We start from the raw sequence: 71,028 nt of genomic DNA, 5'->3' as shown, positions 1-71,028 counted from the left end.
CAGCCAACTGAGCCACCCAGGCGCCCCTGTGTTTAACCTTTTGAGGAACTACCAGTCTGTTTGCCAAAACAATTGTACCATTTTACATGTCACCACAGGGCCCGAGGGCCACAATTTCTCTACATCGTCTCCAACCTTGTTATTATCTGTCTTTTTGATGAAAGCCATCCTAGTGGGTATGAAGTAATAGCTCATGTGATTTTGATTTGCATTTCCCTGATGACTAATAATGTTTAACATCTTTCATGTGCCGTTGGCTCTTTGCGTATCTTCTTCAGAGAAATGTCTACTCAGATCCTTTGCCCATTTAAAAAATTGGGTCATTTGTGACTTTATTATTAAATTATTGAAGTAGGATTTGAATCCAAGTCCCGCTCTACTGTCAAGCAATAGATCCTGCCCACACAGTCATGCACCCCGGCCTCCCTGTCAAGGCGATCTGGAAGCACCCCCCTCCCTGGAGTCCTGCCTACCCTCTGGGCAAACAAGGGCCAGCACAGCCGCTGCAGAAGCCAGCCCAGCTGGGGCCAGGCCCGCAGCAGGTGTCCAGTGAGTGTCTGTGGATGGACACAGAGGGTCGGACACATGAGTCCATCTTCAGGAATCGGTGAACCAAAGGGGAAGAAAACACACCCAGAACAAAAAGTCCACACTGCAGAGGGAGGAAATGGCTGAGCCCTGCTCCAGGAGTTGGAGATAAAGCCCCGTGGCCAAGAAGCCTCCCTGGCAACTCCTTCTTGGTGGCTGTGACCTATCAGCCTGTTCTTATGTGACTGACTGTTGGCCTGTGCGAGGCTGGGAAGGGGAGGCCCAGCGAGATTAGCAGGGAACTGGAGAGCATATCTGTCCGGAGGGGGGCCGGCAGCGGATCCGCAGGGGCCACAGCTAGTCAGAGCAGAACAGGGCCCCGGGGAATGGGGCCCTGCCGCGTCCTGCTGCCCCCGCCCCAGAAACCCACTGCTTCATCACGAAGAGCACCTGAATCCCCAACACCCAGCTCTGGAATCCAGCGGCCTGGGTTTGAATCCCAGCCTTACCATCTCCTTGCCGGGTGACGCGGGCAATTCCTATCCCTCTCTGAGTCTCGGTTCCCCTCTGAGCATCTCCTGTAAGAATGAAGATAACGAGACCATAACACAGCCTCTCGGTGGGCGAGGCTGCTGCAGGGGAGGCAGGGGATGGCGGGGCTCTTCAGCTGGGCGCCCTCAGGCCCTGGCCTCAGAGCTGGGAGACTGTCACCCCGTGACATGGGAGCCAGAGACTCTGCCACGAACACGGCCGCACAGCCATCTGCAGGAAGCTTCACCGTCAGACAGACCTGCAGCCTCACCGACCCAGCCGCACGGTGAAGGCAGGCAGGGCGGGGTTGTGTGTGTCGCCCCTCACTCCCGCAGCCCGAGTTCAAATCCCACTCACAAGCTGCGAACTGTGGGGAAGGCCTCTCTGTGCCTCTGTTTACCCGCTGGAGAATGAAGATGACAACCGCGTTTACTCTACAGAACGGCTGGGAAGATTAAATGGGTATAGGGCGCCTGGGTGGCTCAGATGGTTAAGCATCTGCCTTCGGCTCGGGTCATGATCCCAGGGTCCTGGGATCGAGCCCCATGTCTGGCTCCTGGCTCAGCGGGGAGCCTGCTTCTCCCTCTGCCTCTCCCCCTGCTCATGCTCTCTCTCTATATATATATATCTCTGTGTCTCGAATGAATAAATAAAATCTTTAAAAAAAAAAAGATTAAATGGGTTGATGCAGTAAAATATGCATTAAAGTCTCAGCTTTATTCTTTCTTTTTTTTTTTTTAAAGATTTTATTTATTCATTTGAGACACAGAGATACAGAGAGAGAGAGAGAGCATGAAGAGGGGGAGAGGCAGAGGGAGAGGGAGAAGCAGGCTCCCCGCTGAGCCAGGAGTCCGACGTGGGGCTCGATCCCAGGACCCTGGGATCATGACCTGAGCCGAAGGCAGACACTTAACTATCTGGGCCACCCAGGTGCCCCGCTTTATTCTTTCTTAATTGATTTTTTAAGTAATCTCTACACCCCATGTGGGGCTCGAACTCATGACCCCGAGATCAAGAGTCAGATGCTCCTACTGACTGAGCCAGCCAGGTGCCCCAAAGTCTCAGCTTTAAAATAAAGGTTCGAGGGGCGCCTGGGTGGCTCAGTTGGTTGAGCGACTGCCTTCGGCTCAGGTCATGATCCTGGAGTCCTGGGATCGAGTCCCGCATCGGGCTCCCTGCTCGGCAGGGAGTCTGCTTCTCCCTCTGACCCTCCTCCCTCTCATGCTCTCTGTATCTCATTCTCTCTGTCTCAAATAAATAAATAAAATCTTAAAAAAAATAAAATAAAAAAAATAAAGGTTCGGGGCACCTGGGTGGTTCAGTTGGTTAAGCATCTGCCTTCGGCTCAGATCATGATCCCAAGGTCCTGGGATCGAACCCCACGTCGGGCTCCCTGCTCAGCAGGGGAGTCTGTTTCTCCCTCTCCCTCTGTGCTCCCTCTCTCTCTCTCAAATAAATAAATAAAAACTTTAAAAAAATAAAATATAAAAAAAAAATAAAATAAAGGTTAGAGGGGTGCCTGTCAGTTAAGTGTCCGACTCTAGACCTCAGCTCAGGTCTTGGTCTCAGGGTCGTGAGTTCAAGCCCCACGTTGGGCTCCATGCTGGTGTGGAGTCTACTAGATAGATAGGTAGATAGATAGATAGATAGATAGATAGATAGATAGATAGATAGATACATAGATAGATACATAGATACATAAATAGATACATAGATAGATAAGATAAAGGTTAGAGCATCCTCCACGTCCTTCCAACTTATTTGGCCCCCATATCCCCTTTGTGTCCTCCAGGGTCCCCAAGGTTCCTCTAGCTTTCTTATGTGGAGGAGGGTGAGGCTTTCAACCATTTTGGCATTTCCCAAAGTGAGTTCCACAGCCCTCTAAACTCATGAGATGTTGGGGTGCCTGGGCGGCTCAGCCAGTTAAGCAGCTGCCTTCAGCTCAGGTCATGGTCCCAGGGTCCTGGATCGAGTCCCCCATCGGGCTCCCTGCTCCGTGGGCAGCCTGCTTCTCCCTCTCCCTCTGCCTGCCTCTCTGCCTACTTGTTCTCTATGTCAAATAAATAAGTAAAATCTTTTAAAAATAAATAAATAAAATAAACTCACAAGATGCTTTTTGAAAAGATAATTGAAAGGCACCTCCCCGTCAAACAGGCCTGGCTGCCATTGCCCTTCAGCCTCGCACACGGATGGACCCGAGATGCCCTGCGGTGAGGAAACCCAGCAGATGTTCATGTTGGTGTTTTCCCACATTTATTTGACCACGAATGTCCTTTTCTGCCCAATATCAATTTAGCATCTTCCTGGAAAAACACTGATGTCAAGGTCATTTCTAGCTCACAGTTTCCACCTCACAGAAAAGACAGAAGGTTTTCTAAAGATCACCATCCCTGCGCTTGAGAAGCCCCTTCCGGGTTTCAAGCACGGTGGCGCTGGCCCGCAGGAGAGCGCTGCCCAGCCATATGCTCTCAGTCCTGCCCCCCGGTCCAGGAGGATCGGAATGTGAAGGCCCCTTGGGGACACCCAGCAAGGACGGACCCAGCTCCCTTCCACTTGCTACAGCAGCCTCGGCTCTTACAGACCACACGCAACGCCCAGACATTATCAGGACAGACGGCGGCATCTTCCAGGAGCCTTCTAGAAAAAGGAGTTGCCAAAAAGAGCCTCTGGGGGTTGGGCAAGCCCTGCCTCAGGACGGGAGAGGTGTCTCAGGCTCCAGAGTCTCCTGGCACCTATGCGGGACGCCCTGGTGACCACCAGGCCCCACTAGCAGGGACAGCACCACTTGCAAATCATCTCTTCCATCTCTGTGTAAATGTTCCAGCAAGTCTAACATTTGGCAACCAAAGTACATATCCCAGACGGCTGTGTGAACACAGGACAAGCGCCAAAGTTTGTCTCCCTATAGGTTTTGGAAAATGAGATTGCTCAGCCAGTATGTGGAGGAGAGTGACGTTTACTGAGCACCTACTACAGATTGTGCATTGTGTCAGAAGCTCTATCTTTACCATGAGATCTCAGTTCTGATAACAGCCCCATTTTATAGATGGGGAAACTGAGGCTCGCAGTGGTGAGGTAACATACCCAGGGACACAGGAGAGCTGGGAGTCACCCCCAGCCTGGTTTTGCCTCCATGGTCCCAGCACTCCCCACTCCACGGTGCCGTTCTGCTGGGATGTATCCCTGGCTGGCATTGCTCCAAGACCCTGGTCCATGCCTCCATCCCAGAGCCCCCTTCTCATTACTAACCCAGGTTCTCAGGGCCTGGGGTGTGAGGAAGGGAACTGGAGGGGAAACTGATATAGTCTGGCCCCTAAGGGTCTGGCCCACGTAGTGGAATCTGGTTATTTTAGCCCCCACCAATCTGATCATCCCTGGGGGGCAGGCAGGTTGATAAATCACTTTTCTGAGCCTGCCAAGCTGAAGGCCAGCCACCAGCCTGAGGTGACCCTGTCAGCGTGAAGATCCCCAGGAACCCAGCCTAAGCTGGCACCTGAGCTAAGCACCCCCCCTTTTTTAAAGATTTTATTTATTTGACAGAGAGCGAGAGAGGGAACACAAGCAAGGGGAGTGGGAGAGGGAGAAGCAGGCTTCCCGCTGAGCAGGGAGCCTGATGCGGGGCTCAATCCCAGGACCCTGGGATCATGACCTGAGCCGAAGACAGACGCTTAACACCTGAGCCACCCAGGTGCCCCTGAGCTAAGCCCCTTATCTTTGTGTCACTGTTGCCCACTCCTGGCTGTAGCCTCCTCCCTGCATCCTGCTCCAGCCCCCCACTCACCTTGAAGGGTGCTGGCACTCAGCCTGTTGGCGGGGGCAGGGGGAGACATCACACGAACCTTTTGGAAACCCCTTTCCCCTCCCCTCTCCTGACTCCCCAGAATTCCTGGGCAGCAGCGTGGCTGTGTGCTGGGAGGTAGGGGAGAGTCTCTCTCTCATGGGCAGGCCCCCAGCTCTGTCTGCACAGCTGCAGGGAAGGAAGGCCCCACCTGAGTTCCCGGCACCCTGAACAGCCACCCAGCTGCGCCCTTCCTCCTGCCCATCATGGGAAGGGCCACTGGAGAGGGGGAGGAGCAGTGTCCAGAGCTCTCCCACTGCTCGCACTGCTCCCCAAGCCATCTGAGAGGCAGGCCTCCCGCTCTCTGTCCTCCGTGGGGCCAGACTGCAGGGAAGAGTGACTTGCCCAAGGCCACGAGGCTAGGCAGCAAAGGGCATCACTCCTGGGTCTGGCAGACTCCAGAGTTGGGGTCGTTTCTCCCGGTACAGTGCAGTGGTCAGGGGGTGTGGGTTCTGGAGTGAGACCGCTGGACTCAGGTCCTGGCTCCTCAACCTGCTCACCGGGTCACCTGGGGGCTGGTTACATAACCTCTCTGTGCCTCAGTATCCTCATCTGTACAGTGCTGTCAGGGAATCCTTACGTTTGAGCAGCCTTGGGTGAGTGACAACTTGCCAGTGCTTCAGTTTACTCTGACTTAAAACGGAGAGCTTGATACACATCCAGCAAGGGCTGGTATGAAGATTAAAAAAAGACAACCATGTATCTAGAGCTTTCTGCCAGGTGGTGTCATGGGGCCTGCTGATTGTTTGCTGGTGTTATGGTCAAAGTGCTATCATCCAGACCAGCTCTGGAAGGATACACAAGAAACGGTCTCAGAGGACACCTCTGGGGAGGAAAAGTGGGTGGTAGGGGACCCTAACTTGGTCCTATATGTTGTTTTATACTTTCAGAATTTTGTATTACATACATGTGATATTACTATTACCAAAGTGGGTTATATAACTGTCATACAAAGGTGCTCCCTGGGGCCCCTGGGTGGCTCAGTTGGTTAAGCGACTGCCTTTGGCTCAGGTCATGATCCTGGAGTCCCGGGATCGAGTCCCACATCGGGCTCCCTGCTCAGCGGGGAGTCTGCTTCTCCCTCTGATCCTCCCCCTCTCATGCTCTCTGTCTCCCATTCTCTCTCTCAGATAAATAAATAAAATCTTTTAAAAACAAAAAAACCCAAAAAAACAAAGGTGCTCCCTTGTCATGACACAGGGTCTCATGCTGGCCAGAGACCCCATCCGCTAGTCCTGGCTTCCCCACCCCTCCGTAGCCACACCCAGGCCTTGTCCAGGCCCTGTCTTCCAGCCCACTCCATGTCCCCCAGCAAGACCCCAGCGTGACCTTAAGAGCCAGGAGGCATCTCCTTCTGAGCATAGGCATGTGACAGGGGGCCAGCCGAGTCTCCATCCCTCCACCTGCCCACTGGCTCACTTGTAAGTGAGGTAATCACACTGCCCCACAGGGTAGCTGTAAGGACTAACGTGACGTACTAGAGGAAGGCCTGGCTGGCTCAGTCAGTGGAGTATGTGACTTGATCTCAAAGTCATGAGTTCAAGCCCCATGTTGGGCATAGAGCTTACCTAAAAAAAAGGAGGTATAGATGCCTGGGTGGCTCAGTCAGTTAAGCATCTGCCTTCGGCTCAGGTCATGGTCCCAGGGTTCTGAGACCAAGTCACACATTGGGCTCCCTGCTTAGTGGGGAGTCTGCTTCTGCCTCTGCCCTTACCCTCTGCTCGTGCTCTCTCTGGCTCTCTCTCTCAAATAAATAAAAAATCTTTTTTTAGGGCTCCTGGGTGGCTCAGTTGGTTAAGCGACTGCCTTCGGCTCAGGTCATGATCCTGGCGTCCCGGGATCGAGTCCCACATCGGGCTCCCTGCTCGGCGGGGAGTCTGCTTCTCCCTCTGACCCTCTTCCCTCTCGTGCTCTCTATCTCTCATTCTCTCTCTCTCAAATAAATAAAAATCTTTAAAAAAAAAAATCTTTTTAAAAAAAATGAGGTATTAGAGTGCGGGTACAAATCCCTGCTTCCTGTCCTCTGAAAGGGCAAAATGATGTTGAAGGGAAGCTGCCTCTTCCTCTGAGCTCATCTCCCCCACGAGCCTCTCCCACCCTGCAGGTGGACTGCAAACCTCCCAGGGCAACAGGCCTCCCGGCCTTTGCACTTGCCGGTCCCTTCCCTCATCTCCCTGACGTTGGCTTCTTCCCATCACTCAGTTTCTCCCAAGTGTCAGCTCCTCACAGAGGCCCTCCTAGACCACCCCGTCTAAAGTGGCCCCCCCCCGTTTGTTTTCTGCATTGTACTTACCATTACCTGAAATTGAGAATTTTTTTAAGGTTTTATTTTATTTGACAGGGAGAGAGAGAAAACACAAGAGAGCATGAGCAGGGGGAGCGAGAGAGGGAGAGGGAGAAGCAGGCTCCCCAGATGAGCAAAGAGCCTGACGCAGGGCTCGATCCTAGGACCCCAGGATTATGACCTCAGCTAAGGCAGATGCTTCACTGACTGAGCCCCTCAGGCGCCCCTGAAACTGTGTTTTTTAAATAAACTTTTTTGGGGGGAATTTTAGATTCACAGAAAAATTGCAAAGACAGTACAGAGGGTTCCCATATACACTTCATCCAGTCTTCTTCATGTCACATCGTCACCTAACCTGACCATGGTACATGTATCAAAACTAAGAAATTAACCCTGGCACATCACCATTAACTAAACTGCAGACTTTGTTCAGATAAAATTGTACTTTCCTTTATTTATTTACTTGTTTTCAACTGCCTCCCCCACTGGAAGGAAAACTCTGAGAAGCAGAGAGGTTGCCATACTTACTCACCAAGTCCCTCCTACCTGGCAATAAATATTGATCGGTAAAAGGAGGGGAAATATTGGCAAAAGCAGCCAATGATTACTAAGGACTCCCTCCGTCATGCACTGTTCTGAGTGCGCTAAACATTGTAAATCATTTAATCCTCAGGACAGCCCAAGAGGTAGCTACTAATTATGGGGAAACTGAGGCACAGCACAGTTTGGTGGCAGGCCGAGGCCACACAGATGGTTAGTACCAGAGTGGACGGACTCCAGGGCTTCCCTCCATACCAGAATAAAGGCCAGTCCTTCCGTGTCCTTAGTCCACACCAGAGCCGGGGGGCCAGCACCCTTCTGTGGGCAGGACACTGAGGCCCCAGGGCAGCTGATTTGCCTGAAGCCACAGGACCGACTGGGGTGCAGGGCTGGGATGGAACCCGAGCCTCCTGCCTCCAGCTGGCTGCCCTGAGGCGGTGACTTCCCGGCTCCGCCCGGAAGGGTGTGAGGCACCGCTCCCAGGGCCACCACCGGCCCCACCCTGCTGCTGGGAAGCAGAGGGCAGCCGGTTCGGCTCCAGTCTGTGGGCTCTCTGCTGTGCACCCCCACTTCCCAGAGGGGCGCTGAGATGCCCCACCACCTCCCTTTGCCCATAGCCTTAGCCTGGGCCTCCATGATCTGACCCCTGGGGAGGCGGGGGTGGAGGAGGGTCCTCTCCATCCTCGAGGAGGTCGCCTTCTGGGGTGGGGGCTAGCTGCGCTCTGGGACAGGGAGGGAAAGGAAGAAATGGTCGTCCCTGTGTGGATGGGGGCGGGGAGAACGGAGCAACAGGGAGGATTATTAGGCTTTTCCCAACACCCTGGGACCAGCTGGAGAGGTGTTGGGCACCTCCCAAAGGGAAAAGCCCTTTCGGAGCCGGTGGGCAGGACCGAGGCCGCCGCCCCCATGCAGCCTGGGTTCCGCCCAGCGCCAGCCAGGCGCAGACTCCAAGCCCTAATAATGTTTGCTGGATGCTTTGAATACAAGCGGCAGTGCCCAGAATCTCCTTGAGGTTTCAGCCAGGCGTGCCCGCCCCATCCCCCCTTCTGGGGAGCAGAATAAGTGGGGGGGGCGTGTGACAGGGGACACCATGAAGTAGTGGCAGCCTCCGTGAGAAAGGCAGGCTGCTCCACCCAGAGCTGGGGGTAGGGGCGCCTTGTGCGCGGCTAATTAAACAGCGACTGTGCTGAATCGGGGCAAGGTTGCTGCTTGCTAATTAAAGGTGCGGGCGGCTTGCCCAGCAAGGAGGGAAGGCAGGAACAGCTCTGGAACCATGTCAAGAGGCCAGGCCAGCAAGGACAGCACTGGCTCTGGGCATTTCTTCCATCCGCGGGCCCTCCCAGCCGGGCCCCACGGCCCCCTCCCCACTTCCCTATCTCTCCTACCCACCTTGCCGGAGCCTGGGGCCTCGGACTTCCCCCTCCTCACCAACCCAAATTGCTTTCCTGATAAGGGCCTGCGCGTTGGGGAGGAGGAGCCTGCTGGTGCCCAAGGTCTGGGCTGGTGGGTGGGCATCATTTCGAACCTCTGAGGTATACTTCCTTTCACCCTACTCCCAAGAACCCCGAGTTGAGGAAATGAGCTCCATCAAGATGGGAGGTTGGCTGGTGTGAACGAGGCCCCACGTGCCCCAGTGTGTGTGAGAGAGAAAGACAGAGATGGAGAGACAGTGTTCCTTTCTGGTCTCAGCACACAAATCTAGAAAAGAGAAGACAGGAAGCAAGGATGTCTGGTCCTCAGAGGTTCCTATATAGTGACAACGAGGTCGCCGACTGCCTGTCCCTGCCCCGCATCTGCTCAGGGCAGGGCGTGGCTCCGTGGCTAAGAGCTCCCAGTCCCAGCCCCACCACTTGCCAACTGTATGGCCTTGGGCTCTGTGCTTTGGGTTCCTCATCTGCAAAGCTGAGGATGGTCGCTGAGGGGACCAAGAGAGATAATCCAGGTGAGGCACTTAGTGCAATGTCTGGTCCACAGAACAGGCCCCGAAAATATCAGCCGTTATTATGTGAAAACTCGGGGGACTCGGGTAGGTGTGGCCCAGTGCCCACCTCTCTTCCAGGTGACCTCCTTACCAACACCACAGGTGCAGCCCCCTTGGGATAATTCTGTCGGACGCAGGGAGAGCATGTCCCCCTTCCCAGCAGGGCTGTCGTATTCTCTCTGACCCCCACAGCCTTTTTGAGGGAAGTAGAAGAGTCAAGAAGCAAACAAAATGGATGCTCAGAAAGCTAAGTGACCTGCCCGAAGTCATAAAGCTCAGAAAGGGGCAGAGATGGCCCTGGTCCCTTGAGTGGGAGAAGATGGGCTCACGGTTCCCATGGTAACATCTGTTGAGCTTCTACTGGATGCCAAGTCCTGAACCAGCCAGAGGGACCGAGGGGAACTGGACACTCACTCTGCCTTCAAGAGGACCCGGTCTGGAAGGAAGGAAAACACACCAATAATAGGAATGCAAGGCAAAGGTGGCAGGCATCCAAGCTGGTGCTCCAGTGCCCTCCATGCGAGGGGCTGAGAGCTGCTGCTTTGACCTGGAGCTCGATTTGAAAGCTAAGGTTGTGCTTCTATCGGGAGGGTAAAATCAGCATTGGGGGAGCCTGGAAAGGCTGACAGGGCCCCTCTGGTGCTCCCAGGAGAAGCCTTCACAGAGGGGGTCAGATACTCTGCTCTGGGAAGTGCCTATGGTGCCTGCTTCTGAGGTTTGGGGTCTGTCACTTGAGGTATCTGGCAGCCCCAGATGGTGTGGTTTCAGACACTACACTGTCCAGGACCCACAGCAAGAATCCATCCACGTCCTAAAGGGGCTGTAATGGGTCCCGTCCAGGTGGCCAGTCGCTCACCAGTCACTGCCATGCAATGCAGCAGGGGAAGGATGCAGTGCCCATAAGGGGCCCAGAGACAGTAGAAACCTTTCCAGGCTGAGAAAGTCAAGGCCTTTGGCCCTGATGCTGGACACCTGGACCTTAGACAGCCAACCCAAAGCAGGCAAGAATGAGTGAAAGGTCACTGGTCTTGGGGTTGATGTCTCCATCTCCCCTCCTCAGAGATCAGGACTCAGCCAGAGGAATGGGGCAAAGGCCCCGGGCAGGTCTAGCCACAAGGAAGCCTGTGCAAGCAAAGCTAGCAGCTTCTTAAAAACACACCTGGCCTCAGCCTCCCCAGGGCCCCCTGCGCGCTAGCTGGGCCAAATGCTGGTCTGGGGCGCCCTCTGGTGGCCACATGGGGCAGTGGCAGACGCTGCCCCGGGTTTAAGGGTGGGTGGTCAGACTTGGAAACATCAGAGTGGACCGCCTCTCCCACTGCACAGATAGGAAAACCAAGGCCTGGGACTATGGGGGATGGAGAAGGGAGTTACATGCCCAAGGTCATGCAAGTAACCTGCCCAAGTCAGTAGCCAAGCCCAGAACAGAACCCAGACCTCCTTCTGCACCAGTGGCTGTTCTTGGTGGGTCTCAAAGCACCCCCACCAGGGGAGGGTAGACTGAGTGTCCAGGAGGCTCACTCCCCAGTGACCATAGACAACTGGATGGTAGGCAGCTGAGCAGCTATGTGATGGGGTACATAGCACTTCTCCTCTCTGGCCTTGGGTTCCTCACTTCTAAAGCCTGGAGCTACTGCCAAGGGCCATGGGGACTGGGGTCCCTCTCATACACTGCTAATAGTGAGGCTAGAACCAGCCAGCCTTTCAGGAAATCCTAAAATGAACCTTCCTACAGCGAGTATTGGGTATCATACTAATGGTGAAAGACTGGGTGCTTTCCCCCTGAGATCAGGAACAAGATAATTATGTCCACTCTTGCCACTTCTATTCAACATTGTACTGGAAGTTCCAGCCAGGGCACTCAGACAAGGAAAAAAAAAAAAGCATCCAGATTGCAAAGAAAGAAGTACAACTATCTCTATTTTCAGATGGCACGATCTTGTAAATAGAAAATCCTAAAGAATCCACACACAAAAAGTTAGAACTAATAAATGAGTTCAGCGAGGATGCAGGATACAAGATGAATATACAAAAGTCAATTGTTTCTCTGTGTACTTTGCAATGAACACTTCAAAAATGTAATTAAGCAACTAATTTTGTTTACCCTGCATAAAACACTTACAAATAATTTAACAAAAGAAGCATAAAATTTATACCCTAAAAATCACAACATATTGTTGGAAGAAATTAAAGAAGACCTAAATACATGGAAAAACATCTCTGAAGACCCAATATTATTAAGATAGCAAGACTCCCTAAATTGGTCTTCAGATTCAACACCATCCCCATCAAAATTCCAACTTGCTTCTTTGCAGAAACTGACAAGCTGATCTTAAAATTCTTATGGAAACTCAAGTGACCCCAAACAGCCAAAACAATATTCAAAAAAGAAGAACATTGTTGGAGGGCCCAGAGAAAGCTTTCTACAAAGTTACAGTAGTAAAACAGTGTGGGACTGGCATAGGGATAGGCATATAGATTAATGGAATGGAATCCGAGTCCAAAAATAAGCCCTCACACTTACAGTCAATTGATCTTCAACAAGAGTGCCCAGACAGTTCAGTGGGGAAAGGACAGGCTTTTCAACACATGGTGTTGAGGCTATTAGATACCGACGTGCAAAAAAAAGGAGGCTGGGCACCTTCCTCACACCCCACACAAAAAATTAACTCAAAACGGATCGTAGACCCAAATATAAGCATTAAAACTATAAGACCCTTAGAAGAAAGCATAGGCCTAAATTTTCATGACTTGGATCAGTCAATAATAAGACACAAAAGCATAGAAAAGACAAAAAAAAAAAAAAAAAACGACCAGGCAAATTGGACATCATCAAAATAACAAAATTCTGTGTTACAAAGGACATTGTTAAGAAAGTGAAAAGACAGGGTGCCTGGCAGGCTCAGTAGGTGGACCGTGTGACTCTTGATCTCGGGGTTGTGAGTTTGAGCCCCATTTTGGGTGTACAGGGTACTTAAAATAAGACCTAAAAAAAAAAAAGAAAGAAAGAAAGAAAGTAATGGGAGAAAATATTTGCAAACCATATATCTGATAAGGAACTGTAACCAGAATATATAAAGAACTCTTGCAACTCAATGATAAAAGACAAATAACCAAATTTAAAAACGGGCAAATGATCTGAATAAACATTGACCCAAAGGAGATATACAGATGGTCCATAAGCTCATGAAAAGATGCCCCAAATCACTAGCCATCAGGGAAATGTAAATCAAAACCATGAGATGCTACTTTGCACACGCTAGGTTTGCTATCATCAAAAAAGACAGTGTTGGCAAGGATGTGGAGAAGTCAGAACCCTCCCACACTACTGGTAGGAATGTAAATAGAGCAGCCACCTTGAAAAACAGTCTGGGAGTTCCTCAAAAGATTAAATAGAATTACCGTGTGACCCAGCAGTTCCATACCTGGGAGGCATAGATCCAAGAGAAATTACAACATATGTTTACCCCAAAATTTACATGAATGTTCACAGATGCATTATTCATAATAGCCAAGAAAGTAGAAACAACCCAAATGCCCATCAACTGATGAATGGATAAATAAAATGCGGTCTATCTACACACAGAAATATTATTCAGCAACAAAAAGGAATTAAATACTGGGGCGCCTGGGTGGCTCAGTCAGTTAAGTGTCTGCCTTCGGCTCAGGTCATGATCCCGGGGTCCTGGGATGGAGTCCCAAATCCTCTGGCTCCTTGCTCAGCAGGAAGTCTACTTCTCCCTCTCCCTCCACCCCCTGCTCATGCTTTCTCTCTTTCTCTCAAATAAAAACGAAATTAAATACTGATACAATCTGTGACATGGATAAACCCTGAAAACATATGCTAAGTGAGAGAAGTCAGTCAGAAGAGACCACACATTGTATGATTTCATTTATATGAAAAGTCCATAATGGGCAAACCTATACAGACAGAAAACAGACTCTTTTATAGCAGTGGTTGCCTAGAGCTGGGAGGAGGCCACTGGGGAGAGATGGGTGTGGGGTTCTTTATGGGATGCTGAAAATGTCCTAAAATTGATTGTGGTGATGATCGCACAACTCTGACTATACTAAAAACTAATGAATTGTATGCTTTAAATGGGTGAATTGTATGGCAAGTGAGTCATATCTCAATAAAGCTGTTTAAAAAAAAATGGGGCGCCTGGGTGGCTCAGTCATTGAGCGTCTGCCTTTGGCTCAGGTCATGATCCCAGGGTCCTGGGATTGAGCTCTGCATCGAGCCCCGCATCGGGCTCCCATGCTCAGCGGGAAGCCTGCTTCTCCCCCTCCCACTCCCCCTTGCTTGTGTTCCCTCTCTCGCTGTCTCTCTCTGTCAAATAAATAAATAAAATCTTAAAATAAATAAATAAATAAAAGGGTCTGCCTTTGGCTCAGGCCCTAATCTCAGGGTCCTGGGATTAAGCCCCCTGCCCCTGTTGTTGGGCTTCCTGCTGAGCAGGAAGTCTGCTTCTCCTCTCCCTCTGCCCCTCCCCCCTACACCCCCCCATGCTGTTTCTCTCTCAAATAAATAAAATTTTTAAGAATAAAGGGTCCTGGGGGCGCCTGGGTGGCTCAGTCGTTAAGCGTCTGCCTTCGGCTCAGGTCATGATCACAGGGTCCTGGGATCGAGCCCCGCATCGGGCTCCCTGCTCCGCGGGAAGCCTGCTTCTCCCTCTCCCACTCCCCCTGCTTGTGTTCCTGCTCTCGTTATCTGTCTCTGTCAAATAAATAAATAAAACCTTAAAAAAAAAAGAAATTAATTAATTAATTTAAAAAATACTGTTCTTTGGATCCATGACTCTACTTCTAGAAATTTCTTCTAGGAATTACTCAAGTGCATAAAAACATATGTATAAAGATTTCCATCACAGTATTGTTTGTAATAGCAAAAGTGTGAGAATAACCTAAGTGCCCATCAGTAGGGGAACCAGTCAGTTATGTTCAAGCCTGGGATGGAACCACGGAATCATTAAAAAAAGATTAAAAATGAGAGTCACGCTTACTAACATGGACAAGGCCTATGATACACTGCCAAGTTAAAAAAAAAAAAAAGTTAAAAAAAATAAATCTATAGATTAAAAGGGACTTAAAAGACAGATTTTTTAAGACAAAAATTATAGTATCTAGGGATTCACACTGGGTGATAACTAGCAAGAAAGTGAAGACCTTAAAAGTCACCGCAACAGTGGGGCACCTGGCTGGCTCAGTTGGTGGACTATGATTCTTGATCTCTGGGTCCTGAGTTCAAGCCCCATGTTGGGCATAGAGCTTACTTTAAAAAAAGAAAAAAAGGGGGGGCACCTGGCTGGCTCAGTCGGTAGAGCATGTGACTCTTGATCTCAGGGTCATGAGCTCAAGCCCCATGTTGGGAGTAGAGATTATTTTAAAAAGAAAAAAGTCAGGAACACGGTAACTTTTTGTGGGGAGCTTGGGGGAGGGGGCCCACCGCAGGCAAGGATGGCTGGCAGAGTTCTTCACTGGGCAGTGGATCCAAATGAACAATTATTTTATATGGTCTTTCTGTGTCATATTTTGTTAACAAAAAAGTTAAAAATCAAGCTTACTCATTTCAATTTTTAAAGCAAGTATAAGATTCCATTCTTGTGAAAACAATTGATATCTATATGTGTATATGCACAAAAACCCCTGGAAGTTTGGGATTTGGGGTGTTCTTAATTTATATATTTCTGAATTTTTGCTTTTTTTTCTGCAGTGAACAAGAAATGCTTTTACAGCCAGAAAAAAAAACAAGCTATGTGTCTGTTTTGGGGCATCCCCTTGGAGCTCTGACATTGTTTGGGCAGGATGGTGGACCCTGAGGCACGGGGAGATGGCACAGGGCCACGTTCAGGACAAGTCCAAGATTCATCGTCTGCTCAGCCCCCCAGGCTTTAGCCAAATCCCCAAGGCCCAGCCTCCACGGCAGCTTCTGAGACTCAGTGGTCGCACCCCGTGCTCCAGACACTGGGAATGTGGTTCTGGCCTGGCAAACCTGATGCAGGTCAGTGCTCCCGTCCACACAAGCCTCCCAGGGCAGGCCAGAGGGAGAAGCCCTGGGCAAGGCGCAGGGTCTCATCCCGGCTAGCTTTGCTACTACAGCACAAAACCCCATGATAATGAGCTAATGAGCACCACCTGCTAGGTGGGTTACGTGGTTGGTTTATGGAACCATCCCGATGACCTGAAGCCATGGGTGTGATCATCTTCAGAGTGCAGATGGGCACACTGAGGTCCAGGGAGCCTAGGTGACTGCGTCCGGGTGCTGGGAAGCCCAGGTGCCTGGGGCACGCACTGCAGCTGAAGCTGGACTTCGCATGCACAGCCTCAGGGGCTTCTCCCAGGAATCCAGGAGGGTGGCTGCCCTCATTTTGCGGATAAGGACGCTGAGGCTGAGACAGGGAAGTCACCTGTCCATGTCCCACAGCGACTATGTGGCAGGGCCAGGAGTGGAGCCAGAGACACTCAGCAGTTCCACCAGGTGGCCCCTCCCAGCTGCGAGAGGCCATGGGCATGATTCCCCCCTCCATGGACTGGCTCCTGGTAAAGTTACTAGTTACTGCACTACAACCTTGGGAGTGTGCAGTTCTCCAGAGAGCAGCTCTCCAGAGCAGCGGGCCTGCCTCCCAGCAGAGCCCCCCCAGCTAGAGTGTGTGCCTTCCTAGCAGGGAAAAGGACACTGAATGACAGAGCCAAGGGCAAAATGCCAGGGACAGCTGCCGGGGCCTCAGGGGATCTGTAACCTTCCGTGGCCTCCTCAGGTAGCCCCAGCCCAAGATTATCCCAGGCCCCTCCAATAGTCAGGTGGTCAGCCAGCTCGTGGCGGAAAGCTCATCACAGACAGAGGGCCGGGCCACTGGCAATGTGAGCGGCTGCTTCTTCGGGTCCCCACCACCTGCCAGGCACCAGCTAGGCTATGCAATCTGGCACCAAGCCTCACAAAGCCCTTTCAATACATCATATCTGCCTCACTTTACAGAAGAGGCAACGGGGTTCAGAGAGGTAGAGTGACTTGTCCAAAGTCACACAGCCAGGATGTCTCAGAGGTTCCTGGTGGCCAACTTCAACCAAGGAAGGACAGAAGAAGGGATCATCCAGTACCCTTCAGAGGGAGGGAAAGGACCCACTATGGAGGGGAGGTGGGCAGAAGGGAGGGCCCACCTCCTGAGCCCTGACTCTCTGGACATAACTTATTCATCAATCCACTTGTTCTCTGCTTATGCATTCATGGACCCTCTCCACATGCCAGTGTCTTTGCTGGGCACTGAGGACTCAGGTAAACCAGGCCCATCTGTGCTCTCACAGAGCTCATGGCCTAGCAGAACAGAAAGGGAAACTGAGGCAGGAAGAGGCCACCACTTGCCTGGGTGTACTAATATTTACTGAGGGCCTACTGTGGGCCACGGCCAGTGCTGGGAACTGAGGGCAGCACATAAATGAGAAACACAAGGCTCCTCCCCTCCCGAAGCATAAATTCTGGTCGTATCCAGCCCCAAACCTCCAGAAACCCTGCCTGCATGATCCTTGAGCCCTGAACACAACGGGAAATTTCTCTAGGGGTTCTCCAGAGTCCTCCTTGGGCCTGGTTCTGGGCTGCTGAGCAGGGATCCAGAAAGGGCAGGGAAACCCAACTAGTGCCTTCCCTAGGAACAAAATCAAGGCCCTGGGCAGGCCAGAGCTGTTCAGAGGGGCCTGCAGTCATCCACTCTGGACAACTGGAAGGCCGACAAGGGCCACCCATTCAGGGTGTAGCCACAAACTCCCGGGGCTGGGGACACAATGACTCTCACCGAGTGGAGGCCACTTGGCCAAGGCCACCCAGGCCTACCACACCTTTGTTCCTCTGCTCCCCCTGACAGCAATCCTGGCTCAGAGGCAGGGTTATGGCATTCGGTCCCAGTCGCTCCAGCATCAAGTCCATTTCATAGCCTAGGAAAGCGGAGAAACGGGGCAGTGGAAGGATCACCCAAGATCACACCAGCTCATGGCACAGGCAAAATGTGAACCAGGGACTGTCAGTCTTCTTCACCAGCTCACACGCCAGGCTGCCACCCACAAAGATGGGCACATTTACAGCCATGCTGGTAATGCTGGATGGCTCTCCAATGGGGGCACTGCATGAGCTGCGGGCACAGAGGGAAACTCCTTTCCTAAGCCCCCCTGCTTGGTTTTGTTTTTGTGTTTGTGTTTCCAAATGCCAGACTTTTGCTGTCACCTGAGCTGTTCAAATGAGGGGCCCCTCTCAGTGTGAATGACAGAGAGGATCCCCCGGAACTGCTCCATCTCAGCAGCCAAAAACCTGGATTTATATTTTTAAGTGGAATTTTAAATATTCGGGGGTTTTTCTGCAAGAGAGAGAGAGAGAAAGAGAGAGAGAGAAAGCACGAGAGAGCTGAGAGAGCGTGCAAGCGCAGGCAGGGAGGGGCAGAAGGAGAGAGAGAATCTTAAGCAGGTTCCACGCCCAGCGCAGAGCCCGATGCAGGGCTTGATCTCACGACCCTGAGATCATGACCTGAGCAGAAACCAAGAGTCAGACACTCAACCGACTGTGCCACCCAGGTGCCGCTAAGTGGAATTTTAAAAACCCAAATCCCCTTGGTAAAAAAAGAGAGTCAAACTAGGAGAATGAAAAAAAAAAATAGGAGAATGGGTAAATAAATTATTAAGACAATATTATAAAGCCATTAAATAACTTTAAAGAAAATTTTAACATGGTGAGAAAATAGTCACCATATAATGTAAGGTGGGGGGAGGGGAAGCCAGCTCTAGAGTATTATGACAATTAAAATATATACTTATATGCATATGTATGATCCATACAGAAGAACAGGACTGGAGAGAAATACGACAAAATAGCAATGACAGTAATCTCTGGGCAGCGAGATGACAGATGACTTTCATTTTCTCCTTTGCACCTTTTTGTAGTTTCCAAATTTCACAATGAGTATGAATCGCTTTTCTAATTAGGCATAAAACAGAAAGGCAGAGGACGGGTTGCCCTTGTCCAGGCTCATCCCCTCTACCTCCACCCACCCTCCGCACAGAGCTGGGTGGCCTCTGGGCTCTGTCCTCACTGACCAGTCCAGCACCGGCCACAGCTGAGGGACCCTGGCCAGGCCACTGGCGCTGAGGACGGCCAGCACAGAGGTCATGGGATTCACCGGCCATCTCTGCGCGTGGAGGAACCAGCAAGGGGACACTGCCCTGCCTGGGCCCTTCAGAAGGGTCAATGGCAAGCTGTAAATTTCCTGGCCAGGGACACTGGGATTTGGTGCTCTCCGGGGCTGAGAATCAAAACATTCATTATCTGCTGTATGAGGGAAGTCACCGTCTTTGTTCCTTGCATTTCTTGCAGAGCTGCTGAGTGCAGCAGGAAGGCTGGAGGAGAGCTGACCTTTGTCATCCTCCCACCGTGGGCTCAGGCAGGCTCTCGGCTTCCCCGCATGGGACTGGAGCGCCTGGCCCTTCTGACCTCCAGGCTCAGGGTTTCTTCTAACCTGAGGGGTGAAGCCCAGGGGTGCTGGCCTGCGTTCATTCACCCTCCTGGGTTACTCTGCTCCGGGAACCACTCAGCTCTGCCTTCTGCCCTGTCGCCTCCTGCACCACCCCATTCTCACCCACAGGGGCTGGACTGACGCAGAGTTTCCAGAGAAGGGCCTCCCTGCTCTCTGGAGCTGTGGATTTGGGCAGGTTCCAAGAATGGTGCCCTCACTTCCTTCCAGCTGAGATCCTAGCCGCCCCCTCCCTGCCCTGGAAGCTTCCGCCCTCCTCCTGGGCTATTTTAGCAATCAGGTCACCCGTTGGCTCACTCTGAGCTTTCGGTCACTTAAAACCCACAGGCCCTTTTCACAGAAATGGTGCTATCTCTTCCTCTTCCAGATGCTGCCAAAGTCAGGGTCCTCAGGGGGAAAACAGCATGAGGTGATGGCTTGGTGGTCCTCCTGTAGCAGGGGGCCCCTGCTCAGGAGCTGAGGCCATGAGTTATTTCCATCCCCACTGTGGCCAATGGTTGGCATGAAGAGGGAGCTGGTCACAAGGATGTTCAGGTGGCTGAAAACCCATGTGGCCCCATGCTGTACCTCACTGGCACTGGACACAGAGCCCGCCCTCTGGTCCTCACAGGCTCTAGGCAGGGAGCCAATCTCCACTTAGCGGGGAACTGAGTGACCTCCGAAGGTCATCGTGTGGTAAGCAGCCAGGATGCAAGGGACCCTGGGGTGCCCCAGCAAAGCCCAAACCCACCTCGGCTACACTGACACTTCCCAAGGGCCTGGCACACATGGCCACTGACCCAGGTGCCAAATGAGTTTTTTTTTTTTAAGTTTTTTTTAATTTATTCATTTGAGACAGAGAGATACAGAGAGAGAGAGCATGAGCAGGAGGAGAGGCAGAGGGAGAGGAAGAAGCAGACTCCCTCCCACCCACGGCTGAGCCAGGAGCCTGACGTGAGGCTTGATCCCAGAACCCAGAGATCATGACCTGAGCCGAAGGCAGACACTCCACCATCTGAGCCACTCAGGCTCCATGCCAAATGAGTTCTTGTGATGAAGCCTGGGGAGGCTTCACACCCCTGGTCTTACTGACACAGCAGGTTCCCAAAACCCCCACGAAAACCCCAAAGCCCAAAGCCCCTCTCTTATAGCCCATGTGTGTTCTGCTCAGAGCCGCTGAGGACGCTGATCACCTGCTCCAGCTAAACCCTGGCTCGCAGCGTGTGGAGGCCTCTGGCTGAAGACCCCTCCCACAGCTCCAGGCTGAGGAACGTGGGCCTGTTCCCATCCTTCCCTCCCCAAGGCATCTGACTGACCGCAGGCTCTTCCTGGCCAGCCCAGCGTCAGGTGCTGGACCAAGAACCCTGGGAGACCTGGGGAAGAAAGACAGCAAACATGAAAAAGATTGCAGCTATGGGGGGCACTGACAGCAGCGGGGAGTCACAGGCTCTGCCTGCCTGAGGCTGGGAAGAGCCTGGTGCGGTCCAGGAACAGAAAGAGGCCGGAGTGGGGCTGCGGCAGCACGTGCAGCAGGAATAAAACACAAGCCACGCAGGGAACTGGCAATTTTCGAGTAGTCACAGTAAAAAAGTAAAAAGAAGGGCACCTGGGTGGCTCAGTCGGTTAAGCGACTGCCTTCAGCTCAGGTCATGATCCCAGGATCCTGGGATCGAGCCCTGCATTGGGCTCCCTGCTCTGCAGGGAGCCTGCTTCTCCCTCTCCCACTCCCCCTGCTTGTGTTCCCTCTCTCGCTGTGTCTCTCTGTCAAATAAATAATAAAAAAAAAAATAATAAAATCTTTAATAAAAAAAAGTAAAAAGAGGTAAAATTAATTTTAATAATGTATTTTATTTAACCCAATATATAAAAAATATTATCATTTCAACATATAATCAATATAAAATTAATGAGGTATTTTACACCCTCTTTTGGACTATAGCTTCGAGAGCCAATGTGTATTTTATTTTTTAAATTTATTTTTATTTTTTTATTTTTGATTTATTATTTTTTAAAAATATTTTATTTATTTGACAGAGAGAGAGATAGCGAGAGCAGGAACACAAGCAGGGGGAGTGGGAGAGGGAGAAGCAGGCTTCCTGCCGAGCAGGGAGCCCGACGCGGGACTCGATCCCGGGACTCCGGGATCACGACCCGAGCCGAAGGCAGACGCTTAACGACTGAGCCACCCAGGCGCCCTATTTTTATTTTTTTTTAAAGATTTTATTTATTTATTTGACAGAGAGAGACACAGCGAGAGAGGGAACACAAGCAGGGGGAGTGGGAGAGGGAGAAGCGGGCTTCCCGCCGAGCAGGGAGCCCTATGCGGGGCTTGATCCCAGGACCCTGGGATCATGACCTGAGCCGAAGGCAGATGCTTAATGACTGAGCCACCCAGGCACCCCTTATTTTATTTTTTTAAAGATTTTATTTATTTATTATTAGAGAGACAGAGAGAGAGCACAAGCAGGAGGAGGGGCAGAGGGTGAGGGAGAAGCAGGCTCCCCCTGAGCGCGGAGCCGGATGCAACACGAGGCTTGATGTGGGGCTCGATCCCAGGACCCTGAGATCATGACGTGAGCTGAAAGGAGGGTGCTTAACTGACTGAGCCACCCAGCCGCCCTTGCCAGTGTGTATTTTATATGGACAAGCAACATCTCAATTTGGACAGGCCACATTTCAAGTGCTCAGCAGCCCCATATGGCCAGGGCCACTGGTGGGGACAGCACAGCTGGGCTACAGGGTGTTGAGTGGAGGGGAAGTGTGAGATGAAGTCAGAGAGGTGGGCAGGGGTCACGTTGGGTTTTATTCTGAGGTCTGAGAAGCCACAGGAGGGCTTGAAGCAGGGGTGCGATGTGATCCATTGTTGTCTTTAGAGCCTGATCTGGCCAAGCGGAATGCTTCAGAGCGGATGGGATTGGCTGCCCAGAAAGATGCGCAAGGTCAGGGCCAAAGGTGGCCTGTGCCTTGGTGAGGGCAGCCACAGGGAGCTTCAGGGAGCACAGAAGAGGCCACGGAGAGGCTCGAGACAGGGAGACAGGCCTTGCCATCTGCCTTTTTTCTCCCTCTCTGCCAAAATTCTTCCCGAGTAACCCTGTCTCAGCAGTTGCCTCCCTTCCAGGAAGAGAGATGCGTGGTTGCTTCTTAACAAAGCCTAAAGAAACTCAACCAGAAACATTGTGCCCAGGGCCCAGAATTGAAATGGCTGCCACTTTCTGTATCTCATAGAATCACTCAAGGAAAAGATAAACCTTCTAGAGGCTCAGTATCATAGAGTAATTAGGTGGTCTCGGGGGCTGACCGGCTTGGGTTCGAATCCCTGCTGCCCTCTAATTAGCTGTGTGACCTTGGTTTAGATACTTGACCCCTCTGGGCTTCTGTTTCCTCATCATTCACTGGCTATGTGAATAATCTCTATCTGTGGGGGTGACCAGAAGGAGGTAATGGGTCTATACCCTGAAAAAGTGCCTCAAGCAGTGCCCGACACATAGGAGGCGCTCATCACATGTTATCCTGTTATTGTTCTTGTTGTTACCATTGTTAACGGACAAGACAGCTAGGGCACAGGGACAGGAAGGGACCTGCTCAGTGTCACACAGCCAACCTAAGCCAGAGCAGGAAGCAGAAGCTAAGTCTTCTAATCTCTGGCTCTTCGGGCTGCTCCACAGTTGAAATCGCCGGTGATCCCTTCCTTCAGACATTTACCATGTTCTCTTCACGTGGCAGATGCCAGCCATGCTGGCAGCCGGGAGCTGGGGGCACTGAGATGGTACAGCCTCATCTCTACAAAATCGAGCCTTTCCCAGGAAGGAAGAAGCTCTCTGTCAACCACTCTGCCCCAACACGGGCAGAGCCACACGCCGATGACAGCTTAGTCCAAACAGTGCTGGCCTGAGAACTGGGGGAGCCCGGGCCGAGCCCACCCCTGCCTGCCTTGCTCTGTGATGTGGGCCAAGGGTTTCATCTCTCTGATCTCAGCACCCCTGGCTGTGCACAGAAGTGAACAAATGTTAGCTGAGCACCTACTCTGTGAAGTCCCAACTTCAAGGTGGGGAAAAGGAACCAACTGCCAGTCAGACTGGGATGTGGCCTCCAAGGACATGGGCCCTACAGCCCAGATTTTCTGGAACTTTCTTGACTGACCCATTCATCTCATAAGAGCTATATGCATACGGGATCCTACATCCTAGCTTTTAAACTATAATTGGACATTATAACAAAGTTATGAGAGTCTGGTTCACAAGATTTCACAGACCAGTAACATTTCTAAAGAAACACTGGGGAACCTGCAAAGGACTGAACATTTGTTATTCTGCCAAGGAAGGCCCTTAAAACCAATAAGAAATGGCGCTGGGAAAACCAGATATCCACATGCAAAAGAATGAAACTGGGCCCTTATGTTACCACACACAAAAATCAACTCAACATGGGGCACCTGAGTGGTTCAGTCGGCTGAGTGTCAGACTCTTGATTTCGGCTCAGGTCATGATCTCAGGGTCGTGAGATCGAGCCTTGCGTCAGGCTCCACACTGCGCATGGAGCCTGTTTAAGATTCTCTCCCCCTCTCCCTCTGCCCCTCCCTCTGCCTGCTCTCTCTCTAAAATAAAAATTAAAAAAATCAACTCGGGCGCCTGGGTGGCTCAGTTGGTTGGGCGACTGCCTTCGGCTCAGGTCATGATCCTGGAGTCCCGGGATCGAGTCCCGCATCGGGCTCCCTGCTCAGCAGAGTCTGCTTCTCCCTCTGACCCTCCTCCCTCTCATGCTCTCTCTCTCTCATTCTCTCTGTCTCAAATAAATAAATAAAATCCTTAAAAATCAATCAATCAATCAATCAATCAATCAATCAACTCAACATGGATTGAAGACTTAAATGTAGCACCTGAAACTATAAACTCCTAGAAGAACACGTAAGAGAAAAGCTTCGTAACACTGGGGTTGGCAATGATTTCTGGATATGACACCAAAAGTACAGACAACAAAAGCAAAAATAGACAAGTGGGACTAAATCAAACTAAAAAGTTTCTGTCAGACAAAAGAAACAATCAACTGGGGGAGGGCACCTGACTGGTTCAGTGGGTAGAGCATGTGACTCTTGATCTCGGGGTCATAAGTTCAAACCCCATGTTGGGTATAAAGCTTACTTTAAAAAATTTTTTTTATTTTTTATTTTTTAAAGATTTTATTTATTTATTTGAGAGAGAGAGACTGAGAGAGAGAGCACATGAGAGGGGGGAGGGTCAGAGGGAGAAGCAGACTCCCTGCCGAGCAGGGAGCCCGATGCGGGACTCGATCCCGGGACTCCAGGATCATGACCTGAGCCGAAGGCAGTCGCTTAACCAACTGAGCCACCCAGGCGCCCTAAAAAATTTTTTTTAAAAAGAAAGAATCAACAAAATAAAAAGACGACCTACAGAATGAGAGAAAATATTTGGAAACCATACTCAATAGCAAAACAAACAAACAAAAAACCTGATTACAAAATGGGCAAAGGGAGGGGCTCCTGGGTGGCTCAGTCGTTAAGCATCTGCCTTCGGCTCAGGTCATGATCCCAGGGTCCTGGGATCGAGCCCCAGTTCAGGCTCCCTACTCAGTGGAGAGCCTGCTTCTCTCTCTCTCCCTCTGCCACTTCCCTTGCTTGTGCTCTCTTGCTCTCTCTCAAATAAATAAATAAAATCTAAAAAAAAAAAAAAAAAAAAAAGGGCAAAGGGGTGCCTGAGTGACTCAGTCAGTTAAGCTTCGGACTCTTGATTTTGGCTCAGGTCACAAACTTAGGGTCATGAGATCAATCCCCATGTCAGGCTCTAGGCTCGGCACAGAGTCTGTTTGTCCCTCCCTCTGCTCCTCCCCCTACTTGCGCTGGCTCTCTCTCAAATAAATAAATAAAATCTTCTAAAAAAATGGGCAAAGGACCTGAATATACATTTCTCCAAAGAAGGCATACAAATGGCACATGAAAAGATGTTCAACGTCTCTAATCATCAGGGAAAATGGATATCAAACCACATGAGATATCACCTCACACGTGTTAGATGGCTATTTATCAAAAAGACAAGAGACAAGCATTGGAGGACATGGAGAAAAAAGGAGCCTTGTGCACTGTTGGTGGGAATGTAAAATGGTGCAGCTGCTAGCAAAAACAGTTTGGGGGTTCTTCAAAAAAATTAAAAATAGGGGTGCCTGGGTGTCTCAGTGCGGTAAACGTCTGACTCTTGATTTCAGCTCAGGTCATGATCTCAGGGTTGTGAGATTGAGCCCCATGTCAGGCTCCAAGCTGATTCTCTCTCTCTCTCTCCCTCTGCCCCTTCCCCCCAATCTCCCTCTATTTAAAAAAAAAAAAAATTAAGACTAGAACTACCATATGATCCAGCAATCCCATTTTTGGTATTTATTCAAAAGAACTGTAATCAGGATCTCAAAGAGGTATCTTCCCTCCCGCGTTCATTGCAGCATTATTCACAATAGCCAAGAGATGGAAACAACCTACATGTCCACCGATGCATGAATGGATAATGAAAATGTGGTCTATCTATACAGTGGAATATAGCTCAGCCATAAAAAAGAAGGAAATCCTATCACATGCTACAAAGTGGATGAATCTTGAGGACATTATGCTAAGTGAAATAAGCCAGTCACAGAAGGACACATACTGCACCATCCCACTTATAGGAGGTATCTAAAGTGGTCAAACTCAGGGACACTTAGGTGGTTCAGTTGGTTGAGCATCTGCCTTCTGCTCAGGTCATGATACCAGGGTCCTGGGATGGAGCCCCACATCGGGCTCCTTGCTCAGGGGGGAGCCTGCTTCTCCTTCTCCCTCTGCCTGCCACTCCCCCTGCTTGTGTTCTCTCTCTCACAAACAAGTAAAATCTTAAAAAAAAAAAAGAAGAAAGTGGTCAAACTCAAACTCACAGAAACAGAAAGTAGAGTGGTGATTCTCAGGGACTGAGGGCAAGAGGGATGGGAGCTGCAGGTCAGAGTTTCAGTCACATGAGATGAGTATTAGGGATCTGCTGTACAACATCGTGCATTTAGTTAGCAATACTGTACCACAGAATTAAAAATGTGCCAAGAGGGCAGAGCTCATGCAATATGCTTTTTACCACAAAAAAAAAAAAAAAAAAAAACAAGTAAACAACAAAGTACCTCCTGGAAAGGACATTAAAACACAAAAGAATAGGAAGGTCATCATCTCAGAATAAAGAAGAGTCCTTCAAATTAAATAGCTTTTAAATAACCATAATGTGTGTGTGTGTGTGTCTTGATCTCTTGCTCTCTTTCTCCTCATACCGCCCCATCAACAATTTCTCATCACACCAGGCCTTCTATTTGGAAATCCGGGGGAGGAAGCCAGGGACTCTGACCACTACCCCTCCCTCCCTGTTTTCTCCCAAGCCCACAGCACTCTGCACACACAGTTGCAGAAAGCTGCTTCTTTTGCTCACGCAGGCCTGGCTCTACTGTCTGCTCACTGGGCTGTAAGCTCCAGAGGGGAGGGCGCGTCCCATTCTCTGTACCCCTCATCTACCCAGAACCGGTACCGGGGAGGAGCCTGTAAATACTGCTGGTGGGAAATGGATTCTGACTGACATTGGGAGGCGAAAAGGCGTCAGGCCTGGGAGACCACAAGAGGACCTGAGGAGGGGAAGAGTGGAAGGCAGCAAGGACAGGGAGCTGAAAGGGAGTGTCCATAAAAGAAGTTGGCTGCCCCAACACTCCTCTGTAGTGAGGGGTCCCACCTCACAGCCTGGGAGGAAGGTGGGGAGGGAAGTGGGGAAGGGAAGTGGGGAGGGGTGGGAAGAAGCCCTGGAAAGAGGCCCTCCTGACTGGACCCACGGCTAGGACAAAGGGCAGGAAGAGCGTGAAGTAGGAGGTGGGAGGCCTGCAGCCCCTCCTGGGACAGTCCGTCTGCCCCTCCTGCTCCCCTCCACACCGGCCAGAGATGCCTCAGCCCCACCAGCCAACCACAGGGAAAGCAAAGGGCGGAAGTGGCCGGGCCTTCAGACCTAGCTGCCGGAGATGGGCTCAACGGCCATGTGCCCCCACACCGGGGGCGCCCTGGCCACAACAGGTCCCAGAGGCCCAGGTGGGGCTCCAGGCGACATGGGAGGGCCAGGGAGACTCAGACAGCCACTTCAAAAACACACTGATCTTTCTGCTCACTCTTTCCCTCGGTCACCCACCCAGCTTAAAACCCCTCAGGGTCACCTTGTGCTCTTAAGATAAAGACAGAGGATGTGCTGGGCCAACTGCAGGCTCCCCTCCTCACCCTGAGCACATCTATGCCTCTTGCCCTAGCCATTTGGTTCCATTTACAATTATACATTTCTTTGTGAGATTTTTCAAATTTGCAGGGATGCATCTGCTTTTGCTCACTGTGGCACCTCCAACAGGAAGCAAAGAGCCTGGTCACCTTAGTCACTAGGGCTGTTTGTTGGTGGAATGAATGAATCATCTGGGGAGGGAGGGCATGGGGGCAGCAAAGGGTTTGCAAATCAGACAGGTTTGGGAAGCAAAGGCAGCTGAGACCCACTAGCTGTGTGACCTTGGGCAGGTCACTGCCTGGCCAGCCCTTGCCTGCTCAGCTGTAGATGGGTCTAACACGCCCACCTCTTGAGTGTCGAGCAGGAGCCATGCTGCCCAAAGAAGACCGGTTCCTTTATATTTTTTTTTTAAATCCAGCCTTTTCAGGGGCGCCTGGGTGGCTCAGTCGTTGGGCGTCTGCCTTCGGCTCAGGTCGTGATCCCGGGGATCACGGGGGTGCCCAGATCCTGGGATCGAGCCCCGCATCGGGCTCCCTGCTCGGCAGGAAGCCTGCTTCTCCCCCTCCCACTCCCCCTGCTTGTGTTCCCTCTCTCGCTGTGTCTCTCTCTGTCAAATAAATAAATAAAATCTTTAAAAAAAAAAAAATCCAGCCTTTTCATTTTATGGATTTATGGACAGGACACTTTGGGGAAGTGATCTACCCAGTCTCATTTATGTTTAAATAAACCAAAAAGGGAGTGCAAACTGGTGCAGTGCCAACTTTTTTTGGAAAAAGGCTTAGATGTAACTTGCCTACATCTAAAATGCCCATGTCCACCAATCCCGCCCTTGTGCTTCTAGGAATTTATCCTACAGAAAAAATGTATGTGGGTTTATTTATTTGATACTCAGGAAAAAAGTACAGTATGTTGTTATAATAAGGGAGAAAGAGCAAGCCAGAAAACACGGAGTATTTTTAGAACCAACCACCAGGAGGCACCTCTGGGTCAGGGGCTCCGTCAGATTAGCCCACAGCGCCGGGATTTCAGTGACAAACACACATGACAACACCCAGACCTTCTCGAAAGTCAGGCCAGCCTCGCTTCATCTTAGCCTTGAAGCTTTTGTTACTGACATTATCTACATGTTTGGCATCCTCTTTGTCCTTCCTCACAATGCCCCTTACCACAAACAAACAAACAAAGAGAAAGCAATTCTAACTCTTCCATCCTTGTATTGTTCTGCTGGGATGATTTCTGTCCAGGTCTCAGCCTCTCAAAACTCTCGGTTAGGGGACGCCTGGCTGGCTCAGTCGGTAGAGCACGTTGACTCTTGATCTCAGGGTTGTGAGTTCAAGCCCCATGTTGGGCATAGAGCTTACTTAAAAACAAAAAAAACCAAAAACTCCTCGGTCAGAATTCACTTCATAAGAATTTGGAACTTGACTTGCACGAGATCTTTCATGGATTTCGTGACAAACGGATGCTATACATCTGATTTCTAGGAACAGGTGGGGAAACCGGGGCTCTGCACAATGGCCGAGAGGAGAGAACCTGGGGGCCCATTGTTGCCTAAATAAAGCCTTGACCTCAGACTCCAGGTGCATCCTCAACCCTCAAACCTCTCCTACTGCCTCCCCTGCTCCCTGCATTTTCGCCTGTTTCCATGTCTGTAAATGCAGTCTTTCCTTCCAGTCCTGTGTGAACTTGTCTTCTATCCTTCTCCCTGATGGGGAGAGTGTCTGTGCATTTTCTGCCTGCCTCGGGTGGGGGGCCCTCCCAGTGGGCTACAGTTCCCATCACGCCACCCCTAACTGCACACATCACCGTGTCTCTACCCCAAGGAGTCCAGGCAAGGATTCCTCGCCTCCCTCAGTAGCACCAGGATAAAATCACCAGCCAACAGTTTCCTTCCCACCCCTGCACCCTCTGCTGCAGACCCAGCCCCCTGCAGAGCCCCGGTGCCCGGGATCAGAGATGAGCTAGCTGACAGTGGGGCCTGCTATTTGCGCTGGGAATCAGTCTCATCCCCACCAGTGACAGGAGGAGGGATGCCTCCTCACAGGACCCAATCTCCCACAAGATACTCCTTCTGAGTTTCTAGGGACCCCCTGGGTTTTCCTCCCACCCCTCCCTCTCCCCCAGTACGAAGGCTCCGTGTGCTTCCTGTAGGACCTTCCCCTCCAGTTTGGGCCAGACTGCTCCCACAGGAGGACATTCACTATATTCGCTTTTTCGGCTGCATTGGGCATCAAGATTCTTGGGCTCTGGCGGTGCCTCCCTCTGGGCCCTGGCCCGCAGCCTTGAGGACCCCAAGCCTGCATGCCGTGTTCTTCCCTCCTCCCCCCATTCAGCAGTGTTTCACTATGCTAGACTTCTAAGGAGGAAAAAGGAATAATAAAGAATCTTTCTTGTTCCTGGCCTCTAGGCTGTTTATAATGACAGTTCATGAGGAACTGGGCTCAGAGCTGAAAACACTCCATTTTGGAGGGGTGAGATCTGGAGGGGAGGGAGGCAGAGAGGAAAGAGGCGGTGACAGCCTCTATTCTGGTCTCCTGCCTCCCTCTCTCCTCAACCCTCACAGAGGCGTGATGGGAAGGCCTTTTGACAAAAAAAATCCTTCCAGACTTTCCACCCTCCAGGAGCAGTACTTGGTGTACTGAACAAGGCCCCATGGGATCCAGCACACCTGCTCATTCATTCATTCATTCATCAAATATGTATCCAGCACCTAATCCTGGGCCGGGGAGAGAGAGACAGTGAAAGGTGCAACACATAAACGCATTGTTGCACCTGATGTCAAGTGGCACAAAGAGCCATGGGGAATGAGGAGATGCGGAGGCCTCCTGGGGGAGAGGACACTTGAGCTGAGGGCTGCCTAATGAGGAGGAGGCCACTGGACAGAAGAGCCCGGAGGGAGTGGTGGAGAGGCCCGCAGGACCGGAAGCAAGAGGAGAAGCAGGGGCTGGATCATGCGGGACAGCCTGACAGAGAGGGAAACCAAGGCACAGAGCCAGGTGAGTTGCACATGGACCTGAAGCTATTTAGATGCGCAACTCACCCAACCCTTTGTTCAAACAGTTCTGAATCACCTGATGTGGGTCATGTGTCCACCCCGGGGTTTCCAATTTCAAGGATATTACTTATATGCTCTATCTACCATATCAGTTGGTGCCTGAGGAAGAAAACCCCACCCAGGAACATGGATCCAGCAACCACATACCAAGCACCTCCTAGGTCTGGGGCCTTCTAGGACGCTGGGTGGTGGGGCGGAGCAGCTCCGGGCACCCCCGCAGGCCCGTTTATCAGCTCCCACAGAGGGACAGAAACCACCAGCTCAGGATGTGGCAGGTGCGAATGGAAGAGGAAGTGCATGATCTGCTGCCGGGCTCCTTCCCAAAGCAGTCTGGGCGGCACTCTGCTTCTCCCGGTGCCAGGGGTTTCTGAAATGAGCGCACATCAGCCCCACACTCCCAAGAGGAACTCAGGAAAGTGAGGGGAAGCAGAGAGTCGTACTCTGAGGCTCAGAAGCGGGGGTGGGGGGTGGGGGGGTAGAGCCCTGCCTCCCTCCTCCCCCTGCAGAGACTTCCATCCAACAATAATGGGTGTCGGCTGTGGGGTACCAGGCGCTAGGATTACAGGAGCTCACGGTCTAGTTGGCAGACAGATGTATAAAGAAGCAAGTACAGTGCAGCTGCTCAGATGGAGGTCCCATCAAGGTGCTGGGGGTCGCCTCCATCCAGGGACAGCATCCAGTGTAATGCGAGGGGCGTTACACCAACAAGCACAGCCACCTTCAGCAGTGATGGCTGTCACGGACTGGCTCACTGTGGGTGCCAAGCACGCACACCTGGCTTCACATACGCCTCCAACAGCCCCAGAGTAGGAATTGCTCCCATTTTATTATTATTATTTTTTAAAGTAAGCTCTATGCCCAAGGTGGGGCTTGAACTCATGACCCTGAGATCAAGAGTCACATGCTCCACTGACTGAGCCAGCCAGGCGCCCTGGAATAGCTTCCATTTTAGAGATGGGGAAATTGAGGCACACAGAAGGGAGCAACTTGCCCATGGGGGCCCAGGCAGCAAGAGCAGGTCTGGAAGGAGGAAGCTGGCACGCTGGTTCCAGAGATGTTCCCCCAAAGTACAGCCCCACTGACAGGGGCTTCCAGGAACCGCACATGTTTAAACTCACCAGCTTGTTCCATTTCGTTTCCAGCATCATTAGCCACCCTTGCTACTTCCGGCCCCTCTCAGCTAGCAAGGCGGAGCCTCTTTACAGGGGTGTGCCACCAAGACCAGGAGGAGGGGGCAGGCCTGACTCAGCCTGCAGACACGCCTGGGAGGAGAAGACCTTGACCCAGATGCTCCTCAGCAACTAGATTTTCTAAGCCCTCCAGGGGCTGCCCCCTCCCCTCCACCCCCATTGCCTGCAGCCGGCTGCAAATTGCTTCCAAATGTTGATAATTACAGCAGGCCCAATCTAATCAACACCTGAGAGGGAGGAACCGGGGCCTCCTCCTTCCAGTGTCCCAGAGCATTTGGCATCCTTAGCTCCCCTGAGCCTTTAGGATGGAGGCCAGATTTGGGTCATGGACCCCGTTCTCTGAGGCCTGAGCTCAGTGACTTGCCCAAGGTCATGCAGACCTTTCAGGCAAAGGAGGTGGTTAGAGCTCAGCTTCCACGTACCTAAGCAGTGCCTTTCCTTTCCTGAGCTGAACAAGCCTTGGAGGAAGAGCGGAAGACCCACAGAAAGGGACTCTGGTAGCTAGTGTCCAGCTCTCTGCAAAGCTCTGGGCCTTGACAGGGTGATTTCAAAAGGAAAACACTGGCACTAGCAGGGATCTCAATAGCACCTAGTTTAAACCCTTTCTGGTAGAGATGGGGTAACAGGTGCAGAAAGAGGGCATAGTTTGCCCAAGTTCACACAGCAAGTTAGATACAAACCCCAGACTCCCCCATTCCATCCTCTGTGGCACCCAGTAAGAGGGGCTCTTCCTCCAAATTCACCTTCTTCACAGGCTTTCCTTCCCAGAGGGAGTGAAGTGTAAGGAATGGCTTTAGGGCTAGGCAGACGGGTTTGAAGCCTCACTCCCCTACTCAATTACTGTGTGTCTTTGGGCAAATGAATTCCCCTCTCTGAGCCTGTTTCCTCATCTGTAAAATGGGGAAAGTAGTAACTGCTTCTTAATGTTGTAGTAAGAAGGTGATGAAATAAGGTGTCCACAGGATGGAATGTTCCACCTGGGCCCCTGGCAGTCCTTCCTGGTGCCTAGTAGTTGGTCAGACATTCCACAGATTCCCTTCCCTATCTCCCTCACTTTCCCAAGCTCAGAGACACACAACTGCCCAGGCTCTGAGGCAGGCTTGGAAATCCTCCCATGCTGGCCACAAGCACAGGGCTTCTCTCTGGAATGGTTTCTCTGACCTCGGGGAGCTGACAGAGCCTGTCTGAGAATTCTCTGGGGAGAAAGCTCCCAAGGGCCAGAGCATGGATGGTGAAGGCAGAATCCCTCCTCACTGTCTCCTTGGCTTCCTGAGAGCTCAGCCCCCTCTCTCCTTTCCCCCCAAGAACCTCCTGGCTGTAGAGGCCTGCTGGGCAGAGGGGCTCTTAGGGAGCAGCCGTCCTCTCCCCGTCCCCCTCCCTCAACGCCACCCCCCCCAAGCCCCACCGCCCGCGGACACAAGGCTGCTGAGAGCTGCAAGGGAGTGAGGCGGGCACTGGAGCTGAAAGCTGCTGACAGCAGGCCTCTGAGGAGGAGCACGATGGGGAGGAGCAGGGGAAGGAAAAGAAAGGAGGAGGAGGAGGAGGAGAGGGGCCTGGTGGGTCCCGCTGCTTCCCCCAGGGCCTGCAGTGGACAAGCTAAGAAAAGCTCCGGGGTAGAAAACCGCCAAAGATGCACAGTTGCCCTCCCCACCGAGCGGGAGGGCCCTTCCTTCCCTGGAGCCAGCTGCCCCAAGCAGATTAGTACTGGGCTCCGGAAAAGCAGGCCCCACACACCAGCCTGCGGGAGGCTGCCAGCTGAGTCAGCCTCTCTACCTGTCAGGAAATCATTCATAAAAAATGACACCTTCCCAGCGCCCAGCTCCTGGCCTCACCCCAACCACTGTCCCCGAGCCAGCTACACAGCACAACGACATTGCCTCCAGCCTCCTCCCTCCTGCCTCTCTCCCACCCACTTTACACTTCCCTCCTGGGATAAAGACGAAGGAGACCAACATGAAATAAGGCCAGCTCAGCCTTGGTAAATCAGTATTTACTGGTCGCTTGCCCTGGGGACAACAGCGGAGTCAAGAACAGCAACAACTTCACTCAATTATGAACAAACGTCAGCGCCATGGCTTCCAAAAGATTTTCACGGTCACAGCCACGCCAGTGGTGGACACTTCTTTATCTTCAGTTTATGTATGGATAGCTAGAGGCTCCCAAGGCACCTTGATAGACATAGATCACTGCGCCAATCCTCCCACAAGGGAAAACAGGTCCACAGTGGGGACTTGCTCCAGGTCACACGTGCGCTCAGACATTAGGCCCATGTCCCTCAAAAGGAGATGATATTCCATGTTGTTCTTCTTTCTTTCCATTACTCAAACCCTGATGTACTCTTACCTGGGACATAAAACGCAGGTTGCTCTCCTGAAGAATTGAATTCCTTATCACAGCCCTGTGTGCCTGAGCCCTGCTAACCTCTGCCCTCATTACACTCCCTCTTGCTCTCCTTCTCCAGCCACCCTGGCCTCCTCATTTCTCAAACACATCAACCATGCCAGGGCCTTTGCACAGACCACCCTTTTGTCTACCATAGGTTACTTGCCGGGCTTCCTAACATCCTCCAGGACTAGATTCCTTGTCACCTCCTCAAAGAGACTTCCCTGACCACCATAAGAAGCCCCCCACAACACACACATTATTCCCTATATTCGAATGAAAATAGTTCCTAACCCATTTTACAATTATGTACTTCTTTACCTATCTACTGTTTTGTTTCCACAAGTACAGTAAGCCTGGAGGTTGGTTTTGCTCACCATGATGTCCCCATGCCTGATGTAAAGCAGACCCTTGGTAAATATGTGTTGTGTGAATAACAGAAGCCCTCAGGCTGGCACTTGAGTCCCTCTAATCTCTCACCGTGTCGCCAAGTTGACCAATCAAATGAACATGTCCATTTCATTCACTGTTCTTACCTCTTTTTAACCTTGATTTTTTTTTTTTTTGGTTTATTTATTTAAGTACTCTCTATACCCAACATGGGACTCAAACTTACAACCCCAAGATCAAGAGTCACATGCTCTTCCAACTGAGCCAGCCAGGCGCCACCCCCCTCCCCACCCCTACCCCCAGCCCCATTCTTATTTGACATTCATGAGAGAGAGAGGCTCAAAAGAGCATTGGAGGGTGGGGGTGGAGCCAGGAGTTTGGAGCCCAGGTACAGGGCTACTCTGCCCCACCCGCTCAGGCAGGTGCCCTGGACAGCAGGGCCCTGTGGATGATGGTATGTTAGAGCATTCTGTAAGACACTCCACAAACTGCTGTTATGCTATTCTCTGTGGCCCCAAGAGTGGCAGAGAGTCAGTCATCAAACACCCACAGCTTCATGAGAAGGGTTTTGAGCTGTGTCTGGTTCACCCTTCTGATCAACCTCTAAGCCACTAGGACACAGACCTACGTTAGAAGCCAAAGCAAATACATCCAAACGATACGATCGAGGGTTCTGAGCATTGTTCGTACTTGAGAATCACCCCGGGAGCCTGTTAAAAATGCAGATGCCCCTGGCGCCTGGGTGGCTCAGTTGGTTAAGTATCTGCCTTTGGCTCAGGTCATGATCCCCAGGGTCCTGGGATGGAGTCCTGCATCGGGCTCCCTGCTCAGAGGGGAGTCTGCTTCTCCCTCTGACCCTCCCTGCTGCTCGTGATCTCTCTCTCTCAAATAAATAAATCTTAAAAAAAAAATGCAATGCCCCAATCCCTCCCCATCCCATCCCACGCTAGTTTCACAAGTCTGGGCTGGGGCAAAGCAAACGCCCAGGGGGATTCTGATGCACACTGAAGGCTCCCAGTGTTTCCAAACCCCGGCCATGCACTGGAACAACCTGAGGAGCTTCTGAAAGTACCGCTGCCAGAGATCCTGACTCAAGGGCTGGGGACCTGCCATTGGCATTTTCAAACATTCCTCGAGTGATTCTGTGGTGCCGCCGGCATTAAGAACCAAGGCCTAGATGCTTGTTTTCTAGATTATTCCAGCTGACCCAAGTCAGAGGACCTGGGTCATTTGTGGGAGGTGGATGTTCAGGGTCAAGGTCACCCAACTGCTGTGCCCAGCACTCCTGGGAACACTGAATACTTACTATGGGCTGTGCTGGACCCATCCCCTGCCCTGAGGCCTTCACTCCCATATGAGCTAGGAGAAGGGCAAGACCAGAGGCAGGGCACAGATGCTCCTGTCACTCTCCTGCGTAACACCTGGCCTGACTCCCTTTAGGACCAAGTCCCAAGGCTGGCCTGGTAGGATCTGACCCCTTACTATCTTCCCAGCCCAACATTAACCCTGGGTCTCTGTCATCTTAAACCGTGTCTAGTTGTGAGGGTCAGGCCCCTTCTTACCTCCCTACGAAGGCAACACTGTTGCCCCCAGCAGTACCATCACCCCACCTTGCTGGCCTGCCTGGCTCCTGCTGGTGCCTCTCCCCAGTCTAAGTCAGACACGCCCCTTCCAGGCTTAGGGTGTGCCCCACATGCTTCCTCCAGTGGGCATCTGTGACACTGCCCTGGGGTCACTGTCCCTAAAAGCAAAGCTGAGCATTCCCCACATCCAACCCAGGCACGTAGGGGTCTACAGGAGCAGAGGGTAAGCAGGGGCAAGATGTGGTTTCAGGCTACTTTGGCCAGATTCTTAGAGAACAGACAGCCTCAGGCAGGGCATTCAGAGAAGAGACTATTCTGTACCAACCCAAAAACTAGAAGGTTGCCACAAGAATGGAAACCTATAAATTGACAGGCTAGGAATTATAAATTACTTTATCACTTGGTTAAAATCCAGACACTGTTGGGCTGCCTGGATGGCTCAGTCGTTAAGCGTCTGCCTTCGGCTCAGGTCATGATCTCAGGGTCCTGGGATCGAGCCCTGCATCGGGCTCCCTGCTCGGCGGGAAGCCTGCTTCTCCCTCTCCCACTTCCCCTGCTTGTGTTCCCTCTCTCGCTGTGTCTCTGTCAAATAAATAAAATCTTAAAAAAAAAAAAAATCCAGACACTGTTGTACCAGCCATGGGCCGTTGGGCAAGCTATTTAACCTCTCTGAACCTCAGTCTCCTCATCTGTACAATGGAGATCATTATAGCTCTAAGTCAGGGCTGCTTAAAAGCTGTAAAACAAAACAAAAAAGCTGTAAAACAAGCCAACGTATATAAAGCACTTAAGGCAGTGCCTGGCATAAAGAATCACTTAGTAAATGTGAGCAATTATTATTATTATTACTCATGGAACACCCGTGCTGAAAAGGCCTTTAGAGATCATCTAAATGAACTCCTACATTTTACGGCTGGAACTGAGGCAGGAAAGAGGAAGGTCTCACTTGGAGTTCTGTCCAGCCCTCGCAAACCCAGAGTAGGACCCAGTCGACAGGGTTCTCTTGCAGGCCACTGGGAAGAGCTGGTGGGGGCTGCCAGGAATCAGCTGATGGGCTGGCAGGATCCTAGCCTGGACTTTCCAATGACTTGGAGCCCGACAGAGTCCCAACATCTTGGCTCTGTTTCCAGCAAAATCGTTGAGCATATTTTAGGATCAGCAAAAACCCACAATGCCTTTGGCTGAGCACTTTTCCTCTTCTTGTTGAAGCCCAGGGGTATTTTCTAGGAAATTGAGTCCATCTGTTTCTGATTCATTTGTACTTAACTCATCACTGAGCTGTTTTGTAAGAGCCCTTTGATGTGAAAGCCGCCTTATCCCATAAGCCTCTGTAAGCCTTTATTTAGTCAACAGTAGGTAAACGGTCTCTCAGAAGAGGCCAGAGGCAGCTTCTTGATCTCCCTCAACACACTGGCCATGGCCAGGAGAAGGGAAAGTGTGGCCCTGGCACTCCCCCTCCTTGGGCCTGTCAGGACCAAGCAACAGCTCCTGTGTCTGCAAGGGGGCCTCCCCAACCACCCAGCGCCTCTCCTCCGGGGCCGGTGCTCCCCCTTGTCCACCATGCGCAGCCTGTCCACATGGATTTACGATTTCCTGTGTTGCCTGGGTTTCTCGAACTTCAAGTTCCTCGAAGATGAGAGGCCAGGCCTCCTAATTCACTGTGCCCCTGCCATCCCAGCACCATGCCTTGTACACAGTTACAGGGACCATTACTTCCAAACCAAAAACCTATGGAAAAGATCTCCCAAGCTTTAAGGGCCCCCAAAGGGACAAGGGGGCAGAATTTTGAAACTGGGGCTGCCATATACACAGCAAGCAGCTAAAAGAACCACTGATTGAACTGCACAGCAGAGTATAAAGGGAAGAATCTGCCTCCCCCTCCCTCTGACATCCAAAGCACTCCACAAGTCTCAAATCTCCCGTTTCATACAGCAGGATGAAAAAAAAAATCGAAGAACCCCCTAATCCAATAGATGAAACTCTTCACTAAATTCAAGGGTGGCTGAGTTTTAAGATATTCCTGGAGGAAGCCAAACAAGGTGTTTTTTTTTTTTAAGATTTTATTTAGGGCGCCTGGGTGGCTCAGTCGGTTAAGCTACTGCCTTCGGCTCAGGTCATGATCCTGGAGTCCCGGGATCGAGTCCCGCATCGGGCTCCCTGCTCGGCAGGGAGTCTGCTTCTCCCTCTGACCCTCCTCCCTCTCATGCTCTCTCTCATTGTCTCTCTCGCAAAAAAAAAAAAAAAAAAAAATCTTCAAAAAAAAAAAGATTTTATTTATTCATTTGAGAGAGAATGAGATAGAGAGAGCATGAGAGGGGGGAGGGTCAGAGGGAGAAGCAGACTCCCTGCCGAGCAGGGAGCCCGATGCGGGACTCAATCCCAGGACTCCAGGATCATGACCTGAGCCGAAGGCAGTCGTTTAACCAACTGAGACACCCAGGCGTCCCAAGCAAAGTGTTTTAAGGGCTGTCCCTAAATTTCAAGGCTCCACAACCCATGATCCAGAAGCATCTCTGTCAGAGGTAGACTGTTGGCAGGGTCCCCGTTGGGCTGGTCATCTTCTGTGTTTATTAAAGATGTATTCAGGGGTCTCTCAAAGGCAGGGGATGGTGTATGTAATCCAGTGGTTGGAGCATATATCACAATCACACCCCAAGGGCTTGTTAAAACACAGATCACTAGGTCCCACCCCAGAATTCCTGACTCAGTAGGTCTAGAGCAGGGTCTTTTTTTTTCTTTTTAAGATTTTATTTAATTATTTGAGAGAGAGAACATGAGTTGGGGAAGGAGCAGAGGGAGAAGCAGACTCCCATGGAGCAGGGAGCCCAATGTAGGACTCGATCCCAGGACCCCAGGATCATGACCTGAGCCATAGGCAGATGCTTAACCGACTGAGCCACCCAGTGGCCCTTAGAGCAGGGTCTAAGACTGTATTTCTAGCAAGTTGTCAGGTAATACTGATGCTATTGGTCTAGGGACCACACTTTGAGAACCACTGGTCTAGCCAGTCCCTCTGTCCTGGGATGAAAATTTTAGGGGAGGGGTGTAGCTACCCAGTGTCAATGGCTCAGTTGGTTAAGCGTCTGTCTTCAGGCCAGGTCATGATCCCAGGGTCCTGGGATCAAGCCCCACATCAGGCTCCCTGCTCAGTGGCAAACCTGCTTCTCCCTCTTCCTTTCCCTCTGTGATCTCTCTTGCTCTCTCTCAAATAAAGAAATAAAATCTTAAAAAAAAAAAAAAAAAAAGAGGCAGATTTGAACCCTAGTCTGACTCCAAAGCTCAAACTCATTCTACCACATCATCAGGAAGCATTAAAGGCCATGCAAGCTCTGGGAGGCAAAGGACTAAAGCTTCTCTTTCTGTCTTTACCCTCCCTTCCTGCTTTTTTTTTTCTTTCCCTCCTTTCCTTCTTAATTTTATAATAGTAGTGTTACGCTAAAGCTTTTCTGAGTCAAATGTACTGTCAAGATGTTCAGGTTTGGGGGCACCTGGGTGGTTCAGTCAGTTATGTGTCAACTCTTGGTTTTGGCTCAGGTCACGATCTCAGGGTCGTAAGATGGAGCCCCACGCTGGGCCTCACACTCAACCCGGAGTCTACTTGTCCCTCTCCCTCCCCCACTCATGCTCATGCTCTCTCTCTAAAATAAGTAAATAAAATCTTAAAAAGAAAAAAAAAATGTTCAGGGTTGGATCTAGGGGAGTGACAATGAAAAGAAGTGTTAAGGAGCTGGTTCCAGAGGGGCCATGGAAGAGAAGTGGGACTACCAGCTAGAAGAATGGAAGACTCCCAGGTTATGGGTCCAGACCAGCCCTGGGGAATCATCATGGCCTTGTTAGGGACAAAGTATCCAGCATTAATTCAGGTATGAATTAATTGGTTGGTATGAAGGAAGTTCAATTGTTTGGGTTGAAACATTTTTTACAAAAATAATAGGTGTTCTTTGCAATCCGGGGGTCAGGGAAGATGGTTGTTTTGAATTTTCACCATTTTCAGTTCTGTTTGAACATATGATTATGCACCTTTCATGTATTATCTCTACAAATAGAGCACACTAATTTATGTTCATATTGAAAAATTCAGAAACTACAAATAAGCAAAAGAAAAAATTAAAAACCTGTGGGGTTTTTTTTTAAGATTTTATTTATTTGACAGAGAGAGATACAGCGAGAGAGGGAACACAAGCAGCGCGAGTGGGAGAGGGAGAAGCAGGCTTCCCGCCAAGCAGGGAGCCCGATGCGGGGCTCCATCCCAGGACCCTGGGATCATGACCTGAGCCGAAGGCAGACACTTAACGACTGAGCCACCCAGGCACCCCAGATTCTTCCTACTTTAAAACAGAGTAAGAAATAAAATATTATTGGAGTGCCTGGGTGGCTCAGTCAGCTAAGCGTTTGCCTTCAGCTTGGGTCATGATCCTAGGGTCCTGGGATCACATCCCACATTGGACTCCCTGCTCAGCGGGGAGTCGGCTCCTCCCTTTCCCCCACCCCGCCCCGCCCCGCCCCTGGCATATGCTCTCTCTCTCTCACTCTCAAATAAATAAATAAAATCTTTAAAAGAAAATATTATTGGAGATGTTTCAGTGGGGGTTAGCTTGTGTAATACTTCCTAGTTTAAGTTCTGTTAAAACCTTTCCAATTTTATGGAATGTGGATTATCTCTTAAACAAACAAAAACCCTTTCTAGTTGGGAGTTAGATGACCAAGGCTCCAAATGTCGCCCTGTGACCCCATGCAAGTGTGACCCTTGGTGTATCCTTCTTCTCAGACCTGGTGTAACAGCTCCCAACTCTGAGGGTGTCTTGAGCTTCAGATGAGATGATGCCTGTGAAGGAATGAATGCTGGAAACTATCCTACTATTCTTGATTCATAATCATCAATGCGGGAAACAACCCATTCCATTGGTCAGCAGTAAATGGACAAAAATAAAACACCTGGATGTATCCATACCATGAAATACAAGCCAGGTGTAAAAAGGAAAAAACTCCTGATGTGTCAGTAACGTAGAGGAACCTGAAAAACATTACGCTAAGTGGAAGAAGCAGGGCACAAAAGGGTTCATATTGAATGATTCTATTTACACTCTGCAAAAGGCAAAACATGAAGTCAGCAATCAGGTCAGTGGTTGCTTGAACTAGGGGTAAGGGGAAGGGACTGCCTATAAAGAACATGGGGGAACTTTTTGGGGTGATGGAAATATTCTATACCTTGACTGTGGTAATGGTTACATGACTATATACATTTATCAAAATTCATTCAGCTGCACACTTATAAAGAGTGAGTTTTTTAAGATTTTATTTATTTGAGAGAGTGTGAGAGTAAGAGCACAAGTGGGAGGATTGAGCCACCCTGGTGCCCCCAAAACAGTGAGTTTTACTGCATGTAAGTTATGTCTTAATAAACTTGACTCCCCTCGAAACACACACACACACACACCCCTATAGTGTCATCCAAATACAAGGTATCATCCATCAGACATTACCTATAATGCTTTTCACAGAAATTCTGAAATACCTTTGTGAAATACAACAAATGCAAAAAAAATGCAATCCAGAAAAGACCAAATATGCTTCAGGAAGATATTTGTTGTTGGGTTATCTGCCTTTTGGGAAGGCCATTTCTACACACTCCAGCAAATGCTCATGTGTGAGGCAGCTGGTCCCACTGAGGAGCAGCTGACCACTTGGGACTGTTTGGGGATTTTCCTTGTCACCACCAGCTTGTTTTTGTTTTTGTTTTCTTTTTTAAATCACCAGAGTAAAAAGAAACTGTGTCAGAACCAAACACTGAATGTTTTCCCCACCCCAACCAGGACAGCCCTTTTTCCTCCAGGGAAAAATACAGGTATTTCTGGTTGATCTTCTCTTGGCTTGACCATTGCCACCTTAATGAACACTATGCTCCAAAAGCAAATAAAATACAAAATAAGAATAACCTGCAGCCAAAAACTAGGTTAATGGACAGCAGATTTCTAAGCAGAATAGGAACAAGAGTGAATCGATGCAAAGATGAAGTACTCACGGGCGCCTGGGTGGCTCAGTTGGTTGAGCGACTGCCTTCATCTCAGGTCATGATCCTGGAGTCCCTGGATCGAGTCCCGCATCGGGCTCCCTGCTCGGTAGGGAGTCTGCTTCGTCCTCTGACCCTCCCCCCTCTCATGTGCTCTCTCTCTCTCATTCTCTCTCTCAAATAAATAAATAAAATCTTAAAAAAAAAAAAGATGAAGTACTCACAGTAAATAAGACCCTGCTCAAATCCCCCAGCATTTTTTTTTTTTTTAAGATTTTATTTATTTATTTGACAGAGAGAGACACAGTGAGAGAGGGAACACAAGCGGGGAGAGTGGGAGAGGGAGAAGCAGGCTTCCCGCTGAGCAGGGAGCCCAGTGCAGGGCTCGATCCCAGGGCCCTGGGATCATGACCTGAGCCGAAGGCAGACACGTAACGACAGAGCCACCCAGGCGCCCCAAATCCCCCAGCACTGCCACAAAATCCCTACCTAACAGTCTACAGGCCCTGATCAATGCCCCTGATTTCAATAGATTTTATTTGTGACAAGATCCCAATACAACAAAGCGACTGGAGGAGTTCCTGGAGTTCATAATGAAATCTGAATTAGAGCAAATGGGAGTGAGGATATACTCTCCACTTGCATGGAAATAGAGGTACTGAAAAGACAAAACTATCAGTTACTTGTGCACCCAGCTTATCTCCCCACTCCCATAGGAACCAGCGGAGCTCTGGCCCACAGGAGGCGCTCCAAGAGCGTCCTTGGAGTCACGAGCAAGGAGGTCAGCGGCTGGTCGAAGATGGCCCTTGGAAGATGGGGGCCCAGCCTGGCTGGCTGCCTTGTATCTACGATCTCTGTTAAAACTAACCAACAATCTAACTTCCCCAGATTTACTCTTCTAAAGCTAGGTAGGTTCGTTAACAGTTCTGCCATGGAGGATCTACACACAGGCTCATTTCATTTCAACTGACGGGACCTGTGACCAGGTGGGGGTGCGGCGGAGTGGAGCTGACTGTTAGGGTTACTGAGCTGAAAAACAAGTCTTATCGGGAAGCTCACAGGCTGGTGCGGAAGAGAATCCTGGAAACAAATAATGATAATAATTTGATCATAAATAGCTCACCGTTAGTTGAGCAGGCATAGTGATCTGCCCAATAGCCCTGTGAGGCAAGAACTATACCCATTTCACAAAGGAGGATACTAAGGTTCTGAGAAGTCAGGAGCTTGCCTGAGGTCACACCGTTAGAAAGCCGAGGAGCTAGGACTGGAACCAAGCATTCTGACTTGAGCCTACACGCCTGGCTTCTGTTGCAGATGTATTAACAAAGACCAGAGATCTCCTTATAATGGCCTGGACATGTCAGGGGAGGCCCTCAGAGGTGCCCTGGCTGCTACATCATGAAGCATGGGCAAGCACTGTAGGCCCAAGGGGAGAAGAGGCAGATGGCCTCATGGCTTGGCAGCTGTCAGCAGTCTGGTAGGACCAGACACTCCTGTATAGGATACATGCCAAGACGCAAGGCAGATGGAGGGGTAGAAGGTATAAGCAGGGCCAGACTGTGGGGGTTGGGTGTGCTGAGAGATTTGGGCTTTACCCTGGATACCATGCAGAGTCATGAGTGTTTGGATCTGTCTGCTGACATGAGACTTGCCCATACAAGGCTCACACAGGAAACAGATCAGATTGCAGAAGCTATGAGGCTGAAGACTGGGGTGGGACCATCAGGAAGCCGCTGTTGTGATCCAGGCGGAGCAGGGAGGCCTCAGTTGGGCAGGGCAAGGAACTCCTTGGTCAGACTCTGTCCAGTGGCCAGCTGGGTGCAACTCTTATGGATTATCCTGAGATCAGCACTGGATGGCGTACCAGCCTGAATCCATTTCAGGTCTCTCAGAATATCCCTTCTGAACTAAAGCAGGATACCCATGGCTCACAGGGTAGCACTGACCTCTGGCCAGAGACCAGTTTGTCTCTAGGATTCCATTTCCCTATATATAATATGAGTGGATGTAACTAGATTGCATTTTGGGTGTCTTCCTGTTCTGACATTGTGAATTCTTTTTACCTTAGAGCTTCATGGTAGGCACGAGGCCCTCAGAAACCTCAGAGACACATTTGGACACTGTCCAAAGGCACCAATTTGCTCTTTGTAAGATTAATTTGGTAATCCTGCATAAATTGAAACAATCTCTATGTAAGTCAGTTGGGCACTGTGTTAGTTAAGGTTGTGTAACTGACTGGCCTGCTATGTCCAAATATTTGGTCAAACATTATTCTGAATGTTTCTGTGAAAGTGATATTTTGGGGAATGAGACTTTAAATGAGAACATTTAAATTGGTGGGGACACCTGGGTGGCTCAGTCAGTTGAGCGGCTGCCTTTGGCTCAGGTCGTGGTCCTGGGGTCCTGGGGTCAAGTCCGGCATCGGGCTCTATGCTCAGTGGGGAGCCTGCTTCTCCCTCTCCCTCTGCCCCTCCTCTCTCCCCCCTGCTCGTGCTAGCTCTCTCTCTGACAAATAAATAAAATCTTTTTTTAATATATTTTTTTAAAGATTTTATTTATTTATTTGAGAGAGAGAATGAGAAAGAGAGAGCACGAGAGGGGGGAGGGTCAGAGGGAGAAACAGACTCCCCGCTGAGCAGGGAGCCCGATGCGGGACTCAATCCCGGGACTCCATGATCATGACCTGAGCCGAAGGCAGTCGCTCAACCAACTGAGCCACCCAGGCGCCCACAAATAAATAAAATCTTAAAAAAAAAATTTAGGGGCGCCTGGGTGGCTCAGTTGTTACGCGTCTGCCTTTGGCTCAGGTCATGATCCCAGGGTCCTGGGATCGAGCCCCCACATCGGGCTCCCTGCTCAGCGGGAAGCCTGCTTCTCCCTCTCCCACTCCCCCTGCTTGTGTTCCTGCTCTTGCTATCTCTTTGTCAAATAAAAAAAAAAATCTTAAAAAAAAAATTTAAATTGGTGAAACTTTATATCAGAATAAAACAGATTCCCTCCATAAATGTGGGTGGGCCTCATCCAATTAGTTGAAGATCTTAATAGAACAAAGACTTATTCCCCTACCTCCCTGAGCAAGAAGAAATTCTTCTAGTGGACTGCCTTTGGACCCAACTCTTTCCTGGGTCTCCAGCCTGACAGCCTTTCCTGCAGATTTTATTTATTAATTTAAGTTTATTTTTTTTAGTAATCTCTACACCCAATGTGGGGCTTGAACTCATGACCTGGAGATCAAGAGTTGCATGGTCTTTTGACTGAGCCGGCCAGGCACCCCTATCCTACAGGGTTTTTTTGGTTTTTTTTTTTAAAGATTTTATTTATTTGACAGGGAGAGACACAGCGAGAGTGGGAACACAAGCAGGGGGAGTGGGAGAGGGAGAAGCAGGCTTCCCACCAAGCAGGGAGCCCGATGCAGGGCTCGATCCCAGGACCCTAGAACCATGACCTGAGCCGAAGGCAGACGCTTAACGACTGAGCCACTCAGGTGCCCCCCCTATCCTACAGTTTTGTTTTGTTTTGAAGATTTTACTTATTGATTTGAAAGAAAAAGCATGCATGCTGTGTGTGCGAGCAGGGGGAGGGGCTGAGAGAGAGGGAGAGGGAGAGAATACTCAAGCCAATTCCCTGTTGAGCGCAGAGCCTGCTAGATCTCATGACCCTGAGATCATGGCCTGAGCTGAAATCAAGAGTTGGACACTTAACCGACTGAGCCACCCAGGCGCCCTAATTCTGCAGATTTTTGATTTACCAAGTCTCCACGATCATGTGAGCCCATCCTTGAAAATCAATCAATCTCTCTATGGTTCTGTGAATATGCTACAGCCACAGGAAAGAATGTACTTTTATGTCCTCATATGGAAAGTTCTCCAAGATATATTAAGGATAGTATATATAGTGTATAATCATCTGTGTAAACACCAAAAAGAGTGTAAAAATTTAAATTCCTATTGCTTATATGTGGGGGGAAAACCCTCTGGAAGGATATTTAAGAAACAAATAGCAGGGGTAATCTGTTGGAGGAGGGCAGTAGGGAAACCGAGTAAATGGGAGGTAAAGTAGAAGGATCTTTTTGCTTTATTCCTTTTTATATTCTGATAAATGCACATATTCTTTGACCCAGCAATTCCACACCCATATATTTACTTTATAAATATACTTCCACACATGCAAAATGACATACATACAAAAATACTCAAATGCAGCATCATTTATATGAGAAAAAGAATAGAACCAACCTAAACACCTACCAGTAGAAAACCAGTTAAAAAAAATCATCCATCTGAAGAAACATGGTGCATCTGTTACAAAGAATGAGGCTGCTCTGTTTTTTTGTTAGTTTTTCCCTTTCTCTGTTCAGATGTGGAATGATTTCCAAGTGAAGCAGAAAAAAAGCAAGACACAGGATGCTGTGTTTACACTATGCTACCACTTGTGTGGGAAGAAAATCAACCTCCATGCCTATGTACTTGCAAATGCAAAAATATGTCTGGAAGAACATAAACTATAATGGTGGTTACCTGGGGAAAGGAACTAGGTAACTGGGGAATGGGGGTGAGAAGGAATTACTTTACAATGTACCTTTTGAACCATGGGCATGTATTATCTATTCAAAATTTTTAAAAAATTCCTGAGGAGAAATCACATGCTAGGTGGGGACCTAAAGTCATCAGAACACGAAGCACTCATGCTTTTCATGATGTTTTTAACCCGAGTCTCCCCTGAACTGCTCTTACAAATACCACCTTCGGACTACAGCTAATTTCACTGAAGACTCAGGGCCTTCAACAAAACCAGGAAAATAAATGTTGAAGATTAGAGCACTAGCGCTCTGCAAGGCAGATGACTCTTTCATCCATGCATAGAGACAACTAGATTCAGACCTTTTCTTTAGAACCTTTTTTTTATTCATCATCTAACCAACAGAGAAGGTCAGCCTGAACCAAAACAAGCTAAAATAGCCTCATTACAACACAACAGGGCACAACCGGAAATGAGGACAGAGGTTGGCCTCAGTTCTTTTCAGAGCAGACCAAGCAAGTATTTACACACAGGTGCCCCATTAAAAACTGATTAGCAATGCACCACCACCACCACAAATGCAGAGTGTGTAGCAAAATCGCTGGGGGCTCCCCACATGTGTCAGCCATAAATAAGCCCTTGCTTTTTTGAGGGGAGGGTGATCAGCGTGCATCTTGAGTGATGGCACCATCTGTTTACTCTGGAACTTTGATGGGGAGGTAACCATTTACTTCCTCCCCTGAATTTGAGATGCAGTAATAGCCTGTCTGAATACCTAAAAAGTGTCCTGGGAGATAGGTGCTGGAGGTTCTCTTAACAAAGAATTCACAGAGTAATCGTATAGGGCTCTTTAAGTACTTAATCCCGTTGTTTTCCAGAAACCTTTGCACCTGGGCTCCCAAGAAGCAAGCAGGGCCCTTATCAGCACCCCACAGGCCTGTGAGTGAGGTGCCTCTCAGAGCAGCCACCCATGGAAGAGAAGGGGGCAGGGAAGGGGCCAGAAATCAGCTCAAACACTCCATGCTGGTTCTGACTCGCTCCATCTCGTGCAGGAAGCTGTAGAACTGAGGCAAGGTTAATTCTGGGGAGAGAAAATTCAGCTTCAGGTAAATGTTTCCAACTCCACAGAATCATCCAAGAAAATGAATTTCCACCCAGAGATTTTTTTTTTCTTTTTCGACTTAGTACATCTAAGCAGCTCTTGATGGGTAATTGACCATAATAAAGAACTGAGAGCCTTGAACACAGAAAGGTTCTCGGCTCCATACAAAAGTAGAGAATTTAAAAATGGCATAACTCCACAGCACAAAGAGATGAAAGGGCATTATTCAGGATGTTCAGCACGACTTTTGCAGCAAGAGCTGCTTGCTCTTCAATCTTTGCCGTCCCTTCTCCCTGTGCTTTCCTTTTTTTCAAAGAGGCTCTTCAACTGTGGGGTCTCCAACCTGCTGATGGCTTATTATTTATGAGAGGAGAGGCAGTGGAATGGCTACTCCACAGCTCAGGTATGACTTTTTTTCTAGAAGAAATGATCTCTGTGGTGCTTCACAAGCCCACTGACTGAGGAGAACATGGAAAAAGTGAAAAGGCTCAAATAGGAATTCAGACTCACCTATGTACAAATTTTCAGTTTGATTTCCTTTCTTAACCACCAACTTTAACTGATTTAAAAAAACACAAAGGAAATAAAAGTTTAAATTAAAATGATGACAACAGGGCAAAAAAATTCTTGAAATCCTTAACACTAAAACATCGAAGCATCCAGCTTCTGACTTGAGAGTCAAACAGGAGCAATCTGGATCCACGATCACCAAAAACTTCTAACAATTCTCATGACTACAGAACAATCAAGCTTTTAAGAAAAATCTCCGGATCATATTAATCTGAGAGTCGGTGTGTTAGTGACCACGTTTTTGGCTGACAACACTTCTCTGAAGTACACAAGGCACTCCAGTGAACAGCCACTTAAAAAAATCCAATGTCGATTTAATAATTTTTCACCAAGTCAAAAATCTACCCATTTTCACAGATCAGGAGACTTACTTGTAAAAAAATACTTCCCACTTTCTCCAGTTCACTGCTCCCAGATGTTACTGTGACACAAAAGAGAAAAGTAGTAAGTGATGGGCTGACAACGGACCTACTCTGAACACCCCCATCTTGCAGGCTGTCCAGCAGAAGCCGTATAGGGACGAGTATGAGCACAGCAAAACGTGCTCTTCAGGAAGTCAACTTACTGAGAGCCATGGATGGAAACAGCTGCCAAATGCCAATATGGAGAAGCAGCTGCTGGCCCCAACAGTCCGTGAGGACCGAGGACATGTCCTCCCCATGGAAACTAACTGAAGGCCTCTGCAACCCCACCCTACGTCCCCCACATGATCTGGGACTGGCTCTAACTAGTTACCTCCAAATTTCCACTCCATATCTATAAGCTGGTTAATCATCAGAGTCTGTCCTATGGCCCATCGAGCAAGGGTGGGAGCACTCTGTTTCCACTGAAATAAAACCAAAGAGCCAAAGTCATAACAATGGGGAAAAAGCCCCCTCTTCATTCTGCCCCCAACACAGCAATGCTTAGTATTTATACAGACCAGGGGAAGACTGCAGAACCAAGGGTCCAGCCTATATGTACAGATCTGGGATATAGGGGCAGTAAAGAGGGGCAGAAGACGATATAAGTGTTTTCTTTCATTCCAAGATTTAGTCCCAGTTTGGGACAAAAACTGCATGACAATTAAAGTCAGTCAAATCAGATGCAAAACATTAGAGATGCACTAAATACTGCCGTTTAAACACTGTATGTATGTATGTCATTTGCATGAAAGCCATTAAGCTGGGGAAATGACACAGAATGATTGATGGTTTTTCCTTAGTCGACATTTCTCATTTGTTTCTTTTCATGAAATAAAAGCAAACAAACTTAATTAACCTTGATTAAGCGGAATTATGATACCTTTTCGGAAAAGTAAGTGGCTTTCTCCTCACTAAGACCTGTAAGAGAACAGAAAGAGACTTTAACATAATAAAGAGCCGCCAGGCCCGTCACCCTGAGCAACCTTGGCAATGACCTACCAAGAGTTATGAAATCGGCCCGGACCTGATCTGCTGTGAGACTCTTCTTCAAGGCACCTGGGAAATGGGAGAAATCAGTTAAAAAGGGCGTATCAGTTAATCAATTGGCAGTAATTATCAACAGACACAACCGATATGAGAGAGGACAAAGGGGATACACAAAAGACATGGCTAGCTCCAGGAAAATCTCAATCCAGCTGTGGAAAAAAGGCACATAGGAAGCAACTGGAGAATGGGACAGCATGCTTTGTTTCTTGTACAACACAAGCGTTGACCCCTCTAGAAACTGTGAAAGAAGTTAGAGAACAAGAATGACTTTATGGAGGGCGCCTGGGTGGCTCAGATGGTTGGGCGTCTGCCTTCGGCTCAGGTCATGATCCCGGGGTCCTGGGATCGAGTCCCGCATCGGGCTCTCTGCTCCTTGGGAGCCTGCTTCTCCCTCTGCCTCTCTCTCTCTGTCTCTCATGAATAAATAAATAAAATCTTAAAAAAAAAAAAAAAAAAGAATGACTTTATGGATTTGGGCCTGGGGGTACCTGATGCGAGGAAAGAATAAGGCCACGGATTCCTGGAGCCAAGTCGGGGAGCTCAATGTCAGGCTGGGCGTAAGGGCAATAGCCTAGAGCTGCACTGTGCAATACAGACCCACTAAAGATGTGGGGTTATTTAAATTTTATTTATTTTTATCCTAGCACCCCCTTAAATTTTAATTAATTAAAATTAAACAAAATTTAAAACTCTGTCCCTTAGTTGCACTCTTTCAAGTCCTCAATGGCCACATGGCTCTGGTGGCCACAGTACTGGACAGTATAGATCAGAGACCATTTCCATCTATTTAGATAGTTCTTTTTTTTTTTTAAGATTTTATTTATTTATTTGAGAGAGAGAGAGAGAGAGAAAGCACTCCATGAGAGGGGGGAGGGTCAGAGGGAGAAGCAGGCTCCCCGCCAAGCAGGGAGCCCGATGCGGGACTCGATCCCGGGACTCCAGGATCATGACCTGAGCCGAAGGCAGTTGCTTAACCAACTGAGCCACCCAGGCACCCCTATTTAGACAGTTCTATTGGACAGAGCTGCCACAGAAAATCAGCTCTCTGGAGGTAATCGAAGATGGACTAACAGCTGGCCTCTACGATTCACAAGTCACTTCCAAAGGGGCCAGGCAAAGTTTCCCCTCAGAAGCCCTGAGAGCACTCCCCTGTGGGGGCTGCTTTGTTCTGCTTGCGAGGTCCAATTCCTGAGAACACGGTGTTGCCAGCAATCTGGGCTTCTAAATGTTTAACCTCCGGTTATAGCCTAGAGTCACAATTTGGCAACCGCTTTAAAATTTTCCACTTCTTAGTCTTCCAGAAGATGACTAATTAAAGAATAAGGGGACATCCACCACCATCAGAGAGGGCCCTGGAGTAATACCCTAAGCTCAACTCCCCACCCCCAGCTCACTCCTGAAAAACAATCCTAGAGGCTGTTTGTCCCCTGCAAAATAAACCATGTAAACAAAGGGAGGAAATCTTTTATCGCCAAAATCAGACTGAGCAAGGAAGCCATAGGGAAATAAAAAAGGCAAGACACCAGGGAACCTTGGCCATAAAGGCCCTCCAAGACCGCCACTTCCTAGCCAATTCAATTAATTCGTAACTACCACACGCACAGCTCCTTAGTGTATATCTAGCTCAAATCCAGTATTTTGCTTGATGATCCCAAAGTACTCTGAAGTGGGGATTACTACTGAAACCTTTAATTTACCAGGAAACTAAAGATCAGAAAGATTAAGCTTTTGGGAAGAAAATCTGGCAAAGCCACATAGTCAACAATTGCACTGTCAACGAGTCCCCCAACAGATGTGCTCCAGAGAGCACACTGAAATATACGTGCGAAGCTCTTTAGCAATGTCAGGAGGGAAGATAAAATGTCAGAAACAGTGTCCAGGTTTTGGTGCATCCACACAGCAGCCTGGGTGCCAAGGTGATTTTGTTAAAACTTGAGTCAGTCAGACCGTGTCTCTGCCCTGCTCAAAACCCTCTTAATAGCTCCGGTTTCACTCACAATAAAATCCAGAGCTCTTACAATGCCCTAAAGGACTGGCCACCTCTAGAACCCCTAAGCTCTTCTCTCCCTCGCTTCCTCAGCTTTTCCTATAATATGCCGGGCAGGTTCAAACTTCCTGGTATTTGCCCTTGCAATTCCCTCTGCTGGGGACGCTCTTTCCCAAATCTGCGGTCCCTTCCCTCATGTCCTTCCAGCTCCTCCTTGAATCTCACCTCCAAGAGGACCCCTGGCTACTCTAATTCAAGGGGAGCTGCTCTTCACCGGTACCCTTCTACTGCTGTACTTTTCTGCGATGCATTCTTAACCACCCAACTTCACGTGACACGTTTACTGTTGGTTTTTCCACTAGAGTATCAGTTTGATGAGAAAAAGGACTTGGTCTATTTTGTTCATTGTTGTGTCCCAAGCCATACTTCAAAAAATATATTTACATCATGCTAGGCTTCAAGCCCTTGATTAATTAATTAATCTTTCTTTTTATTAATTAATCAAGATAGAATTGACTCCGCACTCAGTGGGGAGTCTGCCTCAGGCTTCTCTCTCTTCCTCTACCCCTCCCCTCCACCTCCCCCAATCCAGCGTGCAGGCTCTCTCTCTCAAATAAATAAGCAAATCTTAAAAAAAAGAGGGAGAGATACAATGGACATATAACATCGTGTAAGTTTAAGGTGTACAACCTGTTGATCTGATACATTTATATATGGCAATATGACTGCCACTACAGCATTAACTAATACCTCTATCACATCACATAATTGTCATCTCCTTTCTGTGCTGAGAACCTTTAAGATCTTTTTTTTTTTTTTAAGATTTTTATTTATTTTTATTTGAGAGAGAGACAGAGCTAGAGCACAAGCAGGAAGAGGAGGCAGAGGGAGAGGGAGAAGCAGACTCTCCACTGAGCAGGGAGCCCTACTCGGGGCTCGATCCCAGGACCCTGAGATCATGACCTGAGCCGAAGGTAGACGCTTAACCGACTGAGCCACCCAGACACCCCCAGAACTTTTAAGATCTAAGCTCTTACTGGGACACCTGGGTGGCTCAGTCTGTTGAGCCCTGCATCGAGCTCCTGCTTGGTGGGGAGTCTGCCTCTCTCTCTCCATCTGCCTCTCCCCCAGTTCATGCTCTCTCTCACTCTCTCTCAAATAAATAAATAAAATCTTTAAAAAGATCTAAGCTCTTAGCAGTTTTAAAGTTTATAATACAGTATTGTTAATTATAGCTCTTAACTTCTTTTTCAGCTTTCTCCTTTGGTGATTCCTTTGTCCTAAGCACATGACAGACCTGAAGCCTTGACTCTATGTCAGACAGAAAGAAAATTATAAATCCAGGGCTGGAGTCCCCAGAACATGCCACTTAGGGAAATTTGAGAATGTCCTTCTTTAAACACAGATAACCATCTGAGATGGTTTATAAAGTCCTTGAGCACCAATTTTCACCGAACAGTTGCCTTAGGCAAACCCTTATTGCCATCAAACACTATGGGGGACAAGACAAAGGTGTATGTCCAGGGTGAGGGTTCTACTTTTGCCAGGAAACAGTTGGAAAACTAGTGTATTGTTCTTCTAGTCAAAAATCTATATAAACTTTTTCAGTGTAATAAGGGAAGCCCAAGGAACAGAACTAAGCATTGGTTAAAACTCCAGGAGAAGGAAGCAGATGGGAGAGAGTAAGGCACGTTCAGCCAGTGATTACTGACCCTGAAGGCTGACCAGCTGAATCCACTTCTCTGAGGCTCGTGGAAAGACAGAAGTCATAGTCACTGTATGTGCATTTACTGAGGACCTGCTCAGTGCCAGCACTATGCTAGCTGCTGGGAAACATCAATGACCCACAAAGACAACGTCTGCCCTTGTGAGGCTTACATTCTATTGGGAAGCAAAAGACCACAACAATAATGTAACAAGTAAGAAAGCCATATAGAGTATGACTGAAAAGTGCCACAGAGAAAAGTAATAAATACAGCGGGTGAGGCTGGGAGTCCTGGGGAACTTAGCTCAACAGTTGATTAAAAATCATGTGTGATGGGACGCCTGGGTGGCTCAGTTGGTTAAGTGACTGCCTTCGGTTCAGATCATGATCCTGGAGTCCTGGGATCAAGTCCCGCATTGGGCTCCCTGCTGAGCAGGGAGTCTGCTTCTCCCTCTGGCCCTCCCCTCTCTCAAATAAATAAAATCTTAAAAAAAAAAAAAAAAAAATCATGTGTGAGGGGCGCCTGGGTGGCTCAGACATTTAGCATCTGCCTTCGGCTCAGGTCATGATCCCAGGGTCCTGGGATCGAGCCCTGAGTAGGGCTCCCTGCTCAGCAGGAAGCCTGCTTCTCCCTTTCCCACTCCCCCTGCTTGTGTTCCTGCTCTCGCTGTCTCTGTCAAATAATAAAATCTTTAAAAAAAAAAGTACCATTTGTGACTACTGTTCAATGCTGATTACTCTGTTTTTGCCCAGCCACAAAGAACTCCTTTGGGAAAGGAGAAGGGGAGTTATCACCTTTTCTTAAAAAACAATCGGGCGCCTGGGTGGCTCAGTTGGTTAAGCGACTGCCTTCGGCTCAGGTCATGATCCTGGAGTCCCGGGATCGAGTCCCGCATCGGGCTCCCTGCTCGGCAGGGAGCCTGCTTCTTCCTCTGACCCTCCCCCCTCTCATGTGCTCTCTCTCTCCTCTCATCCTCTCTCTCAAATAAATAAATAAAATCTTTAAAAAAACAAACAAACAATCAGTTACCCACAAGGGCCAGATATCTTGCTAAGTATTAAAATAAAACCAGGCTTAAACAGTAGCCCTACAGCCAAGTTATCTGTAATCCAGGAGTTACCTGTGTCTAAAAGACAAGCAGTGCACTGCACTCACTGAAGTATTTCACATTTAGTATCTTTCTCTATTCTTATAATGATGTATGAACTCCTATTATAAGCTCTGTTTTCTGAGGACACTGATTCTCAGAGAGGTTCAGTAACTTGGCTCAAGATATCAAAGCTGTTAAGTAGCCATGGTGACAAGTAAACACACAAGGGCCATCCAGCAACCAAATGCCATGTGGGGACCCTCCCTGGATCCTGATGAGAGGAACCAACTACAAACAAACAAAATGCACGAGACAATGGGGACATCTGAACACTGACTGCATATTTTAATTTCAGATACGATAATGGCATTGTGGTTTGATAAGGGGGAAAAGGGCCTTTATCTTTTAGAGATAATGACTAGGTATTCAGAAATGAAATGATATGACCTCTGAGGTATGCTTTAAAATAATCCAGTTTGGACAGCAGTGAGAAGTGGGAGGGGTGTAGATGGAACAATCTGGCTATGGGCTGATAACTACTGAAGTCAGGTGTTTTTAAGAATTACATACTAAGTAGTAAAAGAAAAACATTAAAAAACAAAAACAAAAGCCACTGGGCTTTATGCCAACCATGGGAGATACTGGCCCCAGCTTTTCCTCTGTAAGATCCTAAGCAAGTCACTTCCCTTCTCTAAGGCTCTGTCTCTTTATCTGTAAGACAAAGATTAGACTAGATCAGCACTTACAAAAAGCTTTTACCTGACCCGCTCCCTGCAAGAAGAAAGAGTAGGAGGGGAAGAAGATGGGTTTCATGGTTAACTGTTTCTCAGATACTGGATAAGCAGGTTTCTTTATTGTGGGCCTTTTCAGAGCCTGAGATATGTTAATATGTATGTCTCTCCAAGATTCCAAGGCTGGGGGAGTGGGAGGGGACAGTATTTCCTGCTTTTGGCTGACCACACAAGCCTTTTCTGGAAGAAAACACCAATTTGGGGACAACTGATCTGGAGGGTGGCGGCTCCCCCAGCTCTGACAAGCTATACTTCTATGAGGAGGCCTTACTGCAAGGCAGGCCCAGGATGAGGGACAAGGAAGAGGGTGAGGACCTGGAGGCCCTTACATTTCAGATGACATTAGGAAAAAGCCTCGAATGCCACACTGAGGATTACGGACCTCACCATGCGAAGTCAACAGTTGTGAGGAGCAACATGATCCCCAGCTGTGCTGCAGGAGTGTCCTCCAGGCGAGGTTGGAACCAGGCATGGAAGAGTAGAGGTGGAGATGTTACTGCTCACAATGAGGCAGGAAGGACTAAGAACTTGTTCTGGGCTGAGGAAGAGAAGTGACTTATAAGCTACGCCCTCAGACGCTTAGTCCTCATAATCGGGAGAAGGCATAGGACTGAAATTAACTGAACTATCAATACATAAAGCTAAAGTTTAGCCAACACTGTATTAAGTACTTTGCATATATTAACTCATTCATTCCTAATGCATAACCATACTGCTCTTATTACTGTTTTTCAGATAAGAAACGGAGGCTGATTTGACCAAGGCTGAATAGCTATATAGGTGATGTGACTAACACTCAAATCCACGTGAGCCTGTCAAGCCCACCTCTTGAATGGTATGCTATGAGTTCCTCAGGGTTCTCTGCACCTATAGAAAATGATCTGCTATAAACAATGACAATCAATCTTGCCTAAAAAATATACACCCAACATCCCCTGGGAGGGTCATAGGATCTCCCAAGTTCAGTTCAACTCATGCAGCATGTACTAAGCATCTGCTTTATGTCATCACTTTACTTGTAACCTTGGCTCAGGAAAGAAGTACAAGATCCTCCCCGGACTTCAAAGAACAAGCTCTCTGTCAAAGCCACAAAACAGACACATGTAAAACAGCCCGAGCAATAGAAAACTGTAAACGATTATGGTCCAAAATGATAACTATAGATAAAAACCATCTCTCGGGAGCTGAGAGGAAGGGAGGGCACTGCGGATTGAAGTGGTTTAGGAAGGCTTTCTGAGGCAGCACAGGGGCGGGAGTTCCCGGGTTGGGGAGGACTGAAGGCAGTCTGACGGGACTGAGGGGGTGGGGAGCAGAGCTAACGAAGACTGGAAAGAAGGGAGGCAGGGACACCAGAAGACCGAAGTCTCCTGAAAAATCAGTGTCTACAACAGCTGTCAGGTAGACAGGTCTCTACCCAGAGACAAACCCATCCCCACAGGTATAGGCCAGAATGAGAACGACAACTCTGGCACTGCACCCCGGGTCCCTACCCTACAGAAACACTCACACGGGAGAGTGTACAATGTCCTGAGGCCATTCGCTGTGGCACTGTTTGTTTTTTTAATTTTATTTATTTATTTGAGAGAGAGAGAATGAGAGAGAGTACATGAGAAGGGGGAGGGTCAGAGGGAGAAGCAGACTCCCCGCCGAGCAGGGAGCCCGATGCGGGACTCGATCCCAGGACTCCAGGATCATGACCTGAGCTGAAGGCAGTCGCTCAACCAACTGAGCCACCTGTGGCACTGTTTCTAAGAGTGGAAGGTTACAAAGATGTGCAGCAACAGGAAACCCCCGACCAGCTGAAGAGACACCCAGCACATGGTACATTACAGTCCTCAGAAGAATGAAGTCGACATGGAGAAATCTCCATGCATGACGTACCACACAGGAAAAAATACAAGCTGCAAGAGCACTTTTTTTTTTTTTAAGACTTTATTTATTTGACAAAGAGAGACACAGCGAGAGAGGGAACACAAGCAGGGGGAGTGGGAGAGGGAGAAGCAGGCTTCCTGCTGAGCAGGGAGCCCAATGCAGGGCTCAATGCGGGGCTCGATCCCAGGACCCTGGGATCATGACCTGAGTCGAAGGCAGACAGACGCTTAACGACCGAGCCACCCAGGAGCCCCATGCAAGAGCACTTTTATGGTTTACTACCAGTCATGAAAAACAAAACTACATGAATGTCTATGTGCGTGTCTGCCAGTGGACGTGAAAATATAAAAGGATATACACCAAATGCGATGGTGTCAGGAGAGCAGATAGGGATTTTTCACTTCTGACTCTGCACTGTTGTAGGTTTGCAATGAAAATTTATTCCCGTGTTACAAAAGACTGCACATTGTCATCCAGCCTTTGGTTCACATGCCTTTAACCCACCACAAGGGCAACAAATGCAAGAATCATACAGAGGATGAGAAAATTTCACAGCTGGAAACCTCAGGATGTTCTGATTCAAGCCCCCAGAACCTCAGGAGCAAAGGACAGGCAAAGGAAAGGACCTGCACTAAGATATGCGAAGGCACCCAACAGGAACAAACAAATGAGGCTCCCAACTTTCAGTGCACCACTGGGCTGAGAGCTTGGGAAGATCAGTCTACTGCCAATTTGTAAAATGTGCAAACCAGGGATGCTGTTTTACCTCCTCTCAGCCTGGTCAACATTGATTCATTCTTTGAGACTAGCCTCAAACGTCGCCTCTCTCTTTACATAAAATTAACTTGTGATTAAATTGCCAAATCTAGCATCTCTTTAGACAATATACAGTCAAAAATAAACAATTAAGACAGCCTGTAGTCCTTCCACCCAGATATAGCCACAGTTAACATTTTTTTTCTTTACAAAAATAGGACTGTGGTATAATAAACTATCATTTTTATTAAATAGTAATATTGTGAACGATTTTCCATATCATTACATTTTCCTCATCAGCATCTTTTTAAATTATTACAGAATTTGAAAAATAAGAGCAACCTCTTACTGAGGTACTACATTATGCATATCATTTACATTATCTCAATCTTCAAAACAAGCCCCCTTCACATACCAAGAAAAAGCTCAGATTGGCGGAACAATGTTAGGAGAGGGGTTGTTGCTAAGGCTTGGGAGAGACTGGGTACCTGGACAAAGTGACACTACTCAGCAACTGACAGACCCACATCTACCTAACTCAAGACCATGAATTTTTGACCACCACAATATTCCCCTGTAAAAACAGACCACAGCGCATTATACTAATCTCTAACTGCTGGGCAATTTGTTTCTAATTTTTCTGTATCATCAAAACAGTGGTATGATGGATATCCCTACAGCTAAACCTTTGTGATCACCTCCCTCCTGGCTAGAAACTTTTCCTGATTGCTTAGGCATATTACTTCTGAAACCATCTGCAGTGAAAGAACTTTTTTATTTTCAATCCATCATGGACTAATATTTTTGTAAAGTACAATGAAAAATTTAAAAAAATGTTACAAAATATAAGCCCCAAATAGTTATAATGGTAAATTTTACATTATGTATATTTTACCACATTAAATAAAAAAAAATACAAGCCCCTGGGGTGCCTGGCTGGCTCAGTCGGTAGAACTTGCAACTCCTGATTTGGGGGTTGAGTTTGAGCCCCATACTGGGTGTAGAGATTACTTAAAAATAAAATCTTAAAAAAAAAAATACAAGCCCCATTAAAAAAAAAAAAAGTGGTTTCTTTTTTTTTTTAAAGATTTTATTTATTTATTTGAGAGAGAATGAGAGAGAGCACATGAGAGGGGGGAGGGTCTGAGGGAGAAGCAGACTCCCTGCCGAGCAGGGAGCCCGATGCGGGACTCGATCCCGGGACTCCAGGATCATGACCTGAGCCGAAGGCAGACGCTTACCCAACTGAGCCACCCAGGCGCCCAAAACCAGTGGTTTCAAAAATTTTTACCGAATTGCTATAAAAGCTTCTAAATGCTTATTCTCAATTTCTGTACTTACTGTGCAGAGGACCAGACAGCAGTTTGGGGATAGAAGCTGGGATGCAGATTGCACTTTGAGCTGTACTCTGTTACATTTTCCTGCAGTTGTCTGTGTACCTGGCTTCCCTCCCTAGACTTCGAGTCCTGCCCACGCCTGGTTCTCTACCGAATGCACTGGCTCAGTGCCCAGAGCAGCTTGCCGACTCTGTGGACTGAAAGAATTCAAGTAACATCTCCGGCCTCAGCTGCTAAGAGAGGCTACTCACCGTTTGGAACCAGAAGGAGGCTTTTCACGATGCTTCTGAGAGGGCCAAGACTGATCTGATTGGTGGTGGCAAACTCAGAGAGCTGAGCCAGAAACCTTTCCACCTGCAGAAAGGGAACAAAGCAGGCCTTCACTTGCTTAGCATCTCAGGGCTGTAGACCCACACTCAGGAACTCTCCTTATCACGAGGTACTTTACCTCTTTTGGCTCAGTTAGGAAGTGGAAGAGCACTTCTGTCAAGGCCGAGAACTGCTGTGAAGAGAATAACACAGAAATTCAGTAACATTCTACTCCTGGGTCAGCATTCCCCCGTCCCATCCAACTATAGACTCTTGAGAGAACACACAGGTGTTGATACCTGTTTGATCATCTTAAAGTTCAAATATGCACAACACCCACTACCCAGTGTCAATATATCAGTACTACTATATTGTCTGAAAAACTCGTATATTTTATTGGAACACTTGGGAGATACATATTGCGATTGTGAGTGTATGCACACACATGCACATACATATCTCAAGGGTCCAAGTATGTACACACACACACACACACACACACACGACCTGAGAGGGAGATCACTGGAAGATTAATAGTAGTTGCTTTTTGGGCACCTGGGTGGCTCAGTTGGTTAAGCGACTACCTTCGGCTAAGGTCATGATCCTGGAGTCCCGGGATTGAGTCCCACATCGGGCTCCCTGCTCAGCGGGGAGTCTGCTTCTCCCTCTCCCACTCCCCGTTTGTGTTCCCTCTCTCACTGTGTGTTTCTCTGTCAAATAAATAAATAAAATCTTAAAAAAATAAAAAATAAAAAATAAATAGTAGTTGCTTTTTTCTTGTTTATATTTCCACATATTTATTATTCAAACATAAGCCAATCCAAATAATGATTTCTTCTTCTTCCACACCCCACAAATGTTAACATATATACATTTTTTTTTTCTCTACCTTGTCTTTCAAAGCAGTTATTTCTGTGTAGTGGTATTTTGGGTGATTTTTATTTTCTTCTGTCTATCCATATTTTCTGGGTTTCTTCCCCACAATAAACATTATGTATATGACAAAACAGTAGAGTTTACACTTTATTATCTACTGTCCTAGAACAGTCTCTTATTCTTTTTTTTTTTTTTTAAAGATTTTATTTATTTATTTGACAGAGAGACAGCGAGAGAGGGAATACAAGCAGGAGAGTGGGAGAGGGAGAAGCAGGGGAGTGGGAGAGGGAGAAGCAGGTTCCCCACCCAGCAGGGCGCCCGACCTGGGGTCAGGAATCCAGCAGAAGGCAGATGCTTAATAACTGAGCCACCCAGGTGCTCCTCTTATTCTTTATTTTTTTAAGATTTTATTTTATTATTTTTAAAAGTTTGTTTTCACTTTTTTTTTAGTAATAAAATTAAATGACTCTCCCTGCCCCTCCCCCCCAATTCAGTCCCACTGCCCACAGGTGGTTACTGCTAACACCTTTGTGGCCTTCCCAGAATTGCATTTGAATTTAATTTCTTTTAAATACAAAGGAGATGGGGCGCCTAGGTGGCTCAGATGGTTAAGCGTCTGCCTTCGGCTCAGTTCATGATCCCAGGGTCCTGGGATCGAGCCCCACATCAGGCTCCTGGCTCAGCGAGGAGCCTGCTTCTCCCTCTCCCTCTGCCTCTCTCCCTGCTCATGCTTTCTCTCTCTCTATCTCTGTGTCTCAAATGAATAAATAAATAAAAATCTTTAAAAATAAATAAAAATCTTTTAAAATAAATAAATAAATACAGAGGAGATGATGGGGCACCTGGGTGGTTCAGTTCTTAAGCATCTGCCTTCTGCTCAGGTCCTGATCCCGGGGTCCTGGAATCGAGCCCTGCATCTGGGCTCCCTGCTCTGCGGGAAGCCTGCTTCTCCCTCTCCCACTCCCCCTGCTTGTGTTCCCTCTCTAGCTGTGTCTCTCTGTCAAATGAATAAATAAAATCTTAAAAAAAAAAATACAAAGGAGATGATAGTGAACCTACACCCTGCACCTTGCTTTTTTTCATCCAATTATATCTTAGAGATTCATCTTGTCAGTAGATATAATTCTACCAGTCTTTTTTTTTTTTTTTTAAGATTTTATTTATTTGTCAGAGAGAGAGAGCACAAGCAGGGGGAGAGGCAGGCAGAGGGAGAAGCAGGCTCCCTGCTGAGCAGTGAGCTTGACTCCGGGCTCAGTCCCAGGACCCCGGGATCATGACCCGAGCCCAAAGCAGGCGCTTAACTGACTGAGCCCCTCAGGAATCCCTCTACCGTTTTTAAAAAAGATTTTATTTTCTTTAAGTAATCTCTACACTCAACTTGGGGTTTGAACTGACAACCCGAGATCAAGAGTAGCACACTCCTCCAACCAAGACAGCCAGACACCCCTCTACCCAATTCTTTTAACAACTGCACAGCATTCAACTGTATATACTTAGGGGGTGTGTGCCTGCTTTGTTGTTATTCTAAATAATACTGCAATGAATATCCTCCCACATATTTCTTTGTGACATATGTGTCTATAAAATACATTTTTAAAATGTATCTTAGGTCAAATGATATATGCATTTTAAATTCTGAGAAAATGTTGCCGAACTGTCTTGCAAAGAAGTTGCATGGATTTATACTCCCACCTGCACAGAGGTTTCTACTTTCTAAAAACTTCATGGATATTCCCTGGAAACATTTTAACCAAGCCTGATCCAGGGGTTGTCTTTCTGCAGTCATAATGATAGTGGTATTAGCCTTGCATAACTACTGATTCTATATAGTAAAAACAGGAAAAGTCAGTGACTAGTTTCAGACTGTGTCCTCAGACTATGAGTTTTCCTTATTTCCCCCTGCAATCTGTGGACTGTCAGATCTTTGGCTAACTGTATTTCCTATGTCACCCCGGGCCTTTTAAGAAATGGAGCAGCTGAGAAGCCTGCCAGTAGCTTTTCCATTTCCAGCCCTGAGCCTAGCATTCAGGCTCAACCTCCCTGTGAGGCCTCAACCTAATCTGGTCTGTAGGACACACTGAGCCCCATCCCTATCTCCTCTTTTCCAAAGCCTCCTTTATCCTTCAATGTCCTGCTGCCAAGACACCATGACCCTCCCAACAAGAAAGTGACCTACCCAGATTCTTAACTTCTGAGGCTCCCTCCTGGAACCTTGCCTGAGGGCACTTAGAATTTTAAATCTTGATAAGAAACACAGACTTGTCTTAGCAGAGAAGGTTCCTTGTATGCCTTCGGATGGTCAGAGTCGTAGTTATTACAAGTGCACAGTTAAGTATTTGTTGAATAAATCTTCTCTAAACACCTTCCCCATTCTTTGCCTTTATATCTGCATAGCTGTCTCCTTCTGGAATGTTCATCTGCTCGTCACCATCCATGAAATCAAATCTTAACTATTCTCACCAGTAAATGTATGGAAAGACGGTCAAGATCATTCCAGATGAGAAATGCAAATCAGTAAAATAAGGAAGTACCACTTTTTAACTTATCAGATCTTCAAAAATAAAAGTTTGATAACACCAGTGCTGGTGAAAGTACCAGGAAACAGATATGCTTGCACTGTTGATGAGAGGATAAAACTGGGACAACCTTTCCAGGCGGCAATTTGATAGTTGTATCTAATTTTTAAATGCTTGTATCTCTTGACCTAGTAATTCCACTGCAGGAAGTATATCCTTCAGATATGTTTCAAAAAGTAAACCCAGACACATTTACACAAAGCAATCCATTGACAGCATTGTTCATAAAAACAAAAAACTGAAAGCAACTTAAGTGTCTATTAATATACAGCAGGTTAAATAAATTATGGTAGAGCCATTTCAAGGAATATCATCCAATCCCTTTTGTGTAAAAAAAGATTTTAACGGATACCCATATATATACAGGCAGATGCAGACTTTTTTTCTACAAAGACACACAAGACACTATTAAAATGACAGTTTCTGCAGACAAGAGAAATAGATATTTTAACTTTATACCTTTGGGGGCGCCTGGGTGGCTCAGTTGGTTAAACATCTGCCTTTGGCTCGGGTCATGATCCCAGGGTTCTGGGATCCAGCCCCACTTCATGCTCCTTGCTCAGTGGGGAACCTGCTTGTCCCTCTTCCTCCATCCCCAGGCTTGTGCTCTATCTCAAATAAATAAATAAAATCTTTTTTTTTTTTTTTTAAGATTTTTATTTATTTGACAGAGAGAGACACAGCGAGAGGGAACACAGGCAGCGAGAGTGGGAGAGGGAGAAGTAGGCCCCTGGCGGAGCAGGGAGCCCGATGCGGGGCCCAATCCCAGGACCCTGGGATCATGACCCGAGCCAAAGGCAGACACCCAACGACTGAGCCACCCAGTCGCCCCTAAATAAATAAAATCTTAAAAAAAAATTTAGACCTTTGAATACTATTTGAATTTTCTAACTGTATGTGTTGCTTTCATTCACAGCTAGGTGAGATTGTAGACCATTTGTTTTCTTCTTTCTATTTTTCTGAATTTCCTCTCTCATAAACTTTCTAAAAATTATTTTTTTAATCCTATTCTCAAAGATGCACGTTACCTAGGACTGACCACAGGCATCAGAGAACACATCTAGGTGCACTTAGTACTGTGCTGCATCTCTGTTTTCTGACCTGCCCTAGCAGATCACAACTTCCCCGGCATAAGAGGCTGTGTCCATCATGCCTTTGCAAACCCCACTGGGTTTAGTGGCTATTTGGTGTACAGTAGGCATTCAGAAAAATACCCACTGAGTGAGCAATAAATGTTGATTTTAGTATATGTGCTGCCGAAGCAAGCACTGAGCAATAAATGTTGATGCCCACACTGATACACTGATTCTTTTTCTCACTGATGCCTAGGCCTCAGACTTCAAAATAAATTCAGCTAACAGAGTGGGTACTTGGAAAAATCTGATCATTCAACAAAAGGCAGGGCAAGGATTCTGGTAAACTGCTCATCAGGAAAAAGCTTTCTGTGTTAAAAAACAAAGGTAAAGGGGCACCTGACTGGCTCAGTCTAAAGAGGATGCAACTCCCGATATAAGGATTGTGAGTCTGAGCCCCCACATACTGGGTGTAGAGACTACTAAAAACAAACAAACAAACAAACAAACAAAAAACAAACAGGTAAAGATCCAGAGTAGGTTTTTTGTTTGTTTTGTTTTTAAATAGGCTCCACACGCAACGTGGAGCCCAATACAGTCCTAACTCATGATCCTGAGAGGAAGACCTGAGCTGAGATCAAGAGTCAGACGCCCAACCTACTGAGCCACCCAGGCGCCCCCAGAGTATGTTTTAAAGTTAGAATATGAGGGCAAGCTCTGATTTTAAAGAATGTGGTTTATGTTTTTTCCATAAATACCAAGTTGGAGGTAACCTTAGGGATCCTATCATCCTGTAGCCTGAAAAAAGTTTTTTAGCAGCAGAATGTTTTTTATTCTCCAAATGGAAATCTTCCAGAAAATCCTGCCATATAAACAAGTGAAAACTAAGCTACCTAGTTGGGGAGATCACCTACAAAGCTCTGTTGTTTCATTCCCCAAAATCTAAAGTCAAGCATCTGGTCCTGAATTCCCGGCTCCACTTCCTGGCTGCCTGACCTTAAACAGGTCAATTTCTTTCCCGGAACCATTTTTCTTATCTATAAAATGGGAATAACAACAGCACCTACCTTTTTAGGGGTGCTACACATAAAGCACTGGAGAACAATGCCTGCCACATGGTACATGCTCAATAAATGACAGCTATTTTTGTTTAACTGCTCTGTGATTCAGTTTCCTTAATCTGTAAAATGGGGATAATAATAGTACCTACCTCTTAGGGTGGTTCTAAGGACTTAAAGGCTTAATAATATACCTAAGAGCACTTAGAATTGCTGTATGATAAACAGTGGCCACTAGCCACATGTGGCTATTAAACACTTGAAAAAGGCTAGTCTAATTGAGATGTATTATAAATGTAAAGTGCACAGCAGAACCTGAAAAATTAATATCAAAAAGTAAAATATCTCACTGATATTTTCATATGGATTACACGTTGAAATGATAGTATAGTGGATTAAAGAAAACATATTTTGTTTCATTTTTATTTACTTTTTATTAGAGAGAAGATTTTTATTTATTAGAGCACGAGTGGTGTGGAGGAGGGAGGGAGAGGCAAAGGGAGAAGCAGACTCCCTCTTGAGCAAGGAGCCTGACAAAAGAGGGCTCAATCCCAGGACCCTGAGATCATGACCTGAGTCAAAGGTAGACGCTCAACCAACTGAGCCAACCAGGCACCCCTTTATTTATTTACTTTTTATTTATTTAAAGATTTATTTATTTATTTATTTGACAGAGAGACAGACAAGAGGGGGAACACAAGCAGGGGGAGAGGAAAAGGGAGAAGCAGACTCCCCTGCCAGGGAGCCCAACGCAGGACTCAATCCCAGGACCCCAAGATCATGACCTGAGCCACAGGCAGATGCTTAACTGAATGAGCCACCCAGGCGCCCTATTTATTTACTTTTTAATGATGTTATTTTCAAGTAATCTCTACACCCAATGTGGGGCTTGAACTCACAACCCTGAAATCAAGAGTTGCAGCCAAGCGCCTCTCTTTTTAATTTTTATATGTGACTGCTAGAAAATGTAAAGTTAGACTTGTGGCTTGCAATTTATTTATTTCTGTTGGACAAAGGGGTTTCAGAGTATGTCTGGCATTATAATTCGTGTTACTTTATGAGACAACAGTAAGTTGTGGGGGATGCTGAGATGAAGGAGAGGGACCCCACCTCCTGAGAAGTTACAACCCAGTGGGGGAAATAGCTGCACCTTTACAATGGTGATGAGAGGTGTCATTTTAGCCTATTTATTTTGGCTGCCTTGGTGCTTTGAAAAGGGCAGCCCAACCAGCACAGGGGCAGGAAGTTGGCTGGCTGGCATTTGCTGCCTGAACAAGCAAAAAACAGCTTTGCCAGCTCCTCTACTACCAAGGGGGGGGGGGGGGTCCGCCACAGTGAAGAGTATATGGTTTTTTTCTTTGAGGACTACCAGATATTCCCCTTAATTGGGGGTCAGGGGTGTGGCCCTGGTCTCAGGCCCCTCCAGTCCCCACCCTGGCCTGGCCATTACCCAAACCCGTATGTGACCGCGGATTACCTGCCCCCCACTCCAGGCTCCCCCTTCCCCCGGCCCCCGCTGGATGCCAAGACCCCCCGCAGTTTCCCCCACTGGTCTCCCTACCGAACATCTCAGTTCCTCCCTGGCCCACCAAATTCCACAGCTCGCCAAACTCCCACTATTACCTCAGTTCCCCAAACCCCCTTCAGCCTTACGGAGACTTGCCCCAGTTCCTCTAAGACCCCCACAAATTCTCCTCGTTCCCAGGAGTCCCGCCCACCTCTGTGTCCCCACACCCCCCTCCCCGGGACCCCTCAGCTTGCGCCGTAGGCCTCTTGCGATCCCTCGGCCCCCCAAACTCGCCTCAGATCCCCGATTCCCCTTAGCCCGTCCCTGAATCTCCCCAGCGCCACACCGCACACCAGAAGCCCCTCTGCCTGGTCCCTCCCACTCTCCTCACCCCCAGGCGGCCCTCGGCCCACACCCCTCCCCTCCCTCAGCCTCGGGACCCACGCTGGCCCGCGCCCCGGCCGCCCGGCCCACCTGCGCGCCCAGCTGGTTCAGCTGCTGCATGTCGCCGCCCACGGCCTCGGGCACGGGGTCCTGCGTGCAGTGCAGCCGGCCCATGGCGTCCGCCCGGCTCCGCAAGGCCCGCCGCCCCCCAGCTTCCTCCCTCGCCGCCGCCCGCCTCGCCGCGCTTCCGCAGCCGCACTTTCGCCACAGCCGCCGCCGCCGCCGCCGCCGCCGCCGCCGCCGCGCTCCTCCCCCAGCCGGCCCCGGGGCGGGGCGGGGCGCCCTCGCGGAGCTGCGGACACGCGCGGGCCCCGGGGCGGGGCGGCCTCGCGGACACGCGCGGACCCCGGGGCGGGGCGGGGCGCACGAGCCGCGCGGCAGAGGCGCGCGCCGCTGCGACCCCTGGAGAGCCCCAAGGAGCCAAGCTGCCAAACGTGGGATTTCTTAGCGGATCTCCCTCTGGGCGACCCCACAACACAGAGCTTGGCCTCCCTGCGCCCCGGTTGCACTCTCTGTAAAATGAACCCAGGGATGGCGGCTTAACTGAGGTAATTCTCCCAGAACGTTTAGACGATTAGCCTGACACATAGAAGGTCCTTATTCAGTGGCTAGCTGCTATTGACATAGGTATGATGCATTCAGCAGAGTTCTTGTTGCACGCCTACTGTGCCAGGCCAGGGGGATAGAGAAGTGAACAACGCAGGCCCAGTGTCCCTCCTTAGGAGAGCTTATATCAGAGCAGAGCAGTAAGGACTCAAATTTGGGCTTGCATCAGCATCTTCTGGAGGGCTTGGTGTAAGGCAGATGGCTGGGCCCCACCCCCAGAGTATCTGATCCAGAAGGCTCTAGGGTACAGCCTGAGAATTTGCATTTCCAACAAGCTCTTAGGGACCACACTTTGAGAACCTCTGGAGTGGAGTAAACTGACCCCCAGAAGTGTAAGGACTGTGATAGTGGGAGGGAGGGTGGTGCTCAGGTCCATGAAGGGAGTTTATTAGGAAGGTGATGATCACTTTAACCTGAAACACTTTAACCCCTATGCTGTGTTTTCCCAAGTACCTCTCACAGCCCGTAGTAACTATTACCCTGATCCCCACTGAACAGATGAGAAAACTGAGAAGTGCTCCCTGGAATCTAGGACGTGGCCCCCAAGCCCAAGAGCTTCTTCACCTACCCCCCCCCCCGCCCCCGCCCCGCACTCAGCCTTGAGGGTAGGGAGGGGATGCATAGAAACATGGGGTGGGGGACTATGGAAAGGATTGGCTGGCTTTCCCTACCAGGCTTTCTTCTCTACCCTTCGCTAAAAATCCCTCTGGAAGGATATGAACAAAATGTCTTTGACCTAGAGGCCAAGTGCCTTCCCTTTAGTGATTATTTCATTCATGCACTCATTCAACAGGTAATAAATCAAGTGTCTACTGGAGAGTGGATACCATGACCGGTGCTAGGACACCACAGTGACAGCCGGATGCAGTGCCTGGCCCTGGAGAAGTCGGGGTTTAGTCAGGATAGCAGACACACACACGTGTGTGAAATTCACACACGTGTGTGTGTGTGAAATTATTAACTGATGTCGAGAAGTACAAAGTGCTTTGAAAGTGTATGCAGGGCACTTCTCCAAGTCCAAGGTACCTGGAAGAGAGTAAACCTTCAAGTTACTGACAGTGACTGAACTCAGGCCCCCTGACTCACCATCCAGGAATTTTTATTTTAAAATATTTTCAACCTTTTAAAAAAGATCCCTGCTGGGGCATTATATTTATTTATATCTTTAAGTGTTAAATCAACTTTGTTGAGGTATAACTTATATACAATGAGATGCACTCCTTTTAAGTGTGTTTCTTTAATTCATTTTTTTATTAACATATAATTTATTATTTATTTCAGGGGCACAGGTCTGTGGTTCATCAGTCTTACACAATTCACAGCACTCAAGAGAGCACATACCCTCCCCAGTGTCCATCACCCAGCCACCCCATCCCTCCCACCCCCCTCCACTCCAGCAACCCTGTTTGTTTCCTGAGATTAAGAGTCTCTTATGGTTTGTCACCCTCCCTGGTTTAGTCTTGTTTCATTTTTCCCTCCCTTCCCCTATGATCCTCTGCCTTGTTTCTCAAATTCCTCATATCAGTGAAATCATATGATACTTGTCTTTCTCTGATTCAGTTATTTCGCTTAGCATAATACCCTATAGTTCCATCCACATCGTTGCAAATGGCAAGATTTCATTTTTTGGTGGCTGCGTAATATTCCATTGTATATATATACACCACTTTTTCTTTATCCATTCATCTGTTGATGGACATCTAGGCTCTTTCCATAGTTTGGCTATTGTGGACATTGCTGCTATAAGCATTGGGGTGCATGTGCCCCTTCGGATCACTACATTTGTATCTTTGGGGTAAATACCCAGTAGTGCAATTGCTGGATCATATGGTAGCTCTATTTTCAACTTTTTGAGGAACCTCCATACTGTCTTCCAGAGTGGCTGCACCAGCTTGCATTCCCACCAACAGTGTAGGAGGGTTCCCCTTTCTCCGCATCCTCGCCAACATCTGTCGTTTCCTGACTTGTTATTTTTAGCCATTCTGACTGGTGTGAGGTGGTATCTCATTGAGGTTTTGATGCGTCTCTTTAAATTATTTTTTTTAAAGATTTTATTTAAAAAAAAAATTCCTTGAGGAAACCAGTGGATTTGCTTCATTTCTGCTCCCACAGTGACTGGTGCTGAAGCACATAATAAATATTTGTGGAATTTAATTAGTCCATGTGACAGAAAAGAGAGAAAGAGAAAGAAATTCACTGGAAACTGCTGTCCAACACTGTAGTAACACAGTGACTATCTTGCCTTCTAGTTTCTTCCATGTCACAGGTCCTTGGGGTTTCTGTGATTTGTTTTGTTTTTACATATTCAGGGCTTTCCTCCTTCCCCAACCTATTTAATCTCTGATAGACAGAGTGGGGTCCTTGAAGGACACGGACACCATCTGGGAATTTGTTAGAAATGCAGACTTGTAGCACCCACCCACCCAGACCTGTTGATTCAGGATCTGCATTTTAACAAGATCTCCAGGTGATTCCTGGGCACATTCAAGTTTGAAGTATAAATAATAACAACAATTTTTAGATGCTCACCGTGTGCCAGGCTTTATTTGAAGACCCAAATAGACAGCATGTATAATGATAATACTTTGAACCATTACCTATTGTTGCTCATATTATTTCTATTTTAATGTTTATCACATTGTGTTATTGCTGTCATTTGCCCATCATTTGTCTCCCTCACTTACTAATAATGTTGTCTTGGGCAAATTACTAAGCTTTTTGTGCCTCCATTTCTTTTTTCATTTGTAAAAATTGAGACAATAATAGAACCTACTTGAAAGGACGATATGAGACAATGCTCGTAAAACACTTAGTCCAGCAACTGGTGCATGTTAAGTGCTCAATAAATGCTTGCTATTATTATTCCAGTTTTTCAATCTTATAGAAAGAATATAGCAATAAGCATCCCTGTACACATTTTTCCCCACATCTGATTATTTCTTTTTGAGAAATTCCTGGAAGTGTCAAGGAATGTTATGTTCAGACTATTTGGGTTCTAAATAGCAAGAGAATGGCCAACTTTCCTAGGTAGGGACCATGACTGATCTCTCAGAGAACAACCAGAAATTAGCATTTCACCCTGAATAGGGGTCTGGTGGCAGGTTCATTTCCCTGGATGAGGCACTTAAGAGCAACTCACTCTCCTTCCAACCCAGCACTCCTCAACCTTGAGGGTAATCCCAAGTCCTCTAAAAGAAACCTCAAAATCTCAGACAACTCCAGTCTTGGCTTCAACTATAAACACTATGCAAACATGATCATAAGAGCCTGTATACTATTCTACTGAGCCAGAATATAATGCCCATAACTAATCCCCATGGTTGCCTATTTAGGTCTTTACAGTT

At 48.3% G+C, this 71,028-nt stretch overlaps 2 protein-coding genes across 4 annotated transcripts; both read right to left on the bottom strand.

The window, feature by feature from the left end:
• Positions 1–7,038: 7,038 nt before the first annotated feature.
• LOC118011035 (uncharacterized protein C20orf203) lies at positions 7,039–10,040 on the bottom strand. Its single transcript, XM_035005616.1, is given in 5 exon segments — positions 7,039–9,004; positions 9,006–9,116; positions 9,118–9,162; positions 9,164–9,202; positions 10,032–10,040. Coding segments are annotated over 5 exon segments (321 nt in total). The 3' UTR covers positions 7,039–8,887.
• Positions 10,041–15,034: 4,994 nt separating this feature from the next.
• On the bottom strand, positions 15,035–67,261 carry COMMD7 (COMM domain containing 7). 3 transcript variants are annotated; one of them, XM_035006031.1, is made up of 9 exons: positions 67,109–67,261; positions 59,684–59,737; positions 59,487–59,589; positions 49,649–49,705; positions 49,530–49,567; positions 48,981–49,071; positions 48,617–48,666; positions 48,186–48,234; positions 46,937–47,654 (listed from the first exon to the last, which is right to left on the bottom strand). In XM_035006031.1, exons 1-9 carry the CDS (start codon positions 67,190–67,192, stop codon positions 47,578–47,580), a joined length of 603 nt encoding a protein of 200 aa, XP_034861922.1. In that variant the 5' UTR covers positions 67,193–67,261; the 3' UTR covers positions 46,937–47,577. The 3 variants fall into 3 exon arrangements, with proteins under 3 accessions (XP_034861923.1, XP_034861922.1, XP_034861921.1); XM_035006032.1 differs by lacking the exons at positions 46,937–47,654; positions 48,186–48,234 and adding an exon at positions 15,035–17,625; XM_035006030.1 differs by having other exon boundaries at positions 46,937–48,234.
• Positions 67,262–71,028: the final 3,767 nt, after the last annotated feature.

Source organism: Mirounga leonina, unplaced genomic scaffold, assembly GCF_011800145.1.
Source record: "Mirounga leonina isolate KUSES-001 unplaced genomic scaffold, KU_Mleo_1.0 Mir_150, whole genome shotgun sequence".
NCBI lineage: Eukaryota > Metazoa > Chordata > Mammalia > Carnivora > Phocidae > Mirounga > Mirounga leonina.
This window is presented reverse-complemented; position numbering and strand designations above follow the sequence as displayed.

Coding starts and splice junctions, on each gene's coding strand:
- COMMD7 (XM_035006030.1), bottom strand. CDS start 67,192: ATGGGCCGGCTGCACTGCACGCAGGACCCCGTGCCCGAGGCCGTGGGC. Junction 49,568..49,648: donor GGCCGATTTCATAACTCTTG/GTAGGTCATTGC, acceptor GTTCTCTTACAG/GTCTTAGTGAGGAGAAAGCC. Junction 49,072..49,529: donor CCACTTACTTTTCCGAAAAG/GTATCATAATTC, acceptor GTTTTATTTCAG/TGGAAACAGAGTGCTCCCAC.